Genomic DNA, 72,089 nt, shown 5'->3' with positions numbered 1-72,089 from the left:
TTCTAAATAGTCTAAAGCAATTTGCAAATCCCTTCCTCCCGATTCGATGTTCCTTTGGGCCAGATTAACCACACTAATCGGTGAGTTGAGGTACTCTGCTGCCTTGACATATATGTTGGAGTTATTATTATGACCCTAGGTGTCTAGAGTATCACCTAGTAATCCAGTCCTGCCTTGTGTTCCCAGTGTGATGATTCTGGCTATCATTCTCGAAAGCATCCTGTGATGCCAGTTAGTTGTAGGTATTCTATCCCTGGGTTCTTGAACCCGAGATTCACTCTACTTACTTCATGTTGATAGTGTTTGCTAGTTCCTTTAGGATATTAGTAACCTTTGCATTAGTCCTCGAGGTCCGTGGTATATCCTTCTTCCAAATACCATGAACCACTTACGGCAGAAGTTTGTCGGATCAAAAGATCACAACAGGAGTGCTCTCGATGGGTTCTCCATTATATATTGTGACTCTGCCAGTTCAACCTTTCTGCATAGGTTATCCGGAAGAAACATGTTGAGCTTTGCTTGACATACTAATCTATGCGTCCACAACTCAGAAAGATATATGTTCCTTTGAGTTGTCCCTCTCTGTAGTTGTATTTCGATCCTTGTCTGTCAGTTGATAGTCAAGTTTATGTCGTGCATTCGTGTTCATCGATGCCGTTATTCTTGTGGTCCGTCAAGCCGATCTAGTTCAGAATGACTAGGAGAAACAAACTCCGGTACCTCATCCATATCTAGGATTGGGTCAAAGTAGTTGTACTCCGCAGATCAAAATGCTAATTCAGCCTTTGTACTGTTCTACCCTGAAGTATTACCATCTTTATATCAAGAATATCATGGGAATTGCACACCATCCCATGAACTCTTGATACAGTGATACTCTCTCCATAATTATTCATTTCTCGGTTCCCGAGTTGTTGCAACTGGAATGTTGACAAGTGAATCATGATGTGCGAAATCTATAATCCTAGCAACCCCGTTGCTTGGTGGTTAAAGGACAATATTTCATTCTTAGTGTGTTGGTTATTGAATCATCACCCTAAGGTTGATCGTGCTACCTAGTCCTTTTTCCTGGTGCACTCTTTGATCGATGAGTTAGGATTATTCCAAATCCCTCGCTCTTTGATCATATCATCTTGCCCTGAAAAGCAAGATTGTTCTCGAGCTTAGTAACATATCGGTGGTTTGTGATTTTTTGAATATCTTCTCGGAAGTATTACCAGGTTGTCACCTGACCGCTATGTTGAGTTCGTGATCAAGATGGTTTATTGTAAACCACCCTTTCTCCAAGAATCCGTGTTGGATACCCCTGAGCTAGTTGGTTAAGCTAAACGACAACTTGGAGAGTTGGGAGATAAAAGCTTACCCAACTTAGCTCGTTTCAAAGGGATATCTTGGTGTTGGTGTGTTTTCAAGAAAGATGATATCTTCATTGGTTGATCCTCGTGGTCAATTGCTGGATCTATTATCTTATCCAATCTTTGATTCGAGTATGGGCTATCGTCAAATCAAATTAGAACCAACGATATCCGTAATGTTGTCCTACTCGTGGTTTTTCCTCGAGCATACACCATTATATTCTTTGGTCTGACCAATGCTATCACCGTGTTCACTTAACTATGGAATTCCTTTTAAAAGGAAACCCGGATGAATTGTTGTTGAGCCCATTGACAACATCCTTATCTCCTCCATGATTTTGTTGAACATTAAGCTAGTGTTGGAAACTTGTGTAAGCATTTTCTTCATGCCCCGTTCATGAAGTATATGTTTGGATGAAAGAAGTGACTTCCTTTGATTCACGTGCATTTGATGTAAGTTGCCGCCGTGAATTCGAGAAAATCTATTTTTGCTTCCTCTAGAATCATCCCAAGTCAGCCATGCACGTGCAAAGTATTCTGTGGTCTGTTAGACTGATCATCTTTGTTCCATATGAATTCTGTAGCACACCAAGCCACTGAATGATTTGTTCTAGGAGAAGGAGTTATTTTTAAGAGCTAACCCGGGCTTAATCAAGAACTTTGATATCCTCGATGATGGTTCCCAACCAGAACTCGGTAGTGTTTTATTATAAGACTACCATGTGCTCATGCTTGTCTGGGACAACATGTTCACATGTTTGTAGCAGAACCAACTCATGTTTTGGAGCTTGCTATCGTAGTTCATTCCCGAGAATCTCGCAACGTCATTTTGTCGATTTGTGTTGCAAACTTTCATTTTTCTTCCTAGACTCGATGAGTCTAGAATATCCTGACACCAACCAGATCTGAATCTCAGGCAGATATTATGGTTGGAACATTTCCCAAGAACTATAATATTGGTCCCTCGATAACCGGTAAAGTGGATGTCGTGGCCAACACACCCAGCCGGAAGACCTATTATTGTAGTATCTTGTTTGAGGAAGTTGGCCACCTCCCCATAAGGATTTCGTAGGATTTACCTCCGTAACTGTTCCTTATGGATTCTATTGCTCCCGAAGTTCGACCTTTACTTGATGTTCTAGTTATCAAACCATATATATGAATGGGATACACTAGCATGTCAAGGAGAACATTAGAAGCCGAGTGCTAAATGTCTCTCGGTCGATCATGCAGATTTTGGTTCCTTGGCCTCGCTAAGGTGAAATCTGAGAAAGTGTTATCCTCCTTTGCATCTGCATCGTCCATCGCTATTCATCATGGTAGTATGTTGTGTTGTCAGCACCCTTGACACGGATGTTGATAAAACCCTGATGATTGTGGAAATGCTCAAGTTCTTGAGAGCACGCACAAGCGCTACGTGTTATCATCGGCACTAACTGGGATTCCTCTCAGTTTCCTCGGCAATGCTATGACCTTTTCAAACAGTGAATTCACTCTCTATTATTGGGTTCTTCCCCAGTTACCAGAATCATTCCCAGCATTTGCATTTTTGTTCCCAGCTTGCACCACCAATGTGCCATTCTACCATGGGTCTCTTCCATTTCCGGTGGTAAGAAAATTCATGCATTACGTTGTCTTCAACAAGGTAATCCACATCATCCAAGTCTGAGTATGTCATTCTACCGAACTCCTCCTAATGATCGATTTTGATTTGCCTTAAGCTGGTATAAAGAATTTCAGTGATCTCTGAATCAAAGGTAATTCTTTTTGCCACTTAAGGGGAAATTTCTACGAATCACCCTCCTCCAAGATGTCTCGTTATGGTATCATGGCAATTCAACTCCTCGCTACATTGACAACCGCTCACCACCTTCTCAAGCGTGAAATTGTTGTCTACCTAGTGAACCCTCGTCATCTGTCTCACTCCATTTCTTCAGATCTATGCTTCGTGTCTTAGCTCGAGAGATGTGTCAATGTCTCATCCCATGAGTTGATCCTGAGTTGTTCGATCTTCGAGAAGATCGATCCTTCTAGAGTTTTCCTTTCCTCTTCTTGTCATGATTAGCTGAAGTTCTCAGAGGAAGACGTCGAGACAATGATGGTGATCAAATCAACGTTCTTTTGAAGTGCACCCTGGATTGTGAAGATTTCGTTAATTGTGTTTTCCCCTTCATCTTACCCTACGCCTGAATCTCGGGACAAGATTCTTGTTTAGTGGGGGCGAGTTGTCACATCCCTAGCTTCTGGTGCTGCCTAGTGTTTGCATCATGTTTAAATTTTTGAACTTGAACTGGGGAAATTTGGAAGCCTCAAAACCCTAAATAAAAGAAGGGCAAAAACCCTAAAATCTCATTCATTGTTCCAAAAAATGTTCTTCTTAAATGTTTGATAATTTTTGGCAAGGGTTCTGGTCCCAACCAAAATATTGAACATTTTTAAGGACTTAATCTTGGGACTTTGAATTTAAACCATTAGCTATTTGAATTTGAATTATACTCATATAATTAGAATATAATTTCAAATACCCTTGAAATATTTTATGAGCTTTTGGAAAGTCCATCTAGCAAAATAAAAATATTCAGAGGAGTTTTTGGCATTGTTTGGATTATTTTAAATTCAAAACAGTGGCAAAAGATTAAATAAAAGAAAACAGAACAGAAATATAAAAAAAGAGCAGAAGCCTACCTGGGCCACCTACCTGCAGCCCACCTAGCGCCCCACCTGGCGCCAGCAACCGGCCCAGCTCCTATGCTGGCAGCCACCGGTGCGGCCCAGCCCACCAGGCGCCTCCCCCTGTCGCCTTCCTCCTCGTGCCAGTAGGCAGAGGAGGGACACCGCGACGCCGCCGCGCGCGCCACCTCCACCCTGCTCTGGCCACCTCCTGCTTCGCGCTGGAGGCTCGTCCTCCTCCCTGACCCCGTGCCTGGATGACGCCACGCTGCCCCGACTCCCTCTCGCACTCTCCCTCGCCTCATCCCCTCCTCTGTCTCTCTCTCACACGCACGGCCGTCGCCACCGACGCTGTTCGCCGCGGCCACAGCCATCGCCTCGCCTCTCCGACACGCCCACAGGCTCTGCCTCGTCCCTCTCTTCCTCCTCACCAAGCCGTCCAACGCCGGAAGCCCCTGGACGTCGCAAGCACCGCCGTTCCCCTCGTCGGCCACCGAAGATCGCCGCCGTCAATTCTCCGTCGCAGAAGCTTCCCCGAGCCCATTGAGCTGCTCTGCGAGTCCGCCGTGAGCCCCTCTTACTTTCCCCTCACCTCTCTCTCTCGCGCGTGCCCTGTAGCCGCCGCCCCACGAGCACCCGAGGCCGCCGTCCGCCATGGCCGGTGAGCTTCGTGCTCCCGAGCTCCTCCACCTGCGCTGTTGCCTCCGAGTGCTCCTGATGACCCCAGTGACCCGTAGAGCCCCTCCAGCGCCTCAGCTCCCTCGTTTGCGAGCAGCAGCGCCGAACCCAACCGCACCCGAACTCCGGCCGCCGCTCACGAGCTCGCCGTCGTCGGTACCGGCCACCACAGGCACGACCACCACCACCGTTCGATGCACACCAGCAAGGGCTCTCCAACGAGCCCAAGCACGGCCTCGCCCGTGCCCTGTAGCGTGTTTCCGGTTCGCGCCGCCGTCTCGGGCCTCGCCGGCGTCATGTCGCCGGTGGGTTTGACCCACTTTGACCACGGCGGGACCCCCCCGTGTGTCCATGACATGTGGGGCCGGCCTTTGACTGAATTAGTGTAGGATTTTAATTAGTGCTAATTGCTCTGTTAGTTAATTAGGATTAGTACTAATTGAACTAGTTAAACTAATTACCCCTGCTAACACTGACAGTGGGCCCCGTGGCTATTAATTTGATTAGTTAGAAATAATTAACTCTGTTAGTCACCTGAGTCACTGACCAGTGGGCCCCACTGGTCAGGTTTGACCGGACCAGCCCTATTGACCTGCTGACGTCATGCCAACGCCGTGCTGACGCAATATTCCTTTTCTAGAATTTAGTTTATTTTATAAATAATCAGGAAATTCCAGAAATAGCTAAAACTTCAATAAATCATAGAAAATTAACCGTAACTCCAAATTAAATAAATTATATATGAAAAATGATCAGAAAAATCCAATCTATCCATTTGTACTATTTTCATGCATGTTAGAACAAGTTATAGGTGCTGTTTAGCACAAATCATATTAATGGCATTTAAATATCCACATATGGAGTTTGAGTTTGAATCTTGGATTCAAACCAACTTCATTTAACCTGGTCTAGGTGCATTAGCCCAAAACACACTCATATTGCCATGTCATGAGCATGCATCATATTGTGCATTGCATTGATTGTATTTCTTCTTTGTTGCCGGTATCTGTCCCCTCTCGGTAGACGATGCTCCGACGATGTGATCGTTGACACTGATGAGGACTCAATGCTATCTTCAGAAGTGCCAGGCAAGCAAAACCTCCTTGTTCATTCTAATACAATCCCACTCTCTCGCTCCTGCTCTCTTTTATTGCATTAGGACAACAACGGTTCATCTGTTACTTACTGCGGTAGCTGAACCTTTTATCCTCTGCATGACCTGTCATTGCCACAGTAAATAGATGAAACCCACTAGCATGAGTAGGAGTTGTTTGAGCCCTGATGTGCCTACTCATTCATGTTTGTTTGTCATGCCTGCTATTGCTTAGAGTTGAGTCAGGTCTGATTCATCGGGGATGAATCAGAAGTGTGTGAACATGTCCTACTGTTGAGAGCTAAGTGTGTGAACACGATTTGGTAAAGGTAGCGGTGAGAGGCAATGTAGGAGTACATGGTGGGTTGTCTCATTGCAGCCGTCCTCAGGAACTGAGTTCTGTGTTTGCGATCCATGACCAGCTACTACCACACATTGGAATGCTTAAGTGTCCCTCTCGACTTATTAATCAACTTGATCTCTGTCCAGGAGTTGCAACTAGTTTCTGGTGTTTGTAGGTAGTGTTAGTAGTCTACCAAGTGGCACCCGGTACAGGTGGGCTTGGGACAGACTAGGCACAGTGGCACGGTGTACCAAGTGGCACCCGGATGGTGGGCTTGGGAACCCTGCTCACATCGTTTGGGGCCGTGAGCGACACCCCGGCCGGATCTCCTTGCGGATGGAACCCGAATAGGCGATAAACCTGGACTAGAGACTTGTTTGGTTAGTCAGGTCGTGGCCGACTCCCTCGCCCGGCTTCCGCTTGAAGGTTGCCGAGGTACATGACGTGTACATGGCGATAAGTGGTGAGAGCGTGTGTGAAGAAGTACACCCCTGCAGGGTTATCATTATCTATTCGAATAGCCGGATTCCTCGGATATGGAAACTTGGACCCCTTGCATAGTTCATAGACAAGTGAAAGTGGATACTCTAAAATACGCAAGATAAGCGTGAGTGCTATGGATGGCGTTCTCGTAGGGAGACGGGAGCGGATCCATAGTGGTGTATTGATATGGTGAATATGTGGACTCGTGTGCGCCACCTCAAAAGAGTTGCAATGCAGTCGTAGTTCAGGTTAGCCACCGAGTCAAAGCTGGCTTGCTGCAGTCAAACTCCACCATCCCCTTGTTGATAATGATGCATGTGTAGATAGATCTGATGTAAGTCTTGCTGGGTACATTTGTACTCACGTTGCTTAATTTATGTTTTTGCAGAGAGACTTCAGTCTTGCTAGTAGTACCGCGTGGACTTCGACGTTTAGCTTGTTACCTCAGCTACGATCTTGTGCCCTTGGCAGGATCTGGTAGATAGTCAGGCTTCTCAGCCTTTTTCATTTATAGTTGTCTGTACTCAGACATGTTAAGCTTCCGCTTGTGCTTTGACTTGTATGCTCTGATTGTTGGGTCATGAGACCCATGTTTGTAATATCTCGCTCCTCGGAGCCTATTGAATATATTACTTGAGTCGTAGAGTCATGTTGTGATGCCATGTTGTATTTGCACATATCAAGCATATTGTGTGTATGTTATTGAAATGCTTGGTATGTGTGGGATCTGACTATCTAGTTGTTTATCTTTAGTAGCCTCTCTTACCGGGAAATGTCTCCTAGTGTTTCCACCGAGCCATGGTAGCTTGCTACTGCTCCGGAACACTTAGGCTGGCCGGCATGTGTCCTTCTTCGTTCCTGTGTCTGTCCCTTCGGGGAAATGTCACGCGATGATTACCGGAGTCCTGTTAGCCTGCTACAGCCCGGTTCACCGGAGTCCTGCTAGCCCAGTGCTACAGCCTGGATTCACTCGCTGATGACCGACACGTTCGATGCTGGGTCATGGATGCCTGTCCCTGTAAGTTTGTGCCACTTTGGGTTTACGACTAGCCATGTCAGCCCGGGCTCCTTATCATATGGATGCTAGCGACACTGTCATATACGTGTGCCAAAAGGCGCAAACGGTCCCGGGTAAAGGTAAGGCGACACCCGTGGGAATACCGTGCGTGAGGCCGCAAAGTGATATGAGGTGTTACATGCTAGATCGATGTGGCATTGAGTCGGGGTCCTGACACGTACTATGTACATTCAAATGTTGTTTTTAGCCCCCCTCCCCCCCCGGCACACACGCTACATACTTCTTGTATCGGTCAATCTTCCTCTCCTAACCACCTAAGGAAGCTATCCGTTTCCAAGACACGTTCATTCTTTCTCTCCATGTTTCGATCTCTAAGTCTCTCAACTACACAACCCCTTTTTCCACTCTGTTACAAAATGTATTTACCTCACACACCCGCCATTGCACCCCATGCCAAGCTCTCTCTCTCTCCCTCTCCCTTTCCCTCTCACCCTCTCACGCTAAATACATGCATTGCCTATCTAGCCCCCCCAACCTCTCGCGTGCATGCACGCACGTTGTCTATCTAGGTCACTCCTTCAAGACTGTCTCACTCTTTCTTCCGCACGGCGGGCCACACTCGCTAAATCTCGCTCTCTTTATCTGAGTCTCATTTGACCTCATTTTCTTTCACACACAAATGATATATCTCCCTGTTCGGGCCTCAATCGACACACTCTATACTCTCTCACGCAGATTGTCTATCTAGGTCAATCCATCCAAGCCGCCCCCACTCTTTCAACCTCATGGCGGGCCACGCTCACTCAATCTCTCTCTCTCTCTCTCCCTCTCTCTCTCTGTCTTGATTAACCTCTCTCTTTCTCGGACAAAAATGATATATCACCATGTTTGAGCCCAATTCGACCTATTCACATTGTATACTCTCTCATGCACATTGTCTATCTAGGTCACTCTCTCCAACCCGTCTCACTCTTTCGATCGCACGACGACCCTATGTGATTGATTGACCTTGCTTCCTCCCACGCACAAAATATATCTACACCTCTGTGACTGGATCATCTCTCAAGCTCTATCTTACAGCCCTCACCCTTGCCAAAAGCACAATCGGACAATATCTCTCCAGAGCATATATATTTGTTCAATGAATGTCGGACCACACTCACTTTGTCTCTCTATCTATATGTCTCTCGATTGACCTCGCTTTCTCACACCGTATCTTCCACGCATTGAAGCTACCTCTCCATCCCTTGCAAAGCCGGAGCTATTTACATTGCGAGGGGCACTCCAACCTTGGATTAATTTGTGTAGGCATTTCTTCCGGACGGTTTAGATTATATTTTTGTAGCATTTGGTCCACAACTACTACAAACACCGTTGCAACCCCGCAACTCCCCTAGTTGATTTCCCTCTGGCTCGGTCATCGCTCTCTCGCACGTCCTTTCTCGCCTTCAATGTCGCACCATGGTATTATTGCAAAAAACTCTAGTGTTCCCTTTAATTATTATAAATAAGCTACAAAACTACACATCGATAGTCCACTTGCAATGGAACAAATTTCAACCCACAAATTAAAGTGCTACAAACTACACACCAAGGGGCCCACATGTCATGAAACAAATTTGGACCCATATACAAATTAAAAAATAAAGGACGAGGATCGAACATGCGACCAGGGCCTTCAAGCCGCACATCAATAGGCAACATACGTAGAACAACAATGTTTGTTGTACCCCCCTTTATTCACATAATGTTTTTATATTACCACAACCTATTTAATGGATAACATGCAATATTATTTTTAGTACTATTCGCCTTCACTTACTGGTGGGTTCCATGTATGCTCTCTCTCTCTCCTCCTCCTCCTCCCCTTCTGCGTTTAGACGCACGGACAAACACGAAGAACTCGCGGGCGATGTTGCCGTTGACCATATCTGGACGCGTTCACAAGTTACGGCACCAGTTTCACGTACTAGCAGCACTAGTCAGTGTGTACGTGCAATGCACGTTAATTTGGAAGTATATTAAGTGCATGCAGATATTAAGTAGGATATTATTTGCGTGTTATTATGTGATTAGCACTATTTTTGGCATGAAATTAACTGCACGCTAAACGGTCTAGGCTGTTGGATCACAAGGAATATATATGGCTTGATGACATTTTATATTTAATTTGATACGGCTCTAGCAGAACATTGAATCGATAAAAACAATAGATTTCGTTCAGTCTGACTCCGACTTTAAATTATACGACGATCAATATAAAATAAATGGAAATGATAAACATTCGGATTTTAAGCATGCCGATCCGAACGTTTTTCATGGCAAATTTAGATTAGGCGGCGGCGGCGGGGGCGTCTTGCGGTGGGAAGCGGCTCCTCTGACGTGCTCTATGTGTCGTCGGGCCACTGACCGACGGCGACAGCGGTGTCTTACACCGTTGTTGGTGTACTCCTGGACGTTGGCCTAGCTTCAAGGAAGGCCAAAATGTTCTGGACATCGGAGCGAGTCAACTGGCGAGAGGAGGCGACTGGTCTTGGTGCAAGGAAGCGGTCGACGATGGCCATCCATGCCGCCGAGGGGGGCACTAGCACCCGCGCGGGGACATGCGCTGTCAACGGCGCGACGGAGACATTCGTGTGCATGAGAGCGCGCACGTCAGTGCACGCGCAGGTGCATGCACTGGCAGGTGCACGGGCGCGTGAAAGTCGGCGGGGACCTCGTGGAACCCCGTGGGATCTAGCTCGGTGACAATGTGCGGCTCCCAGCCCATCAATGCCACGGGGATGGGCGCTGGCGTAGTCGGGGCGACGGGAGCCGAAACGGGAGTGGGGACAGGCGCGGCATCTTCCTGCAAGGCCGGTTCAAGCTCGTCCGAAAGCGCCTTATGTTCTTGAGACTCCGGCTGGGTGTCTTCCTTAGGAAACCGGAAGGCTAAGGGCAGATCATCGTGATGCGGCATGGAGTATGTTTAGGTCAGGCTAGTTGGAGGTAGATGACAGGAGAACCGGAGAGGAAGAGAGAGCGATACCGGGTAGTGCGGGGTTGATTTTAAACTGCGGCGCCGACAACATTAAAAGTGGGAGCAGTTGGAACAAAGGTTGGCGGCGGAGCCTGGTCAAAGGGCTCGCCTCCCGGTGAGCCTGCACAGCGGTTTGCTCGCACGCCTCCCTGTCAGCCAGCGCAGCGGTCTGCTCGCACGCCTCCCGTCGACTCAGATGCTTGCTCGGACGGCACCTTCCGATGAGAAGCGGGGACTCGTGGCGGCACATAAACGCCTATGGTTTCAATAGTGAAAGCGTTCGCCTTAACGTGACAGATTTTTTGTTCCAAAATACCTTGGCTCTTCATTTGTGCAACTTGTCATAAGCAGCTTTTCTCAAATTGAAGAAAAAACTTACGAAGTAATATTTGTGCCATATCACGTGACCATGCTAAGTTTCAAGAATTTATGCTCACTTTTGGATTTTTCTGAAATTTAAGATCCAGGATTCAAAACAATATCATAACCTGCATCATGCAATAAATTTTCAAGCCTTACATCTGTCCTGTTGTATTGCTAAAGAAAGGATTTGGTCAAACATTTTGCTTAGTTAGACTTCAGACAAGTTATACATGCAGAGTAAAAGGATAATCCCTCAGTACCAGTGCATTGCCTGATATATTAAATCAAGTACTAGGCACGAACAAACGGGCTCAATTCTGTGCTCATCCTGGTGTAGTAGTAGTAGTAGTAGTAGTAGTAGTAGTAGTAGTAGTAGTAGTAGTAGTACAAGGCAATGCAGTTGAGTGGTGACCTTGACGAGCGGCATCGAGGGAATTGAACCGTGCTCGGCACGGTAGGCAACTTTGCCTAGTTACTAAAGCATCCCTCCGTTGTTCATCAGTAGTCATTATGGACCAGGGACATGAGGGGAATTTCCTAGGGCTGGAATTCTGGCCGCCAAATATTTCGACTCGGAACGCTGAGGCTCGACTGGTTGGGGTTGCCTAATGTGCGTACCACGCACGCCACCGAAGGACACGAGCCCGGTTTTTTTATTTTTTTATTTTTTTAGGATCAACACGAGCCAAGGTCTGGCTGGTACGCCGTTGGGTCCTACCATTCTCAACGTGGTAATTCATTTATGACGAGTTATTGAATTAGAGTGAGTTTTTCATATAGTGATCTCAACGTGGATTTCACATTTCATGGCATCCCTAGTAAGTTTTCCAATGCAAATTAAAATTTAAAATATGAACAATATGGAGGTGAGAAAACTTTGTATGTATCAAGCCTATGACCACACACACACACACACACACACACACGAACACAACAACAATCCAATAAGTATAGTGCATCTATTTTTCCAAACCATGCATGTATGACACGAATTCAAAAATACTCCTTCTGTTCCTAAATATTAGTCTTTTAGAGGGTTCAACAAGTGACTACATACAGAGCAAAATGAGTGAATCTATTCTCTAAAATATGTCTATATACATCCGTATGTGCCAGTCCATTTGAAATCTCTAAAAAGACTAATATTTAGGAATGAAGGGAGTAAAATGTAAGTCATGCATGGTCCTCAGTTCAATATTTAAAATGAACATGAAACTGAAACATGAATATTAATTCTAGTACTACAGTACATGCAAATGTTGTGTTTAGGCGGAGCTATGATTGTCGGGGGTCAACCCCTCGACCTTAGATAAAATTGTGGAGCTCTGTTTAGGGTTGTTTAGATTATATTTGTCCCCACCCTCCCAACCACCGATTGGTTGTGCACCCCCCACCCCTCCTCCCCAGGAGAATATCGTGTGCCCCCATACCTTAGGTGCTATATGCCGATACAAGTTGCTTGGAGCTTGTAGATCTGAGATATATATAGCAACTCACATGATGTGTCTTAATATTTTTGCAGGAAACCTTGATGATTTTGAGAATTGCACACAATTTGTACAAAAACTACTCAGATGCCCTTGGATCCCATATCCAACGACCTCGAAGCTCGTATCACCGTAGCATCTAAGATAAAGGAGGACATCATATTCTCTTGTATGTAAGAATATCATGTGCTACCACACCTTAGATGCTTTGGTGCTACAAGCTCTTCGGAGTCGTTAGATTTGTGACCCAACACCTCCTCGATGGTTCGAATGGTTTTTTGCAAAAAAGCCCCAAAGAGTTCGGCCACTGCTTACAAGCACAAAGACTGCTCAGATGCCATTGGATCTCAGATCAAACGACCTCGAAGCTCGTAACACTGTAGCATCCAAGCTGCGATAACACCTTATGTTTTCTCGCACGGGAGAATATGAGGTGCTCTCGCACCATAGATTCTATGGTGATATGAGTTCACTGAGATCTAACGGCCCATAGTAGGAGGTTTGAATGTTTTTGCAATATATGGCTGAGAGAGTTTGGGAAATGCACAGAAAGTACAAGTACTACGCATGTGCCATCGGATCACTGATCATACGACCTAGATGCTCATATCACTGTTGCGGGTAATTAAGCTACGGGGAGCACCTAATATGAGCAACGGGGAGCCGTTGGATCGAAGATGCAGCGGCACACATGAGGCCTGAATGTTTTATTTGCAAAAAAAACTTTGGAGAGATTGTAAATTGCGCATAATTACAAAGACTACTCCCAAGCCATTGGATCTCACTTCCAACGGTGTAAAAACTCGTATCACCATAGCATCTAAGCTGCAGGGTGGATGTGATATTCTATGCCGCTGTCATTTTTGTTCGTAAACTTGCAAAATACGTGTAACTCGTGTCGTTACTTGTCTAACCGCACAAAGTGTTTGTTAAAAAAACATCCTACACTGAAATATCGGAACAACACACGGGGGTCCCACTTGTCATTAATCAAATTTGGACCTAAAACTAACAAATCTGAAAGATGAGATTCAAACTGGCAACCTAGACTACAAAGCATAAGTCGATAGCCTGAAACAACAACGGTTGTTGGCTTTGTCCCATAACTTGATTTTATACAGTATTACGTTGAGTAGAGTAGAGGGAGTGGCTCGTCAACACGTGCATGACCGTTGACTCACTTACTGGTGGGTCACAGGTCTACGATCTTAATCTCTCTTCTCTCCATCGTCTAACCTTTGCACGGGCACACACGAAGAGCGGCACTAGCTTGCCGTGGTGTTATTACAACTAAAAAATCTTGGAAAATAGAAGAATCGCCTAGAACAAGAGACGTTGTGGCTGGTCGAGACGGAGCTAACAACATCTATCCTTCGTGCCACGTTTGCATGATGAAGTTGTGTGGCTAGTGGGGTGTTTTCGACCGACTGGCTGGGTCCCGAGGTCGAACCGTAGGTACTACGTCTGATACAATATATTTTTACACGCACATTTTTCCTCCGTGCCGAGACGTGGCACACCCTACCGCGCGGTTTCGGGGTCCTCCCGGTGGTGCACGCATATATTCTTCCTCACGTGGGACGCCCTACCACGGGTTTTCTGGGTCCTCCTCGGTCGTAGCGCCGAAGCAAGTAAATGAGTCGTCAAATCATGAAAGACCACCTTTCCCGTTGAGTACATCAGTGATGCATGGTGGCTAGCTAGTTGGGCTAGTTCGACCGATTAGCTAGGCCGTCGCCGCATTTGTTTTTTCGACCCTTTTTTTATCTACTTGCCGGCAGGTAAATTTAAATATCCATCACGGCGTTGCTCTGGTGTTTGGGTGTGGCAGGATTTTTAATTTTTTGATTGACGGGAGCAGGCGCGGCAGCAATTAGTCACGATGACTCCGCCTGTAAAACCCACTACTCCCTGATGTGAGAAGTCGTTGACTGGTGTTTTACCATGGTGAAAACCAAAAGATTCCCCGCTCCTCGGCTGGATCCCTCCGCCTTCCCACAGATTGCATTGCCTTTCAGCTGTTACGCCCCCTTTGCTTCCTCTCTCCATTGCTTCTACCTGGAGCCATGGCCACGCAGTAGATCACGGAGTCCGAGGTGAGGCGCCTGACACAGGAGCTCCTGGCCAAGGATGTGGAGCTCTGTGAGCTCAAGGAGGAGAGGAGTGCCATGCTCCTCGTTATGTGCGGGAGTTCACGGAGCTTCAAAAGCGGCAGGCGTCCACCACAAAGATGCTCGAGGCGTCGGCGGTGTTGCTGCAGAAAGCGGGAGATACGATAGGCCGTCACGGGATCCGGCTTGAGCGCGAGCGGGCCGATCGTGAAGAGGTCCAGGATCGCCTCAGCCACTTGGTGAACCAAGTTGCCACGAATGTGTTGCGGCTGCGTGATGCCTACCATCGTGCCAGCGCGATGATGCCGGCCGTCGGGCTAAACCCGTTCGACCACCTGGTCGACTTCAACGAGCTGCGGCTTCCTGACCTGGTCTCCTTATTCACCTACATCTTCAAGGAGGTGAGCCGTCTCCGTGCGATGGTAGGGGCCGAGCTGGACAAGGAGGGGTTGTGGGCTGCCGTCGCCATTGCCGGGCGAATCCTTTCAGGGCTCCGTCACCAGAATCCATTCGTGCCATTGGACGTCGTCTTTGATGAGCTCGCTCCCGTCGACCAGGAGCGGGCTCTACGGGCGGTTACACCCTGCATCACCAACGTCATGCGCCTCGAGAAGCAGAGGGACTTCGGTGGTGTTTAGGCGCCCTCTGCATGGGCATGTCCATGCCTCGGCGCAACATGACCGTTGGATCAAACTCAGACAGTGCAGATCATTCACCATAGCACAAAGCGTGTGGGTGTGTTTGGTTGCATTCTCATCTCAATATAGTTGTTTCTTAACCTACTAGTGTGGACTCATGCACCCTTCATACACTCTGCCAAACACCCAAAAGTGGGTCGAGAAGGGAACTTTTGCTCCCATCCTGTGCACCCTTCATACACCCTGCCTAACACTATTCGTGCTTCATATGGTTCATGTTTCATGGAGTACTGTAGCACCATACTCTCCGTGCGCTGTAGACCTAGTTCTGTTAACATTGATCTCACCGTTCATTCTCGGCCGGACAGTCGAAAAAATGGTACTATGTTACATATAGTTGACATGCGCACACCATCATTTGTTATCGTCATATCTTACTACACTAGCAACAAGAGTATGTAGTACTGACGTATGAACCACTGCACATGCCTAGTAGTAGGAGTATTGTGTATGTTCAAGTGGCTACCGTGTTTCGCACTCCTCTGTCGTAAGAGTAGAAACGCTTGCTGTAATCATTTTTTTCTTCAGAAAAATAGTGGGCACGCTCTACCATGCGGATCCTCCTCCAGCCATGCACTAAATTACTCACTTTCGCCAACGTGTGGAACAGCCAGCACCTGGGTCCACCAGCCATGCACTAAATTACTCCGTAGTAGAGTGACGGTAGACTACCCCGATTGAAGCGTCGCAGTAATGCCCAATGAGCCGTCAAATCACAAAACCCCCTCCTTTCCAGCAGTAAGTTGGACGGATGAAGCAACCATCATTTCACTCTTCTCTCTCAGCTTCCTCTCTTGAAGAAAACCCCCACTCGCTTCGCTTCTCCCTCATCTCGTTCCTCCTTTCACTCTTCTCTCTCAGCTTCCTCTCTTGGATGGACGCTGGAGCACTGGCCGACGTGATGTCTATGGCTCTGGCCAAAACCATCGAGGCTCATGGTAGGAAGAAGCGCAAGCACCCCGCCGAGACTACCGCAGACAAGCTCAAAGCCATTGCCCTGTCCAAACCCCCCTCTCCGGGATCCCTCATTAAGCAAGTCTAGGTAATGTCTCTTGTTGACGATCTTTTTCTCGATCTTGATCGTGTTTTTTCATCTAACACGCAGTACTAGTACTGGTAGTACAACTTTTTGGGTGATCTTGCATGTGATTTTAGTGTGCCAAATGACGGTTCTAAATTCCTCTTTTGACCAAAACATGCGAGAGGTTGACACTGATTTCTTATAGATTACTTTCAACTACTCCCTCTATCCCAAATTTCTTGTCTTAGATTTGTCTAGATACAGATGTATCTGTGACTTGATACATCTGTATCTAGACAAATCTAAGACAAGTATTTTGGGATGGAGGGAGTACTTTATGAACATCAATGCTACCTTTGAAGAGGGTATATTTGCCTCGGTAACTTGTGTTATGGATATTGCAAGTAATCCCTCTGCTCTCATGCCTTTGAAGACATGTTCTATAGTATTTGTTCACTCATTTCTGTGCGTATATGTAGTCATATATGGAGTATAATATTGAAAATCATCTTATATTTCTGAACGGAGGTAGTAATAAAATATGGTTTCTGTTTGAATTAGAACTAGGTCGCGGTGGAGATGAAGTTCTCAAAGTCATGCCATGTGAACTGGAAGACCTGGGCATGAGTTCTACTGCTAAACTATCCAGCTGATGTGTCCTTGTTGCCACGTGTCCTGAACTAGTGTTTTCCTGTAGCATTGTTGTCAGGCATGTTCTTGACCACAACAATTTCCTGGTTGTGCCTTCGATTACGAAGGGTGTGGTTCTTGTAAAGCTTCCCAACAAATCTGATGCGGCCTGTCATCATCATCATGTTTATGAGTGGAAAGACCACTCTGTTAGGTTCTCCAAGGTTGACGAGATGGTGATGGTGCATGTAGACATCTCTCACGAAGTCCATAGCCTAGTCAGTTATGCAGGATTCATCCCATAGGTCGGTGGCAAGAAATAGTCTGCAGAGTTTAGTTAGTGCAACTTTGCTTGTCTGTAGTAAGTACTATTGTTCAGTACTTCATTTGTGTTTGTGAACCCTGTATTGTTTATTAGTACTGTCGCTTTTGGTGTGTGGTCAGTCTTGAGAACGGTCTACGTTAATGTTTGTCCACTCAATTCAGTATGTATATTTTGAAGTATCCAGATCATCTTTTTTGTGAGGACGGTTTATCAATTATGGTTACACTCCAATATCTGTATGCATTGCAGGGTTTATCGCACCCACCAGGATTTCCAGTCCCATGAATGTTCGGTCCATACGATTTATCACGACCTTTGGACTGTCCTGCTTGTGGGAGTAGGCGGGGCCCCTGCATGCCACCCGTATTTGGATGATCAATCTTCTGTTTAGTACTTCAACATAGTGATTTCGTGGTAAGGATTCACTCGTGTCACATCAAGTAAATCTTATTGATTTACTGTCTAAATCTTATTGATTTAATGTCATGTTTAATTTCTTTTCCTTCAATTTTATGATGCATGTTTTGCCATGTGAGATTCATCACAGAATAAACCGTTTGGTTTGCTCTAGGATGGCTATTTTTGCAGGTTTCACTTCTTATGTCGTGTCAGTAACGAAGGCACTGTCCATCACTTATATTACTGTAAAAAATTGGATCAGTCTGTTGTCTGAGTACAAGCTGAATCCCTATGATGAACTGCAGTTTGGTTTAACAAAAATGCCACAATTAGTCCTTCTCGCGTTTGAAAGAAATGAAGAAAAAACTGGACGGTCACGGATCCTAGTCAAGTTAGAAATCTGATCATAGCAGACCAGACACGATCGCTGTTGTCTCGCACATCGGTACCACCTTTAGCAACGGATCGAGCACCGACAGTTGCTCTAGCACTGATAGCGGCAGCAGCTCAGTCTGATCCAGCTGAGGATTGGGCACCGACCATGTCAGCGGATCAGTCCGATCTACCAGAGGATCGGGCATCGACACCGGCACCAGCTCTACAAGGAGCACCATCTCCGGCAGTAGTAGCTGCTTCGGCACCTGCACCAACACTTGCACTTGCATCTCCTCCGGCCCATGCAGTGGCAACCGAACGAGCAGTTGCACCGGCAACATACTGGGCTGTAGTTCGCACTTCATATACCAAAGTCCTTACAAAAACCGACATGTCCACCTTCTTGGTAAGCATTGGCCGCCCAAGTGCTTCGTTCTTTTTTCTTTCCATGTTGTTTCACATGATTCACTCTGTTGATCTAACTGTTTGGGTATGTCTTCTTATTTGCAAACAGAGAATTCCTAGAGCAACGAGGGAGTCGTTCAACAATCCGGGCGACCGCGGCCAAGTTTCTCTTACCATGCGCAGCCTTGGTGTGAATGAACCTGCTCAATATACTGTAAGTAGAAAGGATGGTCGCATGATGATTGATGCTAAAGGATGGTCAAGGTTCAAATCTAAATCATATCTTGCGGTAGGGGATGATGTCAAAATCGAACTTTCTCAGCAAGGAGAGCTGGTCCAAATCAACTTTGAAATTCTTTAGTAGCAGCACCCGACTGCCGAACTGATCTATCCTCCGAGAGATTTTGATGTAATAATCTGGCATGGTGAAACAAGTGTCCTGTGTGTATAAGTAGTATGACAATATTATTTATCATATGGTATATCGTTGATAGAATTGCAACTCTCATTGCTGGTTAGGAACTGTCGTTCGATTTCATTCCAACAGCTGTCGTGCTTTATTCAATTTTGTGTATTCGCCTTGCGACAACATCTAAAACGAGTGCCATACCGATCGCTTGCAATATGAAAAGTGCTGAGGTAGAACACACGGGCCCCCAAACATGCAGGGTGGGCCTGCGGCCCAAAGTCCAGAACCGTCAGCCTGTGTGAGTATTATATTCTCAACTGAACCCCCATAATGCCCGTGCGTTGCATGTAACATCAAGATGCATTTGTATGAGTATTTTATCTTGTGAGAGAAAAGGATGAACGAGGGAAGGACTTATTTGCAAATGTGGAGAGGTGTGTGGGTACCTTTTTGAAAAATTGCCATAGTTTCCTTCCTATCCGTTAGATATAAATCGGATGACCTATATTGCAGGATGGCAGGCACACCATCATCACCAACTCGTCTATACTGTGTTAAAAACAACTCTGTTTTTTATAATTACTAGCAAGATGCCCATGCGTTGCACGGAACATCAAGATGCATTTGTATGAGTAGTTTATCTTGTGGGAGAAAAAAATGAACGAGGGAAGGCCTTATATGCAAATGTGGAGAGGAGTGCGGTAAATTGTCATAGTTTTCTTCCTATCCATTAGATATAGATCGGACGGCCTATATTGCAGGATGGCAGGCACACCATCATCACCAACTCTGCTTTTTATAAGAAAAAAATAGAGAATATATATATTCCCCTGGATTTTTCTTATGTATAAAGTTGTGATATAAAAGATTTGTATATTTCTTTACAGAGGGAGTATCTCTCTGTCAAAAATATATTTATGTGTAACTATTTACTCCTGTCTTTCTACTTCCTTTCGCTGATATGTGGGGCAACCGGTAACGGGGTCCACGTGCCATATGCACAAATTAGAGTGCACAACTGCACGATAGACACACCTCGGTCGCAGCGCCGCAGTAATGCCCAATGAGCCATCAAATCACCCTGGTTCCAGCTTTAGCAGTAAGCTGGACGGACGAAGCGGCAATATTTCATTGGGCCTGAATTCCCTTCTCCCTTGTCTGCTTGTTCAGAGAAAACCCCGTCTCGGCGATTGCATAGGGTTTTCTCATGGAGAACTAGGTACGGATTCTTCATCCATCCCCGATAAATCCAAGTCCCTTGGTCGCAGGTAATCCTAGGATTGCAGCCGCCGCTGTTGATGCATTTTTCTTCCTACTGAATCTAGTGTGTTTCATTTGCAGTGCCCAAAGTGCGAGCACCCTACAGGTTTCTGCGCCCTCGGCGAGACGGCACACTTGTTCCTTCTCATCCTAACACAGGATTTTAAAACGTGCACAGTATGTTCCTAGAATCCTCTTTTATATCTGGGAGGGTGGGTTTTTTTAACATGCTGTTGACTAATTTGGAAATTTGGATTGCTATATTTGGATAAAAGGTAGTACTAGTACGATGGTCAACACTGACGTGAAGGAGGAAGTTTTTCTAGATTTGGATAGGGAATACATTGTGTTCTCATATTATTTTTCCTGCAGTGCATTATTTGCTCTGCCAGAACACATGTACTCAAGATGCTCGGCCTTGCCATAACTGAATACACTAGTTTAATGGTCACAGTGAAGACAAGCCATGGATATAAGTTCCGAGTTGGGTTCATGAACCAAGAAGATCGCTGCTTTTTTTATGGCGAACTTGGATAAACTTTCTCAAGTGTTACGGATTGAAAGTTGGCGCACGAATGTTGATGGAAATAGCAGAACCTGGTCTCATCTTCACTGCGATCTTCCACCCTGACGTCGTTCCAATTGTTCATCCTTGTTAGTTTTGTATCTGGTTCTTGCTTGTTGCCTCGATTACTTCTTAATCCACCTATTCTGTCTAATTAATCACAATTTAACTTTAGAAGTAGCAACAAATCTCTCACGAAGATGCTACTTCTAACTAATATTTTCTTATAATTGGTGGCACGTGTAGGTTTTTTCAGAGTTAAGTAGGCTACTTGTTTGTTATTCTATAATAACTCAGCTGTTACTGATGGCACTAAAGTTGACTGGGACGACATCCACAAGTTCCTACACTTTATTGATCGTCTTGAGGTCCTTGCGGGGCGTTTCAATGGTGGAAGGCCACGTGGAATATGTGTGCCACTGCTGCACTCGTTGAACAGGTCCAACTGTGTCGAGAAACTTATGGTACGAGCTATTTTCTGTTATATAAGTTGTTCATAAACTATTTCTTATACACAGTTTTACAGCTGTAATCTTCTTGAAATAGAAACTGCCCAGTTCTATTGTTCCTATACAGATGCCTGACCATGGTCGGGTCAGACTTGCGCTTGGTCACAACATGATGTTTATGTCGACCTACTCCATTCCCCTTGGAGGTGAAAAGATACTTATTCATGGGTGGTCTCAAATAATGAAGGCCCGTCCATCTTGGAGAATAGGACATAAGATTATGTTCATGCTTTTCCATGGCTCTAAAGCGAATATCCTGCTTATTGACCACATTGCGAGATGAAGCCGCTTTCAGAAGGTTGTGGATGCACGGGGTGGCGCTTGGGCCTTGTCCTGGGGCTTGGCGGCCTCATCTTGGTTAACTGTAGGCAAAGTAGCACTATTCGAGGCATGCTTTGTATGGTTGAACCTGTATAAGTACTCATACTGCTTTCAAGTTTGGTTGTTAAGTGCCCCTGCTGGTTTCAGTTAAGGTTGTTAAGTACTCCTGCTGCTTTTATAGTCTGTCGTGTTTCTTCAGTCATGTCTTCCTCCAGCCGCCAAAACCAAACCAGCATCGGCAGGGCCGCCTGCTTCCGACTCCCACGGCTGGCTGTGCCTTAGCACACGCATCGCCGCCCCACCATCTCCTAAATCGTTAACGTCGACGTCCTCCGCGTGCTTTGGTGCGCTCGCTGCGGCGCCGCCCACTCGCGTTGTTAACATGTTCAACAAACAACAGGAATCGGCAGAAGTACGTGGAGAGGATGACAGTAGGGGCCCACCATGTCAGCGTATGGAAGAATAAAATGCTTCCTCCTAGTGTTTTCCTGACATCTGGGACCCACGACATTGTGAGCGTATATAGTCAATAGACAAGAGAACAACACAAGATCGGTGACACCTGGGACGTAGCTGCTCGAGCAGTATTTTTGTTTCGTTATTGTTGAGACGGAGCAGGGTTTGAACTGGGTTGTGGCCTGTTCAGTCCAGGCTTATATTTTATGTTCACCATGTGACCAGCCCAGCTATTTTTTCTTTGTGAAAATGAGCCCAGTTTATTTTTTCTAAAGAATACCCAATCCAGGCCTACTTATTTTTCTACGCCTTGATGGGCTGCAACTCTTTCAAGACGCCTGCAAATCTTGAAAGTAATAAGAAATGGGTTGTAAATATAAAAAACAGATGACAAATTGGCAATTACTTTATAATTTCTGAATTTTGTCACATTTTCAGATTCCTATTTCACTGCGCATTAACCTAATTTAAATATATCTTCAAAGTACTTTAAATCTGGTCAACATTTCGGTATTAAAAATAGTTTGGAACATACAGAAATATGCGAAATTGGCCCTGGCCAACCAAAAAAACGACTGCAATAAATTGCATAAGAAGTTGCAATGAGCAATATATAAATTATTAAAAAGAAGAGAGAGTGGTCTGACTTGTGGGCCTTTAAGTTGACGCATATGCAAGATTTTTTAGTTATTATGTACGTCAACAAACGATTCTAGCAGACGTAACCGTTGGATGTCAATCCAACGGCCGTCGTGTTTCTTCAATCTCTGATCTTCTTGCTCCAGCCGCCAAAGCAGTGCCGGCGGGACCACCTGCTCCCACCTCCCGTGGCCAAGTGTGCTGCCGCACAGGCCTCACCGCCCCCTACTACTCCCACCGCTGGCCAGGGCATCCCTCTACTCACCCACACCCCCTGTTATTCTGCGGCGACGGCAGCCTCACACCGCAGTCGAACCAGTGAACCCTCTTACTCCTCTTCGCGCGGGCTTCCACTGTTGCGTCTTCCCCGGCTCCACGTTGTCCCCTTCCTAGGCCTCGCCGTCGTCCACTGCTGTGGTGCTCTCGGCGCGGCGTGGTCAATGTGGTCAATGACCGACTTCCATCGGAAGAGTACTGTACGTGGAGAGGTTGACAGCTGGGTCCACGGCAACCGCAAGGAAGTGCCTCCTTATTATGCGGAAAATAATTATTCCTCCACCTGACAACAGGGACCCACCGGACGGGCCACCGTATTTCACGAAAAAAATGTTCCCCCTTGACTGCTGGGACCCACCAGCTACATCTTCGCACGCAAGGAAGTGTGTCTGGGCAAAAAAAACGATTCGCCCCCCTGACTGCTGGGACCCACCAGCTACATCATCGCACGCAAGGAAGTTCCTGACTGTCGGAACGCACCTGGTCGAAGCGTATGTAGCGTTGTCATTCTGGTCGCGAACGTGTACGTACATATATACTGGTCGATGTAGACGCGTGCACGTGTCGTAGTAGAGGCGCACACGTAGCATGTACACGTACGTACAGCGGCCAGTGTGCAAGAAAGAAAATACGGCCACGTACGTACATATGGGTGGGGTCTTGAACGCCTACTCGCGCATATATACGTACGGCCAGGGCTCATGTACATGGCTGGGTCGGAACAGAGAAACTGCATCGTCGTCGTATTCATGGGGAGGCAACAGAATGCGTCGTGTTCATGGGGAGGCAACAGAATGCGTCGTGTTCATCGGGAGGCAACGGAACGTGTGGGAGCCAACCGGTTTGGATGGAACAGGTGATGGAAACGAGGCCTGGCATACCGCAGAATGGAGGAAACGGCCTTGTGTTCGACCGGCCATGTTCGAAACGGGATCTTGTTCATCGGGAGGGGTCTGGCGTACCGCAAAACGGAGGAAACGGACCTCCTACGGTCGAAACGGGGGTCCTGTTGATTAGGAGAGGTGTGGCGTACCGCAAAACGGACGAAATAGACTTGTGTTGGAGCGCTACGGTCGAAACGGGGGTCCTGTTCATCGGGAGGGGTGTGGCGTACCGCAAAACGAGACTCCACGGGATACTGTTCATCTCCACCGTCGACCTCCTCCGGCCTCCACGGGCTACTGTTCATCCTCCATCGACCTCCTCCAGCCTCCACCTGCGACTGTTCATCCACGAGCTCCTGTTCATCTAGCCTCCACCGTGCGCTACTCCACCGGCTACTGTTCAACCACCCCTCTCCACGGGCTCCTGTTCAACCACCCATCCACGGGCTACTGTTCATCCACCCCTCCACCATCTACTGTTCATCCAACCCTCCATAGAGTCGTCCTGTTCATCCAGCCCTCCACGGGGTCCTGTTCATCCAGCCCCAACCGGCTCGATCGATCGGGGTCCTGTTCATCCAGAGGCAACGCCACGGGTCCTATTCATCCACCCCCACCGCTCACTGTTCATCCAAAACCCGCCGCAACGCTCACTGTTCATCCAAACCCCCCCTGCAACGCTCATTGTTCATCCAGAGGCAGCATCGATCGGCTTCAGTTAGCTGCAGTAGCGAAGGAATCGCTCGATTGCTCGGGTTCATTAACGTGTAGCCTGCAGTGCAATCGCTCGGGTTCAGTTAGGCGACACCTCGCTCAGGTTCAGTTAGAGCCTAACGCCTCGCACACACGCGCATACGTGTATGAGAGAAACGCGCATCGCTCGGCTCCTGACCACCCACTATAACCGGGAACTCGCCTAAATTTCCTCGCCCTCGCTTCTACCACGATTTTTTCCGTCATGGACGGCCCAAAGAATGTCATGCAGCTGCTTCTCCGGCCCATCCAGGACAAAAAGCCCATTTTCTGTCATGATTTTTTGTCATAGAAGTAGGAGCCCACCACATCTATGATGATACTGGGTTTTGTCACAATTATCATCATAGAAGTGTCATAAGTATGACAGAAAAAAAATTGTTCAGCCCAAAATGTCACAGATGTTTTTTTTGTAGTGTCCTTCTCGCCGCCGCAATTTTCCTCTTTTCCTCTTCCACATCCACCCCCTTCTTCCATCCAAGCAAGAACCTCAATGGAGCAGCAGATCGAGCAGATCACCGGTAGCGACCTCGTCAAGGTCAAGATGGAGTTCGCCGACGGTGACCAGGTCAAGATGGCCAGGTTGATGGATATCCGTTCTTGGTTTGACAACACAAGAAAGATGAACTGGGTGGCAATGGCCACTCTCAAGGAAATGACGAAGAGGGAGAGGGCAAAGCTCCCCCCACCCACCCGCACAACCGATGAACAAGATCGAGTTCCTCATCTGGGTGATGGAGCAGGCCAATTCGTCCAACAAGTGGGTTAGGCGGAGGTGGTGGGCGTTCAGATCCAGGGTAGAGCATCCACCAGATCAGAAACCCACCCTGCACGAGGTGCCGTTGCAGATTTTGCAACCTCCAACCGAGTCACCGGAGACTCCTAAGCGCAAGAGGAGGAGGACATTAGTCGCGACCTCGCTTCCCCGATGTTCTCCATGCTTCCCTCGCTGCTCTCCTCGTCTGAACAGCGGTGGTGCAGATGTTTAGGGTAAGATTCTTGATTTGTAAATCATTCCTTGCCACTTGGTTAATTTGTTTCTCTGCAATATGTTCTTGCTACCTGTGTACTTGAATCCATAGCCTCTGGATGGTAGCTTAGTTTGATCGACATGGCTGGAACGAGTGTAGGCTTATAGCATTGCTATGTTTACTTGCTATGTTTTGATGTGATGGGGTGCTATCCATGATCGGAAAATTTGTCTATCATCTCAAGGGTTGTGTTCAAATTAGGGATGCAATCTGTGTAAATTGTACTTGCAACATTTTTGCGGTATGATAAGATTGTGGTGAGAAGTGCCTCGAGACAAGTTTGATACACAATTTTAGAGTGATAGACTCTAGGTACACACAGAAATATTTCAATACTGCTAGTTCAGTAGACAATTGTAGACATTGAAATATTTCAGTAGTTCAATATTGGTACAAAGTGCTAGACACTGAAAAATTTCAGTATTTCAATTTTAGTACAATCTGCTAGACATTGAAATATTTCAGTAGCTCAATTTTAGTACAAACTGGTAGTCACTGAAATATTTCAATAAGTCAATTGTATTACAAGCTACTAGACACTGAAATATTTCACTAGTGCATTTTCAGTACTCACTGGTACACTCTGAAATATTTCAGTAGAGTCAGGTAGACACTAAAATATTTCTGTAGTGCAGTTTTAGTACATAATGGTACACTCTGAAATATTTCAGTAGAGTCAGGTACACACTGAAATATTTCAATAGTGCAATTTCGTGTAAATCTCGTATGTACTAATGCATACTATATAAGTTAAAATCCACATTATAGTAATGATATATGTCAAATAAGCATCAATATGATTGTCAATGTTTATGCCATTGATGGTAGTATAATAATTCATGAAATAAGGCCAGTTTAGCTCCTTAGGCATAAATTCAATGTTTATCTATTTTGGTATGATATGTTGTCAGTTTAGAACCCTATGATATCTAAGTTTGGTGTGCTGGTATATTTCAGCATAAAAGCTATCTAATTTGTGGTTTGTCAGTGAACTGTACTTTGTGGTTTCAGAAACTGAAGTTATGCTAAAATTGTGCTGCACTCTTGCTTAGCTGCTCATATGCTGAAACTGAATTTATGCTGAATTTATGGTGAAACTGTAATTTGTTAGTTATATCTATAGTTGATGTTGCTCCTATGTTTGATGCTGCACTGTTTCTTCCTTGCTCCATGTTGCAACTATCATGTGCCCATGCGCATCACTTCCATATATAGCATATGCCAGGAATGTGCTATCTGCCCAATTTAGAATGTGGCAATGAAAGTTGTACTACATGTTCCAAACATTCATTCTTCCTGCATCTTAATTATGCTTCAATTATCTACAAGCTTCCAAACATTCAATCAACGATAGTTTAATTTTCCCAATAGTCCAGGTATCTAAATTGTGCTTTAATTCAGTGGGCAAACATATGAGGCTGTTGATCTCTGTGTTCCTGTAAATACCTCCATTTAAAGTTCACATGATTGGGATGTGTTGCAAAAAAACAAGAAAAAATAAGGCGCATGACGGTGGTGTAAGAGAAGTTTAGACCATCTTGCGGGGGAGATCTTGAGATATACTACGCATGCATGGAGGATAGGTGCACCGACGCTCGTTCATCCTTGAGGCTGGACATGCTGGAATCATCTGTAGAAAATCTCTTGCTAGAGAAAAGCCTGTTATGCTTTGTTTTTATGTCCTGTCTATTTGGGTCATGTATAATATGTAGTGCACTAACAACTGGTTCTTGCGTGGCGCTTGTGCTTGTAATTTTCTTAACTTAGAGATTCCAGTTAGTATTTTGAATCTAATATCATTGCAGTACTTAGCATATAAGTATTCTGTGAATTTGAAACATCAACTTTTAGTAGTATGAGATATGCATTCTCATATTCTTGTAGTAATTAGCATAGAAGAATTCTGTGAATTAAGAAGTGAAATAAAATACAACATATTATCTTACATTTTTTGAATTTAAAAACTGTCAGAACAAATAAAAGAGAAAAAAGATATTTCATTGATTTTTTTAATATTAGAAAGAAAAGAACTATTACAATGAAGTGAAATAGAACACAACTTTTTTTTCTTTCATTTTTGGATTTTAAAACTGTCATAAGAAATAAAAAATAAAAAATATTTGATTTTAAAATATTGTAAATATATAAAAGAAAAGAAATAGTCCCTCGTGTTTAAGCGTGATTATTTGACCTCCTCTAAATCACCTCCAATTTTGCACACTTGATATCTTACACAAACATAGCTAAGTTTTCAACATTTTACATTTTTTTTGAATTTATACTGCCCTGTAGAATGACTGATCAAAATATCGGTCTACACCATAAGGGGCATTGTAGGATACAATTTTTCCAAAAAAAAAATTCATAGGCATGTTTTGGCACATCTATTTGAGCATGTACAAAAAAAATTAGGGTGATTTGGAAGTGTGGGAAAAATCACATTTTCTACAAAAACTAGCTCAAGTGACCAAATGGTCCCTCGTGTTTAAGCTTGATTTTTTCGACCTCCTCTAAATCACCTCTAATTTTGCACACTTGATATCTTACACAAACATAGCTAGGTTTTCAAGGTTTTACACTTTTTTAATTTTTTTGAATTCATCCTGCCCTCTAGAATGACTAATCAAAACATCGGTCTACATTTTAAAGGAGCATTATAGGATGCATTTTTCCAAATTTCTTTCATATGCATGTTTGTCACATATATTTCAGCATGTACAACAAATTTGGGGTTATTTGAAGGTGGTGGAAAAAATCTCCTTTTTTACAAAAACTGGCTTAAGTGACCAAATGGTCTCTCGTGTTTAAGCGTGATTTTTTACCTCCTCTAAATCACCTCCAATTTTGCAGACTTGATATCTTACACAAACATAGCTAGGTTTTCAAGGTTTTATAATTTTTTTATTTTTGTGAAATTATACTGCCCTGCAGAATGACTGATCAAAACATAGGTCTACACCTCAAGGGGGCATTGTATGATACATTTTTTCAAATTTCTTTCATAGGCATGTTCGGCACATTTATTTGAGCATGTAAACTAATTTGGGGTGATTTGGAGGTGATGGAAAAAATTACCTTTTCTACAAAAACTGGCTTAAGTGAGGCCAAATGGTCCCTCGTGTTTTAGCGCGTATTTTCGACTTCCTCTAAATCACCTAAAATTTTGCACACTTGATATCTTACACAAACATAGCTAGGTTTTCAAGGTTTTACTACTTCTTTTTTTGAATTTATACTGCCATGTAGAATGACTGATCAAAACATAGGCCTACACCTTAAGGGGGCATTGTATGATAAATTTTTTCCAAATTTCTTTCATAAGCATGTTTGGCACATCTATTTGAGCATGTACAACAAATTTGGGGTGATTTGGAGGTGATGGGAAAATCACCTTTTCTACAAAAACTGGCTTAAGTGAGACTAAATGGTCCCTCGTGTTTAAGCGTGATTTTTCAACCTCCTCTAAATCACCTCCAATTTTGCACACTTGATATCTTACACAAACATAGCTAGTTTTTCAAGGTTTTACAATTTTTTATTTTTTTTTGAAGTTATACTGCCCTGTAGAATGACTGATAAAAACATCGGTCTACACCTAGGGGGCATTGTAGGATACATTTCTTTCCAAATTTCTTTCATAGCCATGTTTGGCCCATCTATTAGAGCATGTACAACAAATTTGGGGTAATTTAGAGGTGGTGGGAAAAATTGTTGGGGAATGTAGCATGCAATTTCAAAAAAAAATCATACGCTCACGCAAGATTTATCTAGGAGATGCATAGCAACAAGAGGGGAGAGTGTGTCTAAGTACCCTTGTAGATCGAAAGCAGAAGCGTTTGACAACGCGGTCGATGTAGTCAAACTTCTTCTTGTTCGGTCGATGAAGCATTGAACATACGACGCCTCCGAGTTCCGCACACGTTCAGCTCGATGACGTCCCTTGAACTCTTGATCCAGCAGAGTGTTGAGGAATTAGATGAGTTCCGCCAGTACGATGGTGTGGTGACGGTGACGGTGATGGTGAATTATCCGCGCAGGGTTTTGCCTAAGCACTACGAGAATATGACCGGAGGCGTAAACTGTGGAGGGGGTACCTCACATAGCTAACAATTGTTGGTGTGTGTTCTAGGCGCCCCTCCCCATGTATATATAGGTGGGAGGGGGAGGGGAGCAGCATTGGGGCACCCCAAGTAGGAGGAATCCAACTTTGGGCCCTAGTCCAATTCCCCCCCCCCCTTCCTTTTTACCGGAAGGGGGAAAAGGGAAGAGGGAAGGGAGGAAGGAAAGGGGGGACCGAACCCCCTATTACTTCTCCTATTTGGCCTCCTTCCTTAAGGGGGAGTGCACCACCCCTTGTGGGCTGGTGTGCTCCCCTCTAATGGCTCATAGGGCCCATTATTCCCTCGGGGGGTTCCTGTAACCCCCCCCCCCCCGGTAGTCCGATAAATACCCGATACTACCTGGAACACTTCCAGTGTCCGAATACTATCATCCTATATATCAATCTATAACTCTCAACTATTTCGAGACTCCTCGTCATGTCTGTGATCTCATCCGGGACTCCGAACAACATTCTGTCACCAAATTACATAACTCATATAATACAAAATCATCATCGAACATTAAGCGTGCGGACCCTACGGGTTCGAGAACAATGTAGACATGACTGAGACACCTCTCTTGTGAATAAACAATAGCAGAACCTGGATGCTCATATTGGCTCCCACATATTCTACGAAGATCTTTATCGGTCGAACCATTATGACAACATACTTTATTCCCTTTGTCATCGATATGTTACTTGCCCGAGATTCGATCGTTGGTATCTTCATACCTAGTTTAATCTTGTTACCGGCAAGTCTCTTTACTCGTTCCGTAATGCATCATCATGCAACTAACTCATTAGTCACCTTGCTTGCAAGGCTTCTTATGATGTGCATTACCGAGAGGGCCCAGAGATACCTCTCCGATACTTGGAGTGACAAATCCTAATCTTGATCTATGCCAACCCAACAAACACCTTCAGAGATACCTTTAGAGCATCTTTATAATCACCCAATTACGTTGTGACGTTTGATAGCACACAAGGCATTCCTCCAGTATCCAGGAGTTGCATAATCTCATAGTCAAAGGAATATGTATTTGACATGAAGAAAGCAGTAGCAATAAAACTGAATGATCATTATGCTAAGCTAACATATCCTTAGTCCTTTTCAGGTACTTCAGGATGTTATTAACCGTTGTCCAGCGATCCACTCCTGGATTACTTTGGTACCTCCCTACTAAACTTATAGCAAGGCACACATCAGGTCTAGTACACAACATAGCATACATGATAGAACCTATAGCTGAGGCATAGGGAATGACTTTCATTTTCTCTCTATTGTCTGCAGTGGTAGGGCATTGAGTCTGGCTCAACTTCACACCTTGTAACATAGGCAAGAACCCTTTCTTTGACTGATCCATTTTGAACTTCTTCAAAACTTTATCAAGGTATGTGCTTTGTGTAAGTCCTATTAAGCGTCTAGATCTATCTCTATAGATCTTGATGCCCAATATATAAGTAGCTTCACCGAGGTCTTTCATTGAAAAAGTTTTATTCAAGTATCCTTTTATGCTATCCAGAAATTCAATATCATTTCCAATCAACAATATGTCATCCACATATAATATTAGAAATGCTACAAAGCTCCCACTCACTTTCTTGTAAATACAGGCTTCTCCAAAAGTCTGTATAAAACCATATGCTTTGATCACCTTATCAAAGTGTATATTCCAACTCCGAGATGCTTGCACTAGTCCATAAATGGATCACTGGAGCTTGCACACTTTGTTAGCACCTTTAGGACTTAAAAAACCTTCTGGTTGCATCATATACAACTCTTCCTTAAGAAATCCATTAAGGAATGCAGTTTTGACATCCAGTTGCCAGATTTAATAATCATAAAATGTGGCAATTGCTAACATGATTCGGAAAGACTTAAGCATCGCTATGGGTGAGAAAGTCTCATCGTAGTCAACTCCTTGAACTTGTCCAAAACCTTTTGCGACAAGTCAAGCTTTATAGACAGTAACATTACCATCAACGTCAGTATTCTTCTTGAAGATCCATTTATTCTCTATGGGTCGCCGATCATTGGGCAAATCCACCAAAGTCCACACTTTGTTCTCATACACGGATCCTATCTCAGATTTCATGGCCTCAAGCCATTTACCGGAATTAGGGCTCATCATAGCTTCTTCATAGTTCGTAGGTTCTTCATGGTCAAGTAACATGACTTCCAGAACAGGATTGCCATACCACTTTGGTGTGAATCGTGCTCTGTTTGACCTACGAGGTTTATTAGTAACTTGATCTGAAGTTTCATGGTCATCATTAGCTTCCCCTCTATTGGTGTAGGCATCACAGGAACGAATTTATCTGATGAGCTACTTTCCAAATTGAGAGAAGGTACAATTACCTCATCAAGTTCTACTTTCCTCCCACTAACTTCTTTCGAGAGAAACTCCTTCTCTAGAATGGTCCCATTCTTGGCAACAAAGATCTTGCCTTTGGATCTGTGGTAGAAGGTGTACCCAGTTGTTTCCTTAGGGTATCCTATGAAGACGCACTACTCTGATTTGGGTTCGAGCTTATCAGGCTAAAGCCTTTTGACATAAGTGTCGCAACCCCAAACTTTAAGAAACGACAAATTAGGTTTATTACCAAACCACAATTCTTAGAGTGTCATCTCAACAGATTTAGACGGTGCCCTATTTAACATGAATACAACTATCTTTAATACATAACCCCAAAACGATAGTGGTAAATCAGTAAGAGACATCATAGATCGTACTATCTAATAAAGTACGGTTACGACGTTCGGACACACCATTACGCTATGGTATTCTAGGTGGTGTGAGTTGTGAAACTGTTCCACATTGTTTTAAATGAAGGCCAAACTCGTAACTTAAATATTCGCCTCCGCGATCAGATAGTAGAAACTTTATTTTCTTGTTACAATGATTCTCCACTTCACTCTGAAATTCTTTGAACTTTTCAAATGTTTCAGACTTGTGTTTCATCAAGTAGATATACCCATATCTGCTCAAATCATCTGTGAAGGTTAGAAAATAACACTACCCGCCGTGAGCCTTAACACTCATCGAACCGCATATATCAGTATGTATTATTTCCAATAATTCACTGGCTCGCTCCATTGTTCCGGAGAACGGAGTTTTATTCATCTTGCCCATGATGCATGGTTCGCAAGTATCAAATGATTCATAATCAAGTGATTTCAAAAAGTCCATCTGCATGGAGTTTCTTCATGCGCTTTACACCAATATGACCTAAATGGCAGTGCCACAAATATGTTGCACTATCATTATCAACTTGGCATCTTTTGGCATCAATACTATAAATATGTGTATTACCACAATTGAGATTCAACAGAAATAGACCACTCTTCAAGGGTGCATGATCATAAAAGATATTACTCATATAAATAGAACAACCATTATTCTCTGATTTAAATGAATAACTGTCTCGCACTAACAAGATCCAGATATAATGTTCATGCTCAACGCTGGCACCAAATAACAATTATTCAGGTTTAAAACTAATCCTGAAGGTAGATGTAGAGGTAGCGTGCCGACGGTGATCACATCGACCTTGGAACCATTCCCGACGCGCATCGTCACCTCGTCCTTAGCCAATCTTCGTTTAATTTGTAGTCCCTATTTCGAGTTACAAATATGAGAAACCGAACCGGTATCAAATACCCAGGCACTACTACGAGCATTAGTAAGGTACACATCAATAACATGTATATCAAATATACCTTTGTTCACTTTACCATCCTTCTTATCCGCCAAATACTTGGGGCAGTTACACTTCCAGTAACCAGTCCCTTTGCAGTAGAAGCACCCAGTTTCAAGCTTGGGTCCAGCTTTGGGCTTTTTCCCAAGAGTGGCAACTTGCTTGCCATTCTTCCTGAAGTTCCCCTTCTTTACCTTGCCATTTTTCTTGAAACTAGTGGTCTTGTTAACCATCAACACTTGATGCTCCTTCTTGATTTCTACCTCCGCAGCTTTGAGCATTGCGGAGAGCTCGGGAATAGTCTTTTCCATCCCTTGCCTATTATAGTTCATCATGAAGCCTTTGTAGCTTGGTGGGAGTGATTGAAGAACTCTGTCAATGACATAATCATCTGGAAGATTAACTCCCAGCCGAGTCAAGTGATTATGATATCCAGACATTCTGGGTATGTGTTCACTGACAGAACTGTTCTCCTCCATCTTGCAGCTATAGAACTTGTTGGAGACTTCATATCTCAACTCGGGCATTTGCTTGAAATATTAACTTCAACTCCTGGAACATCTCATATGGTCCATGACGTTCAAAATGTCTTAGAAGTCCCGATTCTAAGCAGTAAAGCATGGCACACTGAACTATTTAGTAGTCATCAGATCGAGCTTGCCAGATGTTCATAACATCAGCATCTGGTTCTGCAGCAAGCCTTTCACCTAGCGGTGCATCAAGGACATAATTCTTCTGTGCAGTAATGAGGATAATCCTCAAGTTATGGACCCAGTCCGTGTAGTTGCTACCATCATCTTTCAACTTAGCTTTCTCTAGGAACGCACTAAATTCAAGGGAACAATAGCACGGGCAATTGATCTACAACATAGATATGCAAAAACTATCAGGACTAAGTCCATGATAAATTAAGTTCAATTAATCATATTACTTAAGAACTCCCACTTAGATAGACATCCCTCAAGTCATCCAAATGATACATGATCCAAATCAACTAAACCATGTCCGATCATCATGTGAGATGGAGTAGTCATCAATGGTGAACATCTCTATGTTGATCATATCTACTATATGATTCATGTTCCACCTTTTGGTCTCTAGTGTTTCGAGGCCATATCTGTACATGCTAGGCTCGTCAAGTTTTACTTGAGTATTCCACATGTGTAAAACTGCCTAGCACCTGTTGTATGTGAACGTAGAGCCTATGACACCCGATCATCACGTGGTGTCTCGGCACGAAGAACTGTCGCAACGGTGCATACTCGGGGAGAACACTTATACCTTGAAAATTATTTAATGGATCATCTTATAATGCTACTGACGTATTAAGCAAAAGAAGATGCATAAAGATAAACATCACATGCAATCAAAATATGTGACATGATATGGCCATCATCATCTTGTGCTTTCGGTCTCCATCTCAAAAGCATCATCATGATCTTCATTTTCACTGACTTGACACCTTGATCTCCATCGTAGCATCGTGGTCATCTCGCCAACTATTGCTTCTACAACTATTGCTACCGCTTAGTGATAAAGTAAAGCAATTACATGGCATTTGCATTTCATACAATAAAGCGACAACCATAAGGCTCCTGCCAGTTGCCGATAACTTCAACAAAACATGATCATCTCATACAATAACGTATATCACATCATGTCTTGGCCATAACACATCACAAGCATGCCCTGCAAAAACAAGTTAGACATCCTCTACTTTGTTGTTGCAAGTTTTATGTGGCTGCTACGGGCTTCTAGCAAGAACTGTTCTTACCTACGGCACAAAACCACAATGGTGATTTATCAAGTTTGCTATTTTAACCTTCAACAAGGACCAGCCACAGCCAAATTCGATTCAACTAAAGTTGGAGAAACAGACACCCGCCAGCCACCTTTATGCAAAACTAGTTGCATGTCTGTCGGTGGAACCGGTCTCATGAACATTGTCATGTAAGGTTGGTATGGGCCGCTTCATCCAACAATACCGCCGAATCAAAATAAGACATTGGTGGTAAGCAGTATGACGATCACCGCCCACAACTCTTTGTGTTCTACTCGTGCATATCATCTACGCATAGACCTGGCTCGGATGCCACTCTTGGGGAACGTAGCATGCAATTTCAAAAAAAATTCTATGCTCACGCAAGATCTATCTAGGAGATTCATAGCAACGAGAGGGGGATAGTGTCTACGTACCCTCGTAGACTGAAAGCGGAAGTGTTTGACAACGCGGTTGATGTAGTCGAACTTCTTCTAGTTCCGGCCGATCAAGCACCGAATATACGGCACCTCTGAGTTCTGCACACGTCCAACTCGATGAGGTCCCTTGAACTCTTGATCCAGCAGAGTGTCGAGGAAGTAGATGAGTTCCGTCAGCACGATGACGTGGTGACGGTGATGGTGAAGTTATCTGCATGGCGCTTCGCCTAAGCACTACGAGAATATGACCAGAGGCATAAACTATGGAGGGGGCGTCACACACAGCTAGCAATCAATAATGTGTGTTCTAGGCACCCCCTCCCCATGTATATATAGGTGGGAGGGGGAGGGAAGCAGCATTGGGGCGCCCTAAGTAGGAGGAATCCTACTTGGGGCCCTAGTTCAATCCAGCCCCCCCCTTCCTTTTTACCGGAAGGGGAAAAGGGAAGAGGGAAGCAAGGAAGGAAAGGGGGGCGAACCCCCTATTCCTTCTCCTATTTGGCCTCCTGCCTTAAGGGGGGTGCCACCACTTGTGGGCTGGTGTGCTCCCCTCTAATGGCCCATAGGGCCCATTATTCCCCTAGGGGTTTCCGGTAACCCCCCCCCCCCTCCCGATAGTCCGATAAATACCCGAAACACTATCGGTGTCCCAATACTATCATCATGTATATTAATCTTTATATCTCGACCATTTCGAGACTCCTCATCATGTCCGTGATCTCATCCGGGACTCCGAACAACATTCGGTCACCAAATCACATAACTCATATAATACAAAATTGCCCTCGAATGTTAAGGCGTGTGGACCCTACGGGTTCGAGAACTATGTAGACATGACCGAGACACCTCTCCGGTAAATAACCAATATTGGAACCTAGATGCTCATATTGACTCCCACATATCTACCACATATTATATGAAGATCTTTATCGGTCGAACTATTATGACAACATACGTTATTCCCTTTTTGATCGGTATGTTACTTGCCCGCGATCCAATCGTTGGTATCTTCATACCTAGTTCAATCTCCTTACCGGCAAGTCTCTTTACTCGTTCAGGAATGCATCATCCTACAACTAACTCATTAGTCACTTTACTTGCAAGGCTTTTTATGATGTGCATTATCGAGAGGGCCTAGAGATACCTCTCTGATACTCGGAGTGACATATCCTAATCTTGATCTATGACAACCCAACAAACACCTTCATAGATACCTGTAGAGCATATTTAAAATCACCCAGTTACGTTTTGATGTTTGATAGCACAAAAGGCATTCCTCCGGTATTCGGGAGTTGCATAATCTCATAGTCGGAGGAATATGTATTTGACATGAAGAAAGCAATAGCAATAAAACTGAGCGATCATTATGCTAAGCTAACGGATGGGTCTTGTCCATCACATCATTCTCTAATGATGTGTTCCCGTTCATCAAATGTCAAAACATGTCTATGGTTAGGAAACTTAACCATCTTTGATTAACGATCTTGTCTAGTAGATGATTACTAGAGAAACGGTGTTTTGTCTATGTATCCACACATGTAGCAAGTTTCTGGTTAATACAATTCTAGCATGGATAATAAACATTTATCATGAATAAGGAAATATAAAATAACAACTTTATTATTGCCTCTAGGGTATATTTCCTTCAAAAATCACTTTTTCTACAAAAACTGGCTTAAGTGAGATAGAATGGTCCCTCGTGTTTAAGCGTGATTTTTTCAACTCCTCTAAATCACCTCCAATTTTGCACACTTGATATCTTACACAAACATAGCTAGGTTCTCAAGGCTTTACAATGTCTTCATTTTCTTTTGAATTTATACTGCCCTGCAGAATGACTGATCAAAACATCGGTCTACACCTTAAGGGGGCATTGTAGGATACATTTTTTTCCAAATTTCTTTCATAGCCATGTTTGGCACATCTATTTGAGCATGTACAACAAATTTGGGGTGATTTGGAGGTGGTGGGAAACTCACCTTTTCTACAAAAACTGGCTTAAGTGAGACCAAATGGTCCCACGCGTTTAAGTGTGATTTTCTCGTCCTCCTCGAAATCACCTCCAATTTTGCACACTTGATATGTTACACAAACATAGCTAGGTTTTCAAGGTTTTACAATATTTTTTTTAATTCATACTGCCATGTATGACTGATCAAAACATCAGTCTACACCTTAAGGGGGCATTGTAGGATAAATTTGTTTTCCAAATTTCTTTCGTAGCCCTGTTTGGCACATCTATTTGAGCATGTACAACAAATTTGGGGTGATTTGGAAGTGGTTGGAGAAATCGCCTTTTTTCGACCACCTCTAAATCACCTCAATTTTTGCACATATGATCTCTAAATAACCATGTTTGTCACATGTATGTGACCATGTAAAACAAATTTGTTTTGATTTGGAAATGGTCTACAAATTCACCGCCATATTTCAAATTTATTTTAAAATTAAATGTTTTACATGTTTTACATTGTTTTCAAACTTAAACTTTTTACACATGTCCAAGAAAGGCAATGTGGCAAGTGTTTACATGTTTTTCATTGTTATCAAACTTAAACTTTTTACATAAGACACGTGTACCTAAGAAAAGGAAGTGCTATTTTAGTATAAGCCAACATGTCACGTAGGCAAAAAATAGACGCGGGCGGCTCGGGAGGGCTCAGCCGCTGCCTAGTTTCCCTCCAGCGCACTTCTCCCCCTCCATCGCTGCCGATGGTCGGCACCGGGGAAAGCCCATGTGTGCGATGGCGGTGGAGGAGGGTCTTTCGTCCCTCTCATGGATCCACGACGGCGCGGGAGTCTTGATCTGCGGGGTGCGGCCCTCCCGGCGGTGTGGCGGATCCCGGAGGCGGCGGGCTCGCTGCGGTGCACGTGCGCCCAGATCCATGGGTGTGGGACTCCTGGCAGCGTACGGGCACTCGGCGGTGGCGGGATCGGTCGACGGCAGGCTTGGGCGATGGAGTTGGCCATGCGGTGCCGGATCTTGTCGCTCATGGCGGATCTCGCCACTCCGGCCATCGTGGAGGAACCTGGACCTAGGACGGCAGCCTCATTAGGCATGGTGACAGCGTCCTCGGTTGGCGACATTCACGGGGGGTGGATGGATGGCATCTTGACCACATGGGCGGTGAGTTGCCGGTGGATCTCCTCCATGCTGCAGGCCTTCTCCCGCTGCACTTGGTGGCTTACGCTCGCAGTCGTCAGCCCCCGTGCGTTCGCGGGGGCTAGTAGAGGTGACATCGGACCGGAGGAAACTCTGGATGACTTATCATCCCGACGGTGGCGACGACCATGGTCATCGTTCTCCTACTTGTAGGCGCCGTCGAGGTCCTGTCCCTCTACCCCGATCCCATGCCCAGGTGAAAACCCAAAATCTCCTTAGATTGGGCGGCGGCACCACTGCATGTGTCGTACCCTTCTTGGAGGTGTCGCCTGGGGCATTTGGGTGCTCGATTGGAGGAACTGCAGGCGGAGGGGTGCGACCAGTGGCAGTAGGTGGTGTTCACGATGGAGGAGCGGCGTGGCATCTGGCACGTCGACATCAGCGGGTCTCAGCGGCATGGAGCATCGGGGTCTCGCTGGTGGGCATGTGATGATGGACAGGCGTAGGATGAAGGCGTTATCTGGTGTCGTGGTGGTGTCGACGGCAGCTAGACTGGGCAAAGTAGATGCAACAGTACAACACTGAATATGGATTAGTGGCAGGTGGCTGTGACGCCCTCATAGCCGATAGGCGTCCTTGTTGAGGAGTGCGCCGGACTGGTACGTGCCCCATACCCAGCAGGCGTCCTGGTTGGGACCTCAGGTCTTAGATGTTAGGTTTGGCTACAAGGTCTGTTTGGTATTAGGCCCAGACTATCAGCATCCCTTCATCAACTGGATAGGAGTAGCGACACATGTTGCCTAGACGGTGGCTTTAGTCTTACTGTTGTACGACTTTGTAAGGTCTTGTGTGAATAATTAATAAAGTGGCTGCATGCATCATCCAGATGCAAAGGCTGGGGGTCCTCCTCCTTTTCTAAAAAAAGGCAAAAAAAGATTTTATAGAAAAATCCCACCTACCTAACAAGATATTTCAACACCACGGCCTGCATACGACTAGAAACCCAGTCATATGGGCCAGGATGCATGCCCGTGGAGATTGAATATAAGTTGTCGGCAGGCCCCACTAGGCAGAGATATAACAACATTGTGCTCATGTTGTTTGGTGAGAGAGGCTCATGCCCAAGCTCCCACAACCGGGTATATAAGTCGGTGCGCGGGGCTCTCGCTTGGCGAGGTGGGACTAAACTCCCACCACCCGTCAGCTCTGCGCAGTGTGGCTGACCATTTGGGCGTAATTTACTTGGGCTATCCCAAGCCAGCCTCAGTCGTTTCCCTGTCGTTGGTTGTTTCAGCCCATCTACTAAGCACAAATTTTCCTTCTTTTCTCCTTTTCTCTTTCATTTCTTACGATTATTTTTACAGTTTTCAATTTCAGAAAAAAAAATTCATAATATATTGACTTATACTTCACTCCTTTATTACAAATTTCCATGACATCTTAATTCAAATGTTGTTTTTGCATACACGTTTTTAACAACTAATTTATTAATCTTATTTATTTCGTTCTTATCTCTTATAGATGTTTTACAGTTCTAAATTTCAAAAAAGTAGGATAATATGTCGACTTATATTACTTCTTCATTACAAAATTCTATGACATCTTTATTAATCTTGTATATTTCTTTCATACATTTGCTACACTCCATTCTTTCACTCCATGAATCACACAAATTTTTTATATGATGCTTCATTGTATAATCACTAACTTGACTAAACTCCATTTACTGAACCCCACCTACCAAAATCCATGGATCTAGAACTCCTAGGAATGTGCTCATGTTGGATGTTCTGTTTCCATCATTTGTACTAGCATAACGTGTGATTAGATGCCATGACAAGACCCATAGCATATTTATTTCTTGCCTCCAACATGCCATTAATTTAAGTCTCTGCATCTAAGCCAGTTCTAAATGAGGTTGATGTTGATCATCATCCTCAAGTACTCGCAAACAAGAGATAACATAACAAGTTCATTTCACATCGATACATGGCACAACCAGTTCTAAATGAGGTTGATGGTGATCATCATCCTCAAGTCATGGCAACGGGTGTTCGCAACAGTGAGTAGGATGGACTGTCCTACCTGAAGATTCTCTCCACAAAGGAACTTCTTCCACCCCGCCCGGTTGAAGATAGTGCGACCGCCTGTGTCCACTGCGTAGGCACAGCTGGTGATGGAGCCCGTTCTGGTAAGGCGTAGTCTAGCAGCCATGCCTTCTTCATCCGGCTCGATGCCACAGCTAACACATAACCTCTTAGGTAATTTCCGAAAACAGTTGATATGATATATGAGCATGTCACGTGCAATTATCAACAAAGCATACACTTCAAGACACATATATCATTGGATTCAACACTGAGCATATATATCATCACATTACTACAACACATGCATATCATAAAATTCTTCACTAAATGAATTCTACACTAGGCCTATCATCATAGTACTACAACATGCATATCATATCAACTACTACACTAATTAAGCATGCATATCAAGTAATTACCATACTAAGTAACATACCATGAGATGTTGTTTAACATTTGTCCTTATGAGGCGGGTCACGAATGGCATCCTGATGTAGTCTTCACGTAGCGGAAGCATGTCCTAGAGGTTGCCCGTTTCCTCGCCACTCAGGCCCAGTCCTTGGGCATAGAGGGCTTCATCAAGTGGGTTCTCATCATCATCTGAATCCTCACCATATTCCTCCTCATGAACTTCATCCTCACTATCGACAATAAAATTCAGATAGATAACAGAAATCCTGGGCCTTTCTCCTCTGAAGGAGAAGCTGATCAATTCACCCCCACTAAGACGCAGGCGGGCAATGAAGCGATCACATTCACCTCCTCCAATCGGGGTTATCGTTCGCCCCTTGTCGACCTGCATAGTGTAGGGCCCCCCAAGAGCGTTGAAGGTCACGGTGTCTCCGACGAGCTCATTGAATGCCAGCCTCACATATGTGTAATATAAAAACAAATAACAGACACAATGCATTAGTGGAAATAGCAAAAATAAATAAAAATAATAATGAAATATCAGAACGTTCATATAAATTTTTACCGCTGCAAAAACAAAAGTAGGCTAGAAGTAGATGCCGAACAGCGTGGCAGTAGAAAGGCTGGTCCGGCACCATGACTTGCACAGTCCACATGGTGCTTCCTCCATTCTACACAAAACATGTTGAACTCTAAGTTGAATTGTATGCTACCATAGTACAATACAAAGATCATACATATAATAAATCATAGTGATAACCTAAAATGCAATGCCTAATAAATCTGTTTACTATCATCTACCCAATAAAGCAATGGCAATGACAATGGCAATGCCAGTATCATCTACCTAATAAATCCCAATCCAATCCAATCCAATCCAATGTTACTACTACATACTATAGTGAAAAACTGATGAAATGTTTTTATGTCAATCCAATCCAAGTGTCACTTTGTAACCACAATATATGTCTTCTCTCAGTGCTTCATATCTGCCCCTCTCTCAATGCCACGACTATTCAATAGATTAGTGCCTACTTTTTCCTATTTGCTATGTGGTCTTTTCTGAACCTATACAGTCAACCAGTGTATTTTTGTGTGAAAAAATGCAGTGAATGAAAATTATTTTGATTTATTTTTTCACACATAGGGCCTCCATCAATCTATCAAAGAACCATCATATCCATCAATAAATCATCTATCGCACGTATCAAATAAATATTCTGGCTCAGATCCGCCTCTGGAGGGAGACGCGGTTGGGGAAGGGAAGAAGATTCACGAGGGGGAAGAGGGGAGATCTCACGTACTGCTGGAGTTGGCGGCGGCCGTGCAGATCCGGCAGCGAAGAGAGGCGTCGTCGGGAGATGGAGACGGTGGCGCTGGTCGAGAAGGGGACAAAGAAGTTGAAAATGATGTGGAGTAGTAGTGCAGTTAGCCAAATGTGGTACATGTGGGGTGTGTTTGTGCGGATGACAAGGGGACCCCACGTGGCAGTACCCATAGCAAAAAAATGGCATTTCCAACTGCCACACGGAGATTCGAACCAGGGCCATGCGGGTCTGAGGTAAAGGGTCTAGCCAGTTCGGCTGATGCAGTGTGTTTGGCAGAACAAATGCATGTCTCCTTAAGACATTTATCTAGACACAGACGCACAAAAAAAAACATGCACCGAGGTTGTCCTCCATGTGTGGCATAAGTGGTCCTATGTAGCTGCAACTAGGACCAATGTTCATATATGTTGTTATTAGCTAGGGTACCAATAGTATATAATGGCTTATGTGTTCCTTGCTAGTAAAAAACAATGCTCTGTGTTGGCCCAAGTGGCACGTTTGGGTGCAATGTGTCAATATTGGTGCATTTGGCCCTTATGGCATCTATGAGGCCAAAAAGACCATGATTAGTGAAAAGCCATGAAGATTAGTGAAAAAAATTACTGTACATGCTAAATTTTGTGTAAACTAAATAACATTTTTGCATGCTTGCTTGACTTTGTCATGAAATGCACTTTAAAAGCTTGGGGGAATTTCACATATTTCATGTTGTACTTGCTTCACAAAGTGGACAGTGTAGTTCGAAAGTTCTAGACGGGAGCAGTTGATGTACCTGAGCTTTTATACGACATGGAATCTGGTGTAGGCCAATGATCCAACTACGCTTGGTGTGTCAACAAGGTCCACCATAAGACAAACAGAGTGTAATGCATCATGTGCCACCTGTTTTCGATGGGTGGCTAGGGGGTAGACCATGCAGGCGATATTTCTTTTTCGCTTCAAAATGCCATAAGGATTATAAATGTTAGCCAAATTTAAAACCATTGTGAATGCATTCTTGATTTTCTCATGGGAGATCATGAAATAAAGTTGGCATCATATGTGGATATTGTAAACACGGAGGTGCTCCAATACGCGCCCTTCCCTGGGGTAACATGGCATCCTCTGAGAAGACACATGCTGGTTTGTTAACCTTTCTTAAATCAACACAAATTTTTGGGGTAACAACTCATGGCCATGTTAGTCCTCCATGCCAAGTTTGAAGTATTGTGAGTAAAGTTTGCAACTAATGTCACGTGGGGCCAGTTTTCAGGCATTTTCGATATAAAAAACCCCAATACATGGAAAAGTTGTCGAAACTTAGAACCATTTTTGCATGTTTGCTTGATTTTCTCATGGGAAGCCATGAAAAAAAGTTGGAATCATTTGTATGTGGTGTTAACTTGGAGGTGCTCCCAGACTCGTCCTTCCGGGCTAGCCTGGCACCCTCCAAAAATGCTCGATGGTTCTTCACATATCTTAAGTCAACCGAACTTTTTTTGCGGTGACAATTCATGGCCATTGTATGCCTCCATGCCTAGTTTGAACCATTTTCGGCAATGTTTGCATGTGTTGTCACGTGCGGGGACATTCGGGCATTTTCGTCCAAAAATGAAAAACTTCGCTAACCTAAAAATCATTATGCATGCTTGCTTGCATTGGTCATGGCATGTATTGTTGTGAAACATATTTGGAAAATGGACAAGGCCAAATTTGGAATTATATATCATTCATACTTGTTTGGAACCAAAAACCTAGTTAACCGTTATGAAATGTATTTTTTAGCACAACATAAAACAAAACTTGCTAGTATATGTTAAAAGATCCCATAACTCACGCATGCCACCTCTCCTGAAATCTCAGGATTGCACCGCCTTCCTCGTAACCACCCGTGGGATCGGGGTCTCCTACCACCGTCATGACCGCTCCAATATAAGATCGGAGACATCAGGCATTACACGCTTTTCAAAATCTCCGGACACCGTCATCGCCATTGTCAGGTGAGGGGCCAGAGAATACTTTTTTCGCCCCCTCCTCCTCACGCCCCTCTCTCGAGCAAAAAAGTGTTAAGGAGATCAGCGCGGTACGTATTTGCACTATAGAATCTGTCAGATCTAAATTCAACGGCTAGCACCGATCTTTAAGACTGTACTAGTAATGTGATGGATCTCGATTCATGGTGTGGCATTTGTTTGGACACCAAGGGTTTGTGCCCCGGTGAGCATCGGATGAGGGAGTTTTGTACCATCATCATGCACGCGGGATTTGAAAACAAGACAGTAAGATCCAGTCTGACATGTCCCGTAGCAAGTATCATGAGAAATTTAGTACTCCGTCCGATCCAAAATTATTGTGTTAGATTCATGTAGATACGCATGTATCTAGTCATGTTTTCTTCATAGATACATCTATATGTACAACTCTTTGTCCACAAAGTTTTAGACGGAGGCATCAATGTTGAAAGAATATTGTACTCGGACCCTTTGTACTCAGTCAGTTGTTTGTAATGTTTACTGCAAAAAGAGTTATATTGCATGTTGATTTCTTAGATGATAAAATGGTTTTGTGTACGTGCATGTAAATTTAAATCTTCTATAGGGTTATATGATATTACTATTAAGAACTAGTGAACTACTATGCTAGTCATCTATGATTGGAAAAACTCTTTAGATTAACAGGTGGTTCATATATATTAACAATTGTACATATGCTACTCAGGTAATCCCCTGCTACACCAGATACAGTTTCATGCAGAAATTTGGCGTGCCCTTCGGAAATTATGGAAACTTTGAAGCAAGTTTCAGTACCAACGAGGGGTTTGAATTCCCATATGAGATTACCAACGACAATGAGTTGGCATACATTTCAGGAGATTCTTGGAAGGAATTTGTTAGAGTTTACACGCTATATGTGGGTCAGGAGATTACGTCAATACCGACAATTCAGAAGTACCAAGTAGCATTGTGACAACTGGGAATTTGCCTATCATACATCCAAGTAAGATATTTTTTTGCTCGTGCAAGTTTTTATTACTCTAACTTTATCATATACCATATATGTTATAAATTAAATTGTATGTGCTATAATATTGAAGCATACTACCAATTGTCCAATGAAAAAAGAGATATTATTGACAATGTCGTTGTAACTGAGGGGACAAGCTTAAACTGGAGAATAATGGAGTATGTCATACGCCAAGTGATGAACCTTGACAAGTTAGTGGAGCATCATGATGCAGGAAACTATGATCAAGGAAGAGCATATGGATTCCTCCATACGTTGGCATGGTCAGATTCGACAAGAACTTCTCGGTAACCATCTTCCTTTTCTTCCTTTACTTTGTGTCATTTCAGTATGTTCTTAGCTTTGTTCCAAATTAATTGTTCTTCCTTTACTACATAATAATAAGTTGTGACGTGCTGATGTAACAAATATTTTCTTCAAATAGAAACTGCCTCATCGTGTTGTCCCCGAAGACATGGATGAATATGGTGCCATAACCATTGTTTGTCATCCACACACTAATGTGTCAAGTACATACACCATTTGTGATATTAATGGTCATGTCCGCGTCAACAAATGGAACAAGATCATCAAGAAGGAAAAAATCTTATTGTTAGGACACAAGGTGTTGATGTTGATGTACCTGGGAGATCATGGGATTTATCTGTTTGTTCCCCATGTTCCTGATGTGCCTCTTGAGTAGTTTTGGCAAAATGTAGTGTGCCAAAATAAATTAAGGGATTTTTAAGTCATTGATGTAATGAGGTACTTTATTTTTATTTCATGATACTCTTGTGTTCATGCACAACATAGTAGGCAAGAATTTAAATGGTTGTTTACGTCTTTCCATTCGACTGCCTTCATTGGAACTCGGTTTATTAATTCTTTTTTAGAAATTTTAACATGCTTTGTCTTACCCCTTATCTAATCATAATAGTTAAGAAGGTAAGAATTAATCAAAACAACTATTTCATGCAATCATTGTGTAATATTTATTTCTTACGCTTACCTGTCATGTTAAAAGAGGGGTGGGGTGTAAGAGGTAGCATGTTAGAACACCTCTTCTTATTAAGCTGTTATTACAGGTGACCATGATAATCACCTCGATACGATCACACATATATTATTTCTTCACAATCAACATCACATACAACACACACAACACCATTAAAACTAGCCGTCAACAGCTTCAGCATGAAAACAATTTGTCTCCCTAGTCCTAACATCATATAAGATTGGTGCTTCATAATGGTTGCCACATTGCTCTAACTGTAATTTTTCCTGCCTCCAATGTTGCCACTCTTGGTACATGCATTCTTTCCCCACTGTTTTTTCGCGCGTTGTGGCTCTTCCCTTCTATCATGTGCCGCAGCAATTGCATCAACGACATAAGCACCAACAAGATGAACCACGTACTCTAGTTCCCAGCGCCAGAAATCACATGAATCCTATGAATCAAGTGAACACAAATCAAACTAGCACTAATGAAATAGTAGAAAAAATTACTCATGGAGTAAATGTCAAGCCAAAGTGTAAAGAGATTGTACATTGTGGTGCTTGCACTTGTAGAACACCCAACCATCATGCTCTTTGGTACTGGAGAGATAGAATCTCCCTGTTTCGCCATAGTCAGGGCAAGGGATCAGGGGCACATAAACTGATCGGCCCCTCAGCGCACACCTAATCGAGCTCGACGATGACATGGTTGATTTGGTGTCAGGCAACTGCGGCAAAGATAGACGGTGTTCGTAATCCTTTGGGTAAGAGAAGAACTAGGCACTCCTCCGCTGGGCTAACAAACCCTAACACCAGCACTAGACGATCGTGCTCCCTCTAAATAGGCTAACTAACAAATCTTCCAACCGACTAACTGATCCTAAAATCACAGACGGATACCTTTCCATGCATGTGCATTACTTGCAAATATATAATTGATCGTCATATATCACGGATATGTACCCTTCCATCGTACCACATATCCCTCCCATTTTTTTCCGCATATCGCTCCTATCTTAACCGCCCCATCAAGTTTTGGTCTCTAGAGGTAGCATCGTTGGGAGTCATGCCATCGCTCTGCAGAAGCCCACGCCAACACTGGAGTAAAAAAGAAAAAAGGTCTCATCCTCCACGTCTCCTCCCATCCCTTGAAACGTTCATACTTTTTCCGTTTATTGGACCAAGAAGGCAGTTGTGATGAGATTAGAGATGCCATATTATGTGCGAGATCTTTGCTAGTTGTTCCTGGGAGATTAGTTTTTCTGTCGAAGGTACTGTTTTGGTGCAAGATTGTGTGCGGTTGTCTTAACTTGGAGTAAAGGTCGTTATGAGATTAGATGTGATTGCAATTTCACAGTATTTGATAATACAATTTGGTTACAGATATATTATGTTGGTGGAGCTAATTTTCTAGCCCTTTCAGCTATACTGGATTACTATGAATGATTTGCATAAGGTTGGACTGAAGATTTTTATGCAGGAGCTTTGCGATTGGTTGTTAGGGGATCCTGATCATACGATCTAGTTATGGATATATTTTGTTTTGTCGGTGGAGTTACTAGACCTTTAGGCTATGTTGCATTAGTAGGAATGATTTTGGATGATGTTTGATTTAGCCACTTAGATGTGTCGTACATAGACTTGTTCTCAATACTATAGTAAAGGAGGTACTGTTGAAGGAGTTGCTGGATTATTAGGACTTATTTGGATGAGGTTGTTCCTAGCAAATTACGAATAAGAATTTTAGGAGACTGGAGCTTTTGCTGGAAATTCAGCACTCAGTTTGTATCCCATATACCATGCTATTCTATATTACGAGGTATTTAAATAGTCCTATGTTTTAGTGAGAATCAGTATATTTTGACAATCCGGAACTCATTAATTGCATTCTACTATTTGGTGTTGTAGGCACCATGGATTCACACATGCATGACACGCGTGTGGAGTATGATAGGTTGTTGCGTGAAGCTCGCCGGGAGATCGACGAGAAGGTCCAACACGAACATGATGAGATGGACAGGGCACTCAAACAAGAACGTGTGTATGTAGATAGGATGCTTAAAGATGAGCGTGGTGATATGTCTCAAAAGATTAAGCAGATGCGTGAAGAGATGGAAAAAAGTTTCAGCAGGACCGCGAGGACATGGAAAAGAAATTCCCGCTGGCATACAAGGAGATGCAGCTTAAATTGAAAAAGGACTGGAAGGCTGTTGACGGCCTTATACAGACAGAGCGTGCCAACATGGACGCGGATGTGTTGCAGGCATGTGCCAGTATGGACATTAGGCTCCAACAGGAGTGCAAGTACATGGACTACAAGGCTATGGTGGAGCAGGTCATGATGGAAGGAAAGATTCTGGAAGACCGTGCGATGTTTCAGTCCCACATTCAATTCCACAGCAGTCGGCCGCAAGAGCATGTCTTTAGTTCTCCCCCTATGAGTACCTTGCAACGATGCTATTCAGTCACAATCAAGACCGATATTGTGTATGAATAGTTTTTTTTGTGAGTAACTTTGTGTAAGCTATTCATATGCAGGCCAAGCAGCATAACGTGGCACAATCTCCAAACACTAAAGGCCTAGCCATGTCGGTGTCACCCGTTGAATGCTACAGTACTCCACTCGAAGAACATGTCTTCAATTCTCCCCCTGTAAGTACCTCGCACCCATGGTAAACATTCACATCGAACATTTTCTATGACCATATTTAATTCGTGTGTAACTCTATATCGGTGATTCATACGTAGGCTAAGCATCCAGTGACGGAACAATCCCGAATCTCCAAAAATGAAGATTCCATCCCATATAATAAGCTAAATTTGTCGCGATGTTGCTACGCACATCCAAAATTATTTATGGCACTTTGGTTATTGCAATGTATTAAATCTTATGTGAGATACTCGTATGTAGGTGTTGTTAATGGAATTTTTCATTCATAGGAATTGCGAGCTTTTGCATGTCCCGACAGGATACTTTGACGAAAGACCCTGTGAGATGAGATTGTTTAAACCCGGCATATTGGACTATGATTTTCTCATGAAAGAAATGGTTGGATTTGGTTATAAAAAGGATTCAGATTTGTACCACTTCTTACCTAAGTATGCGTGCAAACTACCAGAAGGAATGTTCCTGATTTCAGGACCAGGTGATTTTGCAAAGATGATTTCCCATCTGAATGGAAGCAAGACATGTCATTTGTATTTGGTGTATAATCATCGACCGAAAGATGATTATGAGTGTTTGGACATGGATTCAGAGGTTCCTATTCTTCATGTTACATCAATTTTATGGCTTCATCATCCTTAAGTTTGTCCTAATATGTTCGTGTGATTTTTGACAGAAACAGCGCATCCGAGACATGCAGGAGGCGGAGGGTCTGGCTAGAGAGCTTGAGGCAGAGGAACAATTCATTCATGATGGAGGTCTTGTAACAACATTTTTGTACAATGTGATTTCCATTTCCGACGCGACATGCATGTGTTTATACCCAACCGTACACTTCGTCTGTTCCTAAATATATGTCTTTTAAGATATTTCAGTATGAACTACATACAGATGTATATAAATGTATTTTAGAGTGTAGGTTTTCACTCATTTTGCTCCGTATGTAGTTCATACTGAAATCTCTAAAAATACTTATATTTACGAAGGGAGGGAGTAGTTGTTTGTGAGCAAGCCTTTTGTGCAAAAAAATGTGTAGTCAGTTCAGAACATTTATGTACATTCATGCTACGTGGCCGTCGATGTGTCCGCACATGTGCTAGCGATGTTTGTGTACACCGCAGAAGACCCCACGACAGGTGTTGCAGGATCATGTACAATTGCGACTAAAAAAATTTGCTGCAAAATGGTGCAGGAAATAAACCAAACAGACATTTTATGTGACACAACGTGACAAAAGTGCTGGCGAATCATCCTTGGGATCCATAGAGTCAGACCTGACTAGATCTGCTCAGGGATCGGTCCGGTGTCAGGGCGCATCCCCGCCAAAGCGGACGAGTAAGGGCCGCCGCACACACGCACGTTGTCACCCAGAGAAAGGCCGACCGAATTAATCGGTGCAGGACCCGCACGTGTGCGCCTGTCGGGCACCAGTCAGATATCCCCGCGTGATCCTCCTGCGGAGTGTGGAGTTCGTTTGTGCAGGTGTGGTTACCGACACCATGCAGGCACGCAGGTTTCCCACACCGGCCATGCCTCCTCCCCCAAAGCCCGACCCATCCAAGCAATTCAGCGTGGCCGGCCCATGTCGTGACGATCTCGTGCTAGGATCATGTCTTAACATTTTTAGTCCCACCTCACCCCCCGAGCAAGTCCTGCACCTGCTTAAATACCTTCATCTATTTGATTAATACAAGCACGGGTCTTCCTTGCATTCTACGTAGAGGATATGCAGGATGAGTATGATTCATCATCTGTATTCATCCTATATATTCTTCAATTGGAGAGCATGGATGACTGATGTATTTTTGCGGAATTATCGGTCTATATTTTGTTTTCGGGAGCGAAATATAATTCCTCCAGTACATCTATTTCCAAATTTTCTTGTGCATAATAAACAAGCTACACATTGGCCACGAAGAACTCCACGATTCTTGAGGTTGCACATCAAAAAATCACATAGAAATGCAAACCAAATATCCCAAACTCACATAGAAAATGCAAACCAAATATCCCAAACTCCTACTGTTACAAGGGAGTGGACCACCAAATAGCTGAGTCATACATTATGAGAAAGTCACTGACTAACTGACAGAATGAGGTATATTTTAGAGACAAGGTCACACGGTACTAGACATAGAAAACAATGCACACGCCAACATCAGGTTGATCGTGGACGTACTTGCTATCCGACCGTGCGCACAATGTTGTAGCTATCATAATTCTTCTTAGAGAACCTACATAGAAGGATATAATTAAAGCCATGGAATATATTTGGACACATGCAAACATTAAATTACGACATATTTGGTACCTCTAACAATTTGGTGCACGTACGTCGATTGTGACCATCTGCCACATGACAATAGCCACATCTACCCTATGAACTTGTCTTCTTCATCTTTGCCTGTAGCATTTTCTTTGGAGCACCTCGGCCTGGCACATGCATGGGATCCAAAACCTTATCGAAACTTTCACCATCAAGGTTAGCCGATTGTGGCATCAACATGCCAAACCTAATGTTGTTACCCTGAGCATTAGTTGATCCCTTGCTATCAGCTTGTTCAATTGTTGATCCCTTGAAAACATCTTGTCCTTCCAAAACCCTTTTTAGATGCTGAAAGCCTCATCAGAGTTGCATGCCTTGAAACATGCTACGTGGCTAAAATTCCTTAACTTACGGTACCTTTGCAGGGTTGCAGAATATTCATACATCTCGCTCTTTCTGGTCGGTGCGAATGCACATTTTTCACTCATTGTTGACCTAGTGGGAACACAACACCTGGGCAGTGTTTCTTCTTGTAAAATTCCCAATATGTAAAATATGTGAGAACATGGTGTGCCCGCGCATTCCAATTTGCGGGAAGAACAACTGATCCTGCGCAGCAGACCTTCCTTCGACTCCGTGCACACTTCGATCTTTTTATCCATTCTTTCCTTCTTAGACACAACGTATGTGGTAACTTCTTCTACATCAAGTACCTCTCCGATCTCACATTTTCTTACAGCATTTATACTCCATAAGACCAACTTAAACACAGCAGGAGTGAAAACTTTTGCGGCGTATTTCTCAAGACTTGAAGCATTTTCCTCTGTGAACGGAACGGACTGCAAGGCCTCATGTCTTGGAGAGCCTCATTCAAGCATTTGAAACAACATCATCTTGGCCTCAAGATGCGTATGTGGCACCGAGTTAAAACTCTCAGTCTGTTGATTGCTTCTCAATCCTAGGAAACAATGCCCCTCAAGATATGGAGCACACCACAGTTCTCTCATCTTATACATCTGATGCAGCTAGGAGTCCTCACTTGTTACTTTATTCTGTTGTAAGAATTGTAACCATTTTTTCTCATGCTCTTCACTGGAAGATGTATCATATATGAAAGATCTGAATTCCTCCTTTACTGCGTCATCATGCAGATGACGTACAATGTTCTACTGAATGTGCCATATATAGAGCCTATGGTTTGAGTCAGGCCACACCACCCTGATTGCTCTCTGCATTGCAAGGTCCCCATACGTGATCACAGATATAGGATGCTTCTGTCCCATAGCATCAGAAAAGGTCTGTAACATCCACTCGTATGCCTGGCTTGTTTCATGTGAAATGATACCACATGCAAAAATAACAGTGTTGCGGTGGTGATTCAACCCGACAAACGGCACAAATGGCAGATTGTACTTATTGGTCTGTATGTGCTATAAAAACAATCACATCTCCGAAAGCCTCGTAGTTAAGTCAGGATTCACTACTGCAGGGTGCTGCTAATGTGACACTACAATTAGAGACCCTTCGACGAAACTGTGTGCGATGCAATACTCGCAAACAGTGGTGTAAAAAACCCGTCAAAATGGTACAAAACGTTTGTGATGACGGATGCATCCAACACGGTTCAGATTTTGGTTGCGTGTGCAATGCAGGGCATACGGTTCAATTCAATTAAGTATTTGTGATGAGGAGGAACAAAAGAAATGGGCTGCCAGATGAAGGTGTGTGTGATATACAGCATACGCTTCACTCTGATGAACTGTTTGTGATTAGGAAACACAAAAGAAACGGTCAGCCAGATCAGGGTGTGTGCGATATACAGCATGCAGTACTCGGATGAAATTTTTGCGTTGAGACAAGAGAATAGAAATGATTCAATATAACAAGATTTGTGTGATACGCGACAAACTGGTGTGTAATCAGAAATGTGTGCGAAGACCGATCATAACACAGACGATTGCTTCTAATAAGACGTATGTGATATGCTTTGTCTACACAACATCTATTGGCCATTAGGGGATGGGCGGTCATCCGGATACGCCATAAGGATGCGAAGAGGCATCTTGTATCAATAAGGACTAGTTGTTCCACCAGTAGCTCATGTAAGAGAACTCTCAAGTTAAGTGTGCTCAGGCTGGAGCAGCCATCAGATGGGTGACTGGATGGGAAGTTGTGTCGATGTTAAAATAACTGATAGCATTGGTCATATTTGTCAAATTAAATGACTGATATGACCCATCCCATGAGTTATTTTAACCTCGAGGTCGTTGTTTTTATTTTTATTTCATTTGTTAACACATGTTAAAGAAGGTCTATCGCATTACTTTTGACAATGTGTATATGTGGCATACAGTTGATCTATCCGACCTGTTTGTGGTGGAATAAGCCATGTGTGTTGTGGGAAAACACTTGCTAGTGTACAACCATTTGCGATTGATGAATTCATCACCGACGGGTTCCCTAGTGTGGTCCGGGTTCATCTCATCATCATCTACTTCTTGTGCTAGCTCGATGTTACTTATATGCTAAGTTTCCATTAATTGATGGCATTTTATGAACACGCCACCGTTTCCTGCCACCCAGTGATATTCCGCATAAACCTAGGCGCGGAGGGACGCACGGAGGCAACAAGCGCAGCCTGTAGCACATCCACATTTTCCAAGCATGCCAACCCACCAAAGTGCCGCCTTTGCCGTCAACCTCGTCAACGAGGAAAACCATAAGGTGCCACGGCCCGTTGAGGCCGCGGTGCTCCCCGGCAACGCGATGGACGACGTCGTGATGCGCGTCATCGCCAGGGTTGAGCAGACCCTTGGCGCATGGCACTTCAGCGTCGCGGATCAAGATAGTCAAGTCAGCACCGAGAGGCTGCAGCTTGCCGCACAACATGATTGATGGCATGCCGCAGAGCAAGCTAGGCATGTCCGCGCCGATAGGTTGCGGCTCGCTGCACGGCGAGACCATTGGAGCGCCGCAGAGCGAGAGGCGCGACGCGCCGCACAGCAAGAGCGAATCCATTGGCGCTAGCCTGCTATCGACAGGGCATCGCAGCTGGGTACATGTCCTATTAGTACCCCCATTCCTTGCCAGGAGTGGGCACAGGCCCTCTGCCCATACTTGCACCAGAGGCCGGCTGCGCTGTACTTGCACCAGACGCCCGTCGTGCCGTTTGCATGGGTCGCACCATTCGCCTTGTCCGCGGCCCGCTCGATGCCAATGCACTGGTCGGTAAGCTCGACCGCCTCCTTGGCCCAGGTGTCCACCTGGGCACAATAGAGGAACATGGTCGTCGCATCCTCGAGGTGGTGATCTCTGATGAAATGGCCAACTTGGAGCTCGAGATCGTGTTCCACATGTACCACGAGCATGTCAACCGCTTGGACGAACGCCTGCACGAGTTCAGGCAGAGCCAAGAGCTACCGTCGGCAAGGGCTGCTGGTCATGGTCTCATGGACGCGTTTTATTTTGTTGAGCCGTTTCGACGTGGATAGCTATGTATTTATAGCAATCATGGTGTTGCACTGTTTCAATGTGTGTACTTTGTTTTCTGTTCTTAGATGTTCTGCTTCAAAATGTGTTTATACGCTTTCCATTCTGTATATGTGGATGATAACAGATGGATTCAAATTAGTATATAAAAACAGATAGAAAATGGAATTCATAATATATATAATGTTGAATGTTCATTAGTTCATCACAGAATATATATAATATCATCACATATACGTGATGATACTTAACACTAGGTACAATGCATAAAATTGAAAACGAACAAAACTAATAATCCCTCATGGGGCCAGTATTCCGGCAGCCCCTCGCCAGCAGCTCCCTGGTGCACGGTGTCTTCCCAGCGCGGAGGCAGTACTCCGCCTCCTCCGCCTCACAGCGCTTGACGTACCGATTAGCCTCTTGCAGGCGGACGAGCGCAAACAATCTTGCCATTTTGTTGGGCGCCCACCGGAGCTCCTCGTCAGTGGCACGCTGGAGCTTATCAGCCCAGCTCCATGCAGCAATGAGGCGCCTAGCGCCTTTGGCCTTCCTCGCGAAGTATCCGTCTTCGTACACCTCCTCCGCACGATGACGCGCCCACTCTAAAAGCTCTGCCGCCTCCTTTTTCCAGGCGGCATCACGGGCTTCATAGGCCGCCTGGTACTTGGCATCCTCCTCCGCCATCTCCTTCTTGAAAGTCACTTGTCTGGCTTTCTCTGCCGGTGGCAGCGACTTCCAAAGACAAAGATCGTACTGGCCCCAAAACCCAATCCAAAGTTGGGGGGTCCGGCGCAACCTCATCTGGCGGCGCGTAGGGGTCCTCGTCGCTGCTCTTCTAGTGAGCATCCTCGGGGGGCGGAGACTCCTCGTCATCGCGTGGCAGACCAGCATCGCCATGGCAGAGATTTGAGAGAGATAGAGGGAGAGAGAGAGAGAGGGCGAGCAAGGGGAGGACGTAGATGAGAATGCAGGCAGGATGACGTGATCAAGGTAGTATTTATTGGCGGTCGGAATCTAGATCGACGGTGTGGAGGAGAGAAAGAATGAGCAATCCACGTTGGGTGGTGCCATGATTGATCTCAGCTTATATAGGTTCATGTACAGAGGGGGTGCCAAGTGCTAGCGAGGGCGCGTGGTCGATCGTGGAGATCGTGTACAGAAGCATGCAGGTCGTGGGCGATCAGGGGTTCTACCTATGCAACTAACACCCCACCGCAGTTGGAGCATCCGGAGGGCGGATGCACAAACTGGAATCTTAGAACGTCATGGTCGGGAGCCCCTTGGTGAGCACGCCCGTGAACGTCTGCTTGGTTGGTACGTGGAGCATCCGGAGCTTGCCGAGCGCCACCTGTTCAGGCACAAAATGGATATCCAGCTCTATGTGCTTTGTCTATCGATGGTGAACTGGGTTGGCAGACATGTACACCGAGGAGATGTTGTCGCAGAACACCATGCTTGCCTTGGGCATGGGAATGGAGAGCTCCGCCAAGAGTTGATGGATCTAGCAACATTCGGCAACAGCATTGGCGATAGCATGATACTCTGCCTCTGCGCTCGAGCGGGACACGGTGGCATGGAGTTTCGATGACCAGGAGATGAGGGAGTCGCCGAGGTACATGATATAACCGGACATCAAGCAGCGTGTGTCGGGGTAGCCGACCCAGTCCGCGTCAGAGCAGGCCATGAGGTCGAGGACGGCGCGCGTTGTAGATGAAGGCCATGGGACGTGGTGCCCCGCAGATATCGCAACACCCATTTGGCAACGGCGAGGTGTGGTGCACGCGGATCATGCATGACTAGACAACACTGCTGCACTGCATAGGCGATGTTCGGGCGCGTCATGCACATGTACTGGAGGGCACCCATGATGCTGCGGTACTCGGGGTCCGGAACAGGTGTGCCTTTGATAGTAGAGAGCTTCCCGTGTGTGTCAACCGGCGTAGGCACTGGTTTGCAGGTCATCATGTTGGCGCGCCCGAGGAGCTCCTCAGCATTCTTCTGTTGGGAGAGGAAGAAGTCGTGCTCCGTACGGGTGATGGTGATCCCAAGGAAGTAGTGGAGGGGCCCGAGGTCCTTCATGGAGAACTCGCCGGAGAGTTGGCGCTAAAGTTGTTGGAGCAGGGTCATTGACGAGGCCGTGAGAACGATGTCGTCAACATAGAGTAGTAGGTAGGCATCGCCTGCGCTGCTATGAAGCACGAACAGCGAGGGATCCGCGCACGAACTGACAAAGCCGAGCTGATGCGCAAAGGCCACAAACCGGGCGAACCATGCACACGGCGCCTGTTTGAGGCCGTACAACAACTTGTCGAGGAGGCACACGTGCTCGGAGTGGTTCGCATCGATGAAGCCCGCGAGTTGTTGACAGTAGACGTGCTCGGTGAGGCACCCGTGGAGGAAGGCGTTGTTGACGTCCATTTGATGGATCGGCCAGTCACACGTGGCAGCAATGGTGAGGACGACACGGATCATGGCGGCCTTGACGACAGGAGAGAACGTCTCGTCGAAGTCCACGTCGGGTCGTTGAGAGACCCCGCGCACGACCCATCACGCTTTGCACCGCTCGAGCGACCCGTCCACCTTGAACTTGTGGCGAAACAGCCACTGGCCGGTGACGACATTGACGCCGGGTGGCCACGACATGAGTCGCCGGGTTGCATTCTCGATCAGCGCCCTGTACTCCACCTGCATAGCAGACAACCAACACGGATCTTGCAAAGCAGAACGCACCGATCGAGGTATGGGGAGATGGTGGTGTTGGTGACAGTGGCGGTGAGGTTGTCGGCATACTTGAGGTTGGGCAGGAACTTGCCTGCCTGGGCGCGTGTAGTCATGGTGTGGGTTGGGATGGGCGCGACATGGCGGCGTGGACGTGGCAGTGTGGGTGGCGGTGGAGGGGTGCTGCTGAGGGGGCAGTGAGGGGGGTGACCGGATTGGCTGTCGGTGTAGAGGCCGGAGGCGGGGAGGGTTCTGTTGTGGCTGTGTCGCCCGGGGAGGAGGGATCGGCTACCATGTTAGTTACGTGGTCTGTCGCAGAGGCTGAGCGTTCCCGCGCTGTGCGAGGGCGCCGGGTAACGAACGGGAGGACGAGCTCATCATCCAGAGGAGGTGTTGGTTCGGGTGGTGGCGCACTGGCTTGATCGCGAAAGGGGAAGCGATGCTCATTGAAGACGACATGGTGAGAGATGATCACTCGCCCGGTAGCTGGGTTGAGGCATCTATACCCCTTGTGGTCGGTGGCATAGCCGAGGAGGATGCACGGCACATAGCACAGAGCAAGCTTGTGAGGTGTAGTAGCTGTGAGGTTGGGGAAGCACAGACATCCGAAGATGCGCATGGCTGCGTAATCAGGGTGAGCACCGTATAGGAGGAAGAACGGCATGAGGTCATGGCGAGGTTGACACGGCCATCTGTTGAGGAGGAAGGTAGAGGTTTGCAGTGCTTCAGCCCAATAGGAAAACAACATATGGGCATGGGTGAGGAGTGCACGGGCGATGTCATTGAGTGTACGGAGCGCGCGCTCGACGTGCTCATTCCGTGGAGACGTGTACGGGCACGACATGCATAGAGTGATGCCAAGTGACGCAAAGAGTACACGTGAGGCAGTATTATTGAACTCCTTGCCATTGTCTGTTTGGATTGTGAGGATAGGGAGATTAAATGATGTCTGGCGAACATGATGAAATTGCGTATGGTAGGAAGAACATCTGATTTGTGGCGAAGGGGAAACGTCCATGCAAAATGGTTGTAGTCATCGAGCAACAATAGATAGTATTGGCAGCCAGAATTACTAGGTACAGGGGAGGTCCAAACATCACTGTGTACAAGCTGAAACAGAAAGAAGGATACATGCGCCAACGAAATAAAGGGGAGCCTAGTGATTTTGCCGAGATGACACGCCTGACACACGCCGGTGGTGCTGGGTTCTGTGGTGATGGCAGAGGGACACAGGGTCCGGTCGAGGGAGTTGACAGCGGGATGACCCAGCCATTGGTGCCATGGGTCGCGAGAGACCGCAGCAAGCGCGTGGTAAGCGTGGGTCGGTGGCATGTATGGCATGGGGTAGAGTTCGTCGCCGACGTCATTACAGCGGAGGATCACCTTCCTCATTCTTTGATCCTTGAAAGAGAAGCCAAGATCATCAAACTCTACATTAACTGGGTTATCGCGAGCGAGAGCTTTGACAGATAACAGATTTTAAATGAGATGGGGAGAGACGAGGATGTTATTGAGATGGAGCGAGGAAGTGGAAGTGGGTATGTTGGTGTGACCGGTGTGCGTTACTGCAAGCGACAATCCGTCGTCGACTACTATGTGATGTGAGTAGCAAGGGTTAGAGGAGGAGAGTATACCTGACGACGACATGTGCGATGAGGCGCCTATGTCCAGGTACCAGTCGGTGCACGGGGAAGACGGTTGCTGCTGCTGCATCATCAGGTTGTTGAGTGCGGCGATGAGAGTGTTCTGGTCCCACGCCAGAGTTGGTGATGAGGGCGGGGGAGCAGACGCGGGCGCAGCATTGTAGAGAGGGTGATCAGACGCGGGCACAGCATTGTAGAGCAGGTGAGGAGGCACGGTCGGGTACCAGCAATGGGCGAGGTAGCGTTGTAGACGCCGGGCGCAGTTGCGTGGTGTGTGGCCGAGCCGGCGAACGGAGGAGCCCCACCAGGGCGAGGCCCAAGGATGCCAAAGACTGGAGCATGGGGGTGCCATGGCATGGGCCATGCGTACACCATGTCGGTCCATGGAGCGGTTACGGGAGCAGCAGGATGAGGAGCTGGGGCGCCCCCGCCGGAGTGGTGCTACCCCCCGCCGGAGTTGTTGCCCCTCCCGCTGCCACGTCGCCCGCCGCCCTGACCATGGTTGTGGCCACCGCCCTCTCCAGTAGCAGCGGGGCCCCCAGAGTTGTTGGCGTTGGCGGGGGGCCGAGCAGCATATAGGGCCGTGTCGGTGTTGGTGTCGGCGGTCAGCCGGCTCTCCTCAAGGAGAAGAGAGGCACGGCACCGTAGAAGCGACGGGAAGGAAGACTGCATGGTGAGAATTGGCACAGCATACCTGAACCAGGGGTGAAGCCCACGGATCATGTTGAGAACCTGATCGCGGTCATCGATGACAGTACTGAGCTCGGCGAGATGATCGGCACAGTCCTTGAGACGCGCGAAGAAGGAGAGGATGGAGGAGCCCCCTGCTCGATGCACTGGAACTCGGTGGAGAGCAACACCACCTGATGTTCGGCGTTCTCCAAGAAGAGGTTACAGATGGATTTCCATATGGTGGCGTCCGTAGCGCCGCGCTGGTGGATCAAACTGAACACCTCCGGACTGACGCGGTTGTACAGCCAGAAGACGATGTGGGCGTCATCCCGAAGCCAGTACGGGTCCTGGGGGCGTGGCGGCCCGGTGATGTGGTCACCGACGGCCTGCTTCTGGAACATCACCTCAAATAGGGTACGCCAGTGCGAGAAGTTGGGAGGGTTCAGCGAGAGCACGATGGGAACATGCTGGTTGATGAAGATGCCTGCCAATGGAGAGATGGCAGGCGGCACCGTGGAGCTGGAGGTGGCGGGGTCGGAGATGAAGAGCGCCCCGCGGTTGAAGACGGAGGGGGTCAGGAGAGCTGGGTTGGGAGGCCGGATCGCCGGCGTGGCCGGCGTGCGAGGTGCCTCACTGGTGCCATGGTCGGGACGTGGGGGAGGAGGAGGTGGTGGCATTGACATGGCGAGGCAAAGAAGTTGGGAGAAAGTGGGCAGCGGAAGAGGTCTATGAACGGGAGAGTGGTCCAGCTTCTGATACCATGTGGAGGAGAGAAAGAATGATCAATCCACGTTGGGTGGTGCCGTGATTGATCTCAGCTTCTATAGGTTCATGTACAGAGGGGGTGTCAAGCACTAGCGAGGGCGCATGGTCGATCGTGGAGATCGTGTACAGAAGCATGCAGGTCGTGGGCGATCGGGGGTTCTACCTATACAACTAACAGACGGGAACAGTACACATGCCGGTCGCCAGAATTTACGAGTACTGTAGTTTGAATTACACACGATTCCCACAACAAAATCCGTGTGTGAACATAATAGCTGACGGTTCCCAATGCAGAACAGTGTCTGATTAATAATGCCCGCCACTCACCTTCCAAACCTCAAGGCGCGAAACAGAGTGCCAATCGTGTGGGGGACGATTGTCTTGCCAGATTTTACATTTTCTTTTTTGAACACCAGATATTTACATCGTCTGATGATTTTTTTAACTCGCACATAAGTACACAAATATGATTCTTCAAACCATTAAGGTTAGCCATTGCATGTGGATGTCGTTCAAATTTGAATTACAGACATTAAATGACTAGAAAATCACTTAAATGTCTTCAAAAGGTCAAATGACCCCTAAAATTTTCTAAATTTTCACATGACAGTTGTATTAGTGCACGTTACACGTAGAAAAAAATTGAAGGTCGTAAGAGGAAGCTATCTCCCGTTCGTCATCAAACATGCATTGTTCCCTCTCGGAACCACGAGCTTCTAGTGAGTTGCTCCGGCTTTTGAAGGGTGTGTGTCCAAATTTTCATCAAACAGGCCGATTTTTTACCACATCATCTTGGTGGCATGACATTACATCAAGCAAGGTTTGATGTTTTTCTGATCATTTTTTAATTTTATGGAATTAAAATGTCATGGCACTCCATGCATGTGTCCATGCTGTGAGACCAATATGTTTGAAAATTCCTTCTAATTTACTGCACATGGAATTAACTCACAAAAAGTACACAAATATGATTTTTCAAACCGTTATGGTTAGCCGTTGCATGTAGATGTAGTTCAAATTTGAATTACGGTCATTAAATGGCTAGAAAATCACTTAAATGTCTTCAAAAGGTCAAATGACCCTTGAAAATTTCTATTCACATGACAGTTGTATTAGTAAATGTTACACGTAGAAAAAAATTGAAGGTCGTAAGAGGAAGCTATCTCTAGTTCGTCATCAAACATGTCTTGTTCCCTCTCAGAACAATGAGCCTTCTAATGAGTTGCTCCGGTTTGTGAGGGGTGTGTGTCCAAACTTTTGGCAAACAGGCCAATTTTTACCACATCAACTTGGTGGCATGACATTACATCAAGCAAGGTTTCATGTTTTTCTGATAATTTTTTATTTTTTTGGAATTAAAATGCCATGGCAGTCCATGAACGTGTCCATGTCATGAGACCAATATATTTGAAAATTCCTTCTAATTTGTTGCACATGGAATTAACTCGCACACAAGTACACAAATACGGTTTTTCAAACCGCTATGGTTAGCCGCTGCATGTAGATGTAGTTCAAATTTGAATTACGGCCATTGAATGGCTAGAAAATCACTTAAATGTCTTCAAAAGGTCAAATGGCCCCTAAAATTTTCCAAATTTTCACATGACAATTGTATTAGTGCATGTTACACGTAGAAAACTTTTGAAGGCCGTAAGTGGAAGCTATCTCTCGTTCGTCAAACGGGCCAATGTTCCCTCTCAGAACAACGAGCCTTCTAATGAGTTGCTCCGTTTTGTGAGGGGGTGTGTGTGTCCAAACTTTCGTCAAACGGGCCAATGTTTTACCACATCATCTTGGTGGCATGACATTACATCAAGCAAGGTTTCATGTTTTTCTGATCATTTTTTAATTTTTTGGAATTAAAATGACATGGCACTCCATGAATGTGTCCATGCCGTGAGACCAATATGTTTCAAAATTCCTTCTAATTTATTGCACATGGAATTAACTCGCACACAAGTACACAAATACGATTTTTCAAATCGTTATGGTTAGTCGTTGCATGTAGATGTAGTTCAAATTTGAATTACGGTCATTAAATGGCTAGAAAATCACTTAAATGTATTCAAAAGGTCAAATGACCCTTGAAATTTTCCAAATTTTCACATGATAGTTGTATTAGTGCATGTTACACGTAGAAAATATTTGAAGGTTGTAAGAGGAAGCTATCTCCCATTCGTCATCAAACATGCATTGTTCCCTCTCAGAACCATGAGCCTTCTAGTGAGTTGCTCCGTTTTGTGAGGGGGGTGTGTGTGTCCTAACTTTCGTCAAACAGGCCAATTTTTTACCACATCATCTTGGGGGCATGACATTACATCAAGCAAGGTTTCATGCTTTTCTGATCATTTTTTAATTTTTTGGAATTAAAATGCCATGGCACTCCATGCATGTCCATGGCGTGATACCAATATGTTTGAAAATTCCTTCTAATTTACTGCACATGGAATTAACTCGCACACAAGTACACAAATATGATTTTTCAAACTGCTATGGTTGTCGTTGCATTTACATGTAGTTCTAATTTGAATTACGGTCATTAAATGGCTAGAAAATGACTTAAATGTCTTCAAAAGGTCAAATGGCCCCTGAAATTTTCCAAATTTTTACATGACAGTTGTATTAGTGCACGTTACACGTAGAAAAAATTTAAAGGCCATAAGAGGAAGATATCTCCCGTTCGTCATCAAACATGCATTGTTCTCTCTCGGAACCACGAGCCTTCTAGTGAGTTGCTTCGGTTTGTGAGGGGTGTGTGTCAAACATGCCAAATTTTTACCACATCATCTTGGTGGCATGACATTACATCAAGGAAGGTTTCATCTGTTTCTGATCTTTTTTATTTTTTGGAATTTAAATGCCATTGCACTCCATGCTTAAATATGTTATAGCCGTTAGACCAATATGTTTGTAAATTTCTTCCAGTTTACTGCACGTGGAATTAAATCACACACAAGTACACAAAATATGACTTTTCAAACCGTTATGGTTAGCTGTTGCATGTACATGTAGTTAAAAATTTTATTACGGTCATTAAATGGCTAGAAAATCACTTAAATATTTTAAAAGGTCAAATGACCGTTGAAATTTTCCAAAAAATTGACATAACAGTTGTATTAGTACTACAAATTTTCTCGTACATCTAAAACAGCATCCGTTGCCACTTTACTCCAAATTCGTCTTTCACGGCTAATAAAAAATATCTACAACATCACACACAGTTGTTTTGTAGGAATCGTTTGTGATGAAATTTCTGGGTCTATTTAAGTCTTCCTCCTTAAACTTCACCGGCTCGTCTGCTCCAGTGCCGGCAACCCCCGAATCCACAAATCCCGATCCCCATTCCCGCACCCCTTTCTTGCAAGGATGACGCCGTGGAAACGCTTCGTGAAGGCCCGTACAATCGTCGCGTCCTCCCCGAGCGCCGCCGCCTGCGCCGAGAGCGGGGCTGCCTACTCCTAGAGTTTCGCCGCTTTCGTCGAGAGGGCGTCTGTGGCAGCCGACGGGGTAGCTCCAGCAGCCAAGACGGCTGCAGCAGCTGCTGTGACGGCGGCTGCAAACGCCGAGAGCGCTCGAGCTGCCGTCCGTGTCGCCGTTGTCGCCCTGGCCCGGGTCGAGGCCATCCACTCCAAGATATTCCTGGCCACCTCGGAATCCAGCATGCAACCCACGTCCGAAAAGGCGGCGGTGGCCATGGAGCACGTGCTTCCTCGTGAGGTCGTCGAGCGGGAGATGGAGATGCAGGAGGTGGCGAAGATCGTGGAGAGCCGGAAGGAGGAGTTGCGCATAGATCGGGTCGAGGTAGAGAAGAGTCTGTCCGTCGAGGAATCGGCGGTGGAGTACCAACGTGAGCTCTGGCGCAGCCACTACTACAAGTACTACAACCTTGAGGGCGGCGCCGAGGACGAGAACGAGGACAGGGACGCGGTCGACTTCAGCAGGGGGACTCAGAGTCCACTAACGGCGGCATGTCGCCAGGACAAGTCATCGGCGTCGCATCTCACACCGGCGATGCATAGGCCAGCTCGGCGGCGGATTTGTTAAAATTATGCGTACTTAGGCTTGTTTTTAATGCTGGTCTTTTGTTAGAGCAATGTTTAGGCCAACTGGCTCTGTTTAATTACTAAAACTAGAAGAACGCCCGTGTGTTGCAACGGGGTCACATTAACTTTAAGAGTTCAATATTACGATATTGGCGACCTTTTTTACCATCAAATCCTCACACACACACTCTCCTCCCTCCCTCTTCCTCACTCTCTCTCCCTCTCTCTCTCTAACACGCACACATAGCCTATTTTCCCCGCCAATAAGACTTACTCAATTGGCACAGGCTTTTAAAAAAATTAGTTATTGCGTATATAAACATAATGCATGTCAAATTTCAGATGTGTAGAAAAATTGAATTCCACTTTAATTGCAATGTATTTAGATAAAAAAAGTAATTCAATGACCTATACTGACTCATCTGATGCACAAAATAAAAGAAGGTGGTTTAAGAATATACAACAGTTTTGCACTTCATCACAAACGATAGATAACACCTGAAAGCGTTTTTATACAGGTGCTATCTACTCCCTCCATTCCTAAATATAAGTCTTTTTCGAAATTCTAACGCGGACTACATACGGAGCAAATAGTTTAACATGTCATATATTTGGAGTGTTAAATACTTCAAACAAAAGGCAAACAAGCCATCACGTTTGACCACATAGATTAAAATATCTGAACCATAAATTTCACATATTAACAGATGAGATTTAAAAATGTAGCGTTACTTATAAATATTACCATGTATAAATAGTTTAACATGTCACATATCATTCTGAAAAAATTACAAATAGATCAATGCCTTTCTATTAAAAAACTTAGCTGCGTAATACGACAACCACAAGGTTTTCAGTAACCATCTTATGGTAGACTAAAAAAAGAATCCAAATAAAAAAAGAAGACCCTAAGGAAGAGTCCAATCAAAACACATGTGATTATGTTCAATACCAAAAGGAGAAGTCGGACTCCTGCTTCTTTCTTACAACTTACTCAGCTCTTTAAAAGAAAACTTTGTGTACTTAGATTGGAAAATAGATTTGTAGTATACATATCAAAAAAAGCTTGGCAAAGATCAATTGATCTAGATTATAATGGTTGAGATCTAAAGTCTAATAATAGTTATGTACCATGTAATTTTTTGGAAGTTAAAAACAAAGAATTTAGTTTTGGTTCTTCGCCTTCTGGGCAAAGGTCGTGACGCAGGACCCTTAGGTTCTTGTCGCTAGTCCTGGCCTTCTCCTCCCTGAGCCAAGCAAAGGAAGCAAGCAAACGAACCGAGCGATGCAGCGTTGAGCTACACAGGAAGAGCAAGTAAGAGGAGGAAATCCAAACTAGATCAAAGCACAAAATCAGTAAATAAGCCATCCATCTCACTGGTCCTGTCTACAAAAGCAATTTTCCTCATATCCCAGGTTGGCAACCAATTTGTTCCACATACCAACACGAACCTCGAGTAGCAGTGGGCGGCGTTGGTGCACGGCACCCGTATGGACTCCATTAGCCTCTCCAGTGCGATGTTCCAGTGATAGCCACTGGTCAACCGGACGTGACACACATGGCACCTCCTTGCAGCCATCATCTTGTCGCGGCACCGCGAGCATATGGTATGACCGAAGCCACACTGCACCCGAGCAGAAATGACGTTCCAGTGTTATTGGTACACAAACTTGTGATGGATCGGCCTAGCATGGACGACGAGCGTACGCACTTGGAAGACCGGTGGCTTGAGAGGGAGGTAGCAGATGCCGCAGTTGAGGGTATCGGCGTCATCCACTATCATAGTATCATGTTTGCAAGCGCCATGCGCTTCGCTGCCGGCTCCATCGTACCTGGAACCCGAGATGGTCGTCGTTCTTGTTCTTCTTCTCTTTTTTTTCCTCTGGAAATACTAACCACATCTCCTCCCTCTTCGGTGGTCTCGGGCCAACACCTTGAATCTGGAGGTATCGCGGGCGCTCCTCCTGATGCCACAAACCCTCGCCGCCGACTGCCTCACATGGATGGCCGTCTTGTCCCGCATCCTGTCTTGTACCGCAACATCGACACCAGCACCACTGATCCCCGTTCCCAGCACCACCCTGCCATCGCAAATTAAATAGGTACATAAATGCTTTCATGATGAGGTTTATTTGTCATGATAGGTATATGCACGTGCGTTCCATCGGGCATTAATTTTTTTTTTAAGCGACAGGGGAACATATGGGCACACATCATGATGCAAATCAAATAACAAAAAGGAGATTATGTTTTGGTTATGAAGCATAGAACTTCTGACAACTTTGTCCTAAGATATACTAAAGCCAAAGAATATCATAGAGGGAAATCAAATTATCTGAATGACATGATGTTATTTCACAACATAAGTTAAATGTACATTTAAAATTTAAAATTTCCAATTGGTTATCTTTACATGTAAATAAAAAGGTGGGAGTCAATATTACAATACGCTTACCAAAAATGTTCCTCTACGAAAAATTATCATGAAGAATCACCTGGCAAGAATAAAAACTGAGAGCAAGTCTGCAAAATAACAAATTGTTAACAATATGTTCAGTAATATAAATCTCACTGTTCTTGCACACCCTTGAGACTTGAGAGCATATCATTTTTTCCCTTCAGACTATACTCTCGTCTATGAACAGAAAAAGAAAACCATAGAAACTAAATTCAAGTCTGCAGAATAACACAAAGCATCACTAACAGTTCAGTACCATGTGAATGGAGACATACCATTCCATCCTTTTTACCTTCTGACTGCACTTCTATTTGTGAGAATTCCAGTAAGTAGATGGGAAATTTAGCAAAATACAACCATTGGAATATGGGAAGCCGTATAAACTGAATAATGTAGATAATATCACATGTGCATAATTGGCCTCTAAGATGGAACAAAACTGAATACTACCCAAAACAACACACAAATATTACTGACACTTTTAAAATTTCATATCTCTCCTATACTACCTAATAAATTCAAGTTGTATACACCTTTTCCAATTGCACAAAAATTTAATTCAGCTTCTAAAGTCTGCAATAGCCCCATAATTCAAAATAGTCTGCAATACCCCCATTACTAACTCTAGTTCAGCAAATCCCTGAGGAAGAGTCATTGGTGAGGATGGGCTAACTCCGCCATATACCATAACTATTCTCAACTACCATATCCAGAAAAATTATTGTTAATTTGACAGGATACCAAAATTGAGTTACAAATAGAAATAACAAAAGTAAAATGTCAAGCATAAGTAGTCTATTCAGAGGAATCATTCCCAAAAGCAATTTTGAGCCGAACACCAGAGCACAGCAAGTTGTGACAGCTCACATCCCAAATGATAGCAGATTTATTTAAACTGCCAGTGGCATCACAGTACAAACGTTAAAACCAGTAGCATCACACAGGAACACTGTACAGTCAGTTAATGCATGCATACCTGCCAGTAACCTTGCTGCCATCACTGCTCACACTCCTCTGTGTGTCCTTCATCGTCATCTTTCCTTCGACCTATTGCTTCGGCAACTCCAACAACACGTTGTTGCTCCAAGAAATCAGTGAACACCACAGAGAGGGGCGTACTTGGATCCTAAACTCCAAGCAAACAATTAATTAAGATCCCTTGCACACACACAGACACACACATAGAGAGAGAGAGATCAGGGTATCCCAGGGTGAGGGATGAGAGAATCTGACCAACGAAGCGCGGCGCCAGTTGTGTGTCGCCGACTCGCCACTGCCGCTGCAGAGATAACACGACCATCGCCGGAAGACGCACAATCTGTCGGAGCTCGCTCGCTCGGAACCGGCGAGGAACGCCGCCGCCAAGAACTTGGAGTTCAAGCCCCGCCGCTGGACCTCCTCTCGCGCCTCCTAGATCATCTCCACACCGTCCCCGGAACAGGATTCGACTCCTACTCGCCTCCTCAGCCGGATCTGGCCGGAGATCGCCGTCGCCGCGTCCGGCGGCGCGCAGCAGCGTGGCGGTGGGTGGCGGGGCGCTGGAGGTGGGGGGTGGCGCGCAGCAACATGGTGGCGGGTGGCGGCGCACCGGAGGCGTGGGAGGGGTCGTGCGGGTGGGGGGTTCTTTTTTTATTTTCTCTCTTCGTTAGGAATGTAATGCGTACTTTATTAGTATGGAAGGAGATCGGTGGGAGAAATAAATCGGAGAGGGAGGTGATTTGTTTGGAAGGTGATCTTCTTTATATGGTATTATTTTTGAATTCTTAGTTATCAAATATTTACATGATTAAATTGAATCGACACCTGCCAGATCAAGCACGAATATATGGTAACTAATCTGATGGGTCTATGTGGGTGGTGAAGCGAAAAGGCAGGTGGGAGGGAGACGAAATAAAACCAGCGAAATAAAACCAACGAAAGTGGTGAGACGAAAAAAAACGAACAAAAAATAACCGGCGGACTATCCACCAACTGCTCCATTAGGAGTAGAGATTGCTCGATTCAGTAAGTCTGGTATGTGTGTTGTACGCTCTTTTGTGTGCCCAAATTAGCAAGCGGTGTTAAATTATGCAATGACGTACCCAGGGAAATTTCCACCAAAATTTGAATTATCAAACTCATCCCATGCGCATAAAGGAGAAGAATCGTTTGCGATGCACACTATCGTTCAAAGTGAATGATGTCCGGCGAGACCGCGCGCAAAGTTTCCCTCCACATTTCGAATTTTTTGGCCTACCGCCGAAATATCTACCCTCCCCCCTTCCCCGTCCTCTTTTCTCCCCGACCACAAGTCACATTTCCCCTATTTCCCCCTTCCTTCCTTCCTTCCTAAGCTATAGCCACTTCCTTGCTTGCTTCCTTGCTCTCGCCGTCTCGCATCCTACCGCCGGGGTCGCCATGGTCTTCTTCAAAGACCTCTCCAGCGGTTCCTCCTCCTCCGAAGACTCCTTCACCACCCGGGTATGCCTCTCTTATCCCTCTCAGGCTATGACTTGGAATGAAGGATTTTTACCCGACGATCGATTTGAGTCATTTCTTCCTCTTGTAGTTCCCTAGGGCCATCAATTGCAACGAATGGAGCGGGGTGGCTAAAGATCTGTCTGCTCGTTGTCACCATCAATATCCATGAATGAAGCTAGTTGCATTTGAATCTGTGGACAGTGGGAGGAAGTTTTTGGCATATGCAGAGAAGGTTAGACCCTCTTTCATTGCTACAAATCATTTGTTAGATGTGATTCAGACATTGTCACGGTCCCAATCCATTCATACCACACCTTCAACCAAACGCATCCTAAGACAATGTCACAGTTTGTACCTAGTATCTAAAAATATTGCCATCTCATCAGCGGTGCCATTAGAAAATCATTTGGCACCGCTTCAGCAGTTTGTGGAGCCAACTTGTCCACACATCCGAGCAGCCAAGTAGTAAAATATTAAATCTTTATGGCACGAAGGAGCTGGGCGTCAGAGCAACTAGGTGCTCCGGAGTTCGGGTCCCTGATTTTTTTCTGCTGCATCGGCTCGCTAGGGCAGGGTACCGGTGCGAGATGTAGCAACAGTTGTCTTTACACTAGTTTTGGCATACATAGTGGACGGCCTTAGTGCTATTAGTTCTATGTTACTAAATTTGTGCATGTACACACCTGTTAGTATCAATTTACTGTCATCCAAACACTGTCGCTATGCTGTTGCAGTTATATTTACCTTCCTCTTAAAATGTTCAATTTGTTATTTATAGTACATGAGTAAGAACTTGTAGCGTTGTTGTAGTTAATTGTAGCTTCTGGTCTTTCATAATTTGGTTGTTGTCTCAGTAGCAATTAATTCATTTACACATTGATCTTTTTGAGAAGATATGTCATAATTAACCTGTTTCTTCAGTTTTCCAAAATAAGTATTTGTGATTTTCTATGTTGCTATAAACCCATTTTTCTTACAATTGTTACTGATCTAGTTTTAAATATTATAGGATGAATGGAAGTGTTCTTACTTGGAGTAGGTTGATCAAGAGTGGCCACAGTCTTTAAAGATCTGCCTAGCAAAGCTTTGGAGCATGTATCGGGAAGAGAACAGAGGTAGGCTTAGAGAAAGTGTTATCAACGCTGAAGAATATTTGAAGATGCGGGATAAAAAGAGGAAAGTGGTGAATGAGCTCAGATTTTTTAAATCAGACTTTGCTAAGATGGTATTAGCGAAGGAGGAGGCACTTTCCCAGCTGGCCAGTGCAAAGCAGGTTCTTACTGAACTGAAAGCATAGGTGGATAAGGAGAGCCTGGATGATCTCGGTTAGGGAAATGAATATAGTGTTCTTATGAAGTTGAACTATCTATATATTGTACTATGCCGTTTTCCGGTAGCTATCATACTGTGATGTTAAAATATATATCTATGTGCCTGATATGAAATTGGCAAACAGATGTTCGATATGAAATGTGAATTTGCGTAATACTGGAATTATTAATTGTAAACTAATAAATCTGCTAAATGGGTCATGGAACTTTGCAATTCTAGAAGTAAAAGCGCTTGTGGTGGATAGCCCAATACCACACGGTTTTCTTCATCAAATCATGTGTGATATAGTTGATAAAAACAAACGGTTAACCAAAGGCAGAGCGTGTGTGATAGTTACACCTATCACACACGAGCCTATATATAAACCTGTGTGGGATGTACATACAAATGAAAACGTTTTCTCTGGATTGACTGTGTGAGATGTACATACGAACGGAAACGTTTTCCCTAGATTGACAGTGTGAAAAGTACATACGAACGGAAATGTTTTACCTGGATTAACTGTGTGGGATGTACATAAAAACGGAAATGTACTACTTGGATTGACTGTTTGTGATATACATACGAACGGAAATGTTTTTCTGGGATTCACCGTGTGGGATATACATACGAACGGAAACAATTGGGTTTCGATGCCTCGCCCGATCGCACACGAGCTCATTTTTCCCCAGCCTGTGTGTCAGGAGGGCCTATCCCCGACGGTTTCTGGGTCATGTGGGAAGGACCCCTCTATCGACCAAACTCACTTGGTGACGGTTTCAAATGTTATCGCAAAAAAGGGTTAAAAACCATTTGTATAGCACCGACGCATACCCGTAATTCACTATCACACCAGAACAGTCCCTTTAGATGGCCAACTTCATCAACCAAATACCTGAAGGAAAAATCTGAATCTCGCTCTCGCCTCGCCACCATGTGATTGATCACCGTTTGAGCATCCCCGGAAGCAATTAATTCCTGCTTGTTAGCATGGCAGAAATTGTAAATGTCCCTCTTCGTGCATCCAACCTCATCATATCCACCATATTGCATGCACAAAATATCCATAATATGGTGTTTCCTAATCCCTGATTTTTCCATGTCTGCAATGT

At 44.9% G+C, this 72,089-nt stretch overlaps 1 long non-coding RNA gene across 1 annotated transcript; it reads left to right on the top strand.

The window, feature by feature from the left end:
• The first annotated feature begins 42,862 nt into the window (after positions 1-42,862).
• LOC119305626 lies at positions 42,863-46,285 on the top strand. The gene is made up of 5 exons (XR_005148726.1): positions 42,863-43,630; positions 44,351-44,487; positions 45,357-45,484; positions 45,582-45,798; positions 45,936-46,285. It is a non-coding gene; the product is annotated as an uncharacterized LOC119305626 (long non-coding RNA).
• The last annotated feature ends 25,804 nt before the right edge of the window (positions 46,286-72,089 follow it).

Source organism: Triticum dicoccoides, chromosome 5B (assembly GCF_002162155.2).
Source record: "Triticum dicoccoides isolate Atlit2015 ecotype Zavitan chromosome 5B, WEW_v2.0, whole genome shotgun sequence".
Taxonomy (NCBI): domain Eukaryota; kingdom Viridiplantae; phylum Streptophyta; class Magnoliopsida; order Poales; family Poaceae; genus Triticum; species Triticum dicoccoides.
This window is presented reverse-complemented; position numbering and strand designations above follow the sequence as displayed.